At 47.7% G+C, this 71,457-nt stretch overlaps 1 protein-coding gene and 1 long non-coding RNA gene across 4 annotated transcripts; one reads left to right on the top strand and one right to left on the bottom strand.

Annotated features, from left to right (window-relative positions):
• Positions 1-11,396: 11,396 nt before the first annotated feature.
• HS3ST1 (heparan sulfate-glucosamine 3-sulfotransferase 1) lies at positions 11,397-41,526 on the bottom strand. Of its 3 annotated transcripts, none has more exons than XM_045474539.1 (2): positions 40,824-41,526; positions 11,397-13,275 (listed from the first exon to the last, which is right to left on the bottom strand). In XM_045474539.1, the coding sequence occupies exon 2, from the start codon at positions 13,176-13,178 to the stop codon at positions 12,210-12,212; it is 969 nt and encodes a 322-aa protein (XP_045330495.1). In that variant the 5' UTR covers positions 13,179-13,275; positions 40,824-41,526; the 3' UTR covers positions 11,397-12,209. The 3 variants fall into 3 exon arrangements, with proteins under 3 accessions (XP_045330495.1, XP_045330496.1, XP_045330497.1); XM_045474540.1 differs by lacking the exon at positions 40,824-41,526 and adding an exon at positions 40,711-40,806; XM_045474541.1 differs by lacking the exon at positions 40,824-41,526 and adding an exon at positions 28,458-28,659.
• A 23,274-nt stretch (positions 41,527-64,800) lies between these two features.
• Positions 64,801-71,374, top strand: LOC123583697. The gene is made up of 3 exons (XR_006704987.1): positions 64,801-65,129; positions 66,161-66,255; positions 71,135-71,374. It is a non-coding gene; the product is annotated as an uncharacterized LOC123583697 (long non-coding RNA).
• The last annotated feature ends 83 nt before the right edge of the window (positions 71,375-71,457 follow it).

The following is a 71,457-nucleotide window of genomic DNA, read 5'->3' as shown; positions in this document are numbered from 1 at the left end:
AGTCGCCGAAGTGATAAGGATGAATGATTTATTTGGTTTGAAGCTAAGCCAGCCACGAGTTAGGAACACAGAAAGTGGGTGTAATTAGGTCTGCTTCACGTCAAGTATCATGTTTATTTCCCATCTATAAACTGATAAATAATGTAGCAATTAGAAAGTGCAACTGTCAGTCAATGATTAGGCACAGAGTTAGCACTTTCCTGGAAGTCCTTCTGCATATATTGCAAATGAACCGAGAATGTGGTTGGGCTGGTTGCAATTAAATACAGGTAGTATAGAGCCTAAGAGTGCATTTTTGCCTTCTTATTTGGGTGTATGTATTTATGTGTGTGTATGTGCGTGCGTGTGCGTGTGTGTGTGTGTGTGTGTGTGTGTGTGTGTATGATAAAAATACAGCATAAAATTTGACATGTTAACCTTTTTAAGTGTACAATTGGAGGTCATTAATTACATTCAAAATATATACCCGTCGCCCCTGTCTATTTCCAAAACTTTGTCATTACCTTGGCAGGGACTTGGCACTTATCAAGCAATGACTCTTCACTCCTTCTTCTCTCTCCAGCTCCTGAGAACCTCTACTTTACTTCTTGTTTCTATGAATTTGCCCATTCAAGATATTCCATGTAAGTGGAACCATACAGTATGTGTCGTTTTGGGTCTGGTTTATTCCAATTAGCATAACGTTTTCCAAGTTTGTCCACGTGGTAGCACGGGTCAGAACTTCCTTCCTTTTCCTGGCTGAATAGTGTTTCACTGTGTGGTGAGACCGCGTTTCTTTATCCAGTCATCTTCTGTTTTTTTTTCAACGTTTATTTTTATTTTTGGGACAGAGAGAGACAGAGCATGATCGGGGGAGGGGCAGAGAGAGAGGGAGACACAGAATCGGAAACAGGCTCCAGGCTCCGAGCCATCAGCCCAGAGCCCGACGCGGGGCTCGAACTCACGGACCGCGAGATCGTGACCTGGCTGAAGTCGGACGCTTAACCGACTGCGCCACCCAGGCGCCCCAATATTCAGTCATCTTCTGATGAACAGTTGAGTTGCTTCTGCCTTTTGGTGATTGTAAGATTGGAGTTTAATACATAGATTGGCATGGCTAAACTATCCCCTGAACCTTAAAACTCTTCACGTTTCTTTTCCAAAGTTACCATAACCCCCCTCCCCAGCAAGGTAAAAAAAATACTAATGCTAAAAATAAATGGGACATTGTACATTGGGAAGTGGGAAAAACCAAATTTTAAAGGAGAAATTTTGGTAAAAATGAGAGAAATGGAAGCTCATTGAAAACTAGTCATTTTGGATCCTTGGGAAACAGGAGCCTTCTCTACCAAAACAGGTACATTTCCAAACTATTTTATTTTTTAAATTCCCTTGAATCTGCATCTGTCATGTATAGAGAACAAAGAAACAAAGAGACCATTTTCTTCTTCATTATTTGAATATTTCAGGAAAATAAAAAGAGCTTTATGATCTGGGTAACTGTCTCAAAGATTGTGTTTGTTTGTCTATGGCTTGGATTTATATGCACGTTTATTGTTTAGAGGCACAGACAAACTCGCTGACTTTGGATGTGTTGGTTTTGAGGTTCATGATGAAAGGTAATGCTGAAGCTCTATTCTATTACCAACAGTGGGTTCTTATTCACAGACCCTTTGGATGGGTCCACAAAGGGTGTATTAAAACAACACTGAGGGCGCCTGGGTGACTCTGTTGGTTAAGCCTCTGACTCTTTTCCACTCAGGTCATAATCTCGCAGTTTTTGAGTTCTAGCCCCGTGTCAGGCTCTGTGCTGATATGTGGGGCCTGCTTGGGATTCTCTCTTCCCCTCTCTCTCTGCCCAGCCCCCACTCGTGGGCGCACACGCGTGTTTTCTCTCTCTGTCTCTCTCTCTCTCTCTCTCAAAATAAATAAACTCGAGGGAAAAAAAGGAGCAACGAATGTACATGTACTGAATGCTTACTCGGTCCCTGGATGGGATCACAGCTTTTGAGATGCACAATAATTCAGGAAACAAAATCTTATTCCCATTTAATACGTGAGCAAACTGACCCTCTGAGACGGTTAATCAAATTTGCCCAGAGTTAGCCACATTTTAAGTGATTATGTCAAGATTTAGAAACCCAGTGTTCTTACTGGGAAGCAGATAAGCAGATAAATAGAGGGGGAAAAATGTAAATCACAGCTGAATTGGATACTTGAAGTGCAAATCAGACCTAGGTACAGTCTTTAATTGTGTGGAAAATGTAAATTGCTACTAAAGATAGAACTTCCAAATTAAGGCAAGTGGAAATGGAGTCTGCCATGCATTCTTTTTTAAATTCTGTATAAAGCTTTTTACATGCAGAGTTCAAGGTCCCAGCAGCATCCTCTCGCGCTGGACAAATGATCTAAGAGGTCTTGTAGGTTTGCCAGGGTTCTGACCTACATAAGACAAAGTTTTCCACGTTGATCCCAGTCCACAGTTTGCTCTAAGCATATTTTTTTTTTTCTCGGATGGTTTGGCTGGGTTTTATCAAAATACAGAGAAAGAAGCTCAGTGTGCATGCCTGCACCCTACTTCTGGAACAAATGATTCATGCACAATCACTTCATCACCATCACCCACGATCAAAAGATTGAACTGAAAATAGCCAAATGCCTTAGGTCAAAATAGTTGAAATTACATAGCAGGCCCAAGGACTTAACAGTAATGATAGCTTACATTAGTATAATGGACTCTAAGGTTCATGAAAGCTTACACCTATATTAATCTCCCTTTTAAGTATGACCAAAGATCCATTAGGTGGGTGTTCTGTCCATTTTATTGTCAAGGAGCAACCAAGTATGGTAATGGGCCTCCAAAGAGGACCCACCCCCGAGGACCACACCCCTTATTATTTAGCTCCTTTTGTAGTCCTTTCCACACCAAATCTGGCCTGGCCCTATTGAAACAATGGGATGTGGTAATAGTGTGGAACGTAACCCTTGCAACTTGGGCTTTGGTCTTCTGGAGCACGCACTCTTCGGGACAGTCAGCTGCCGTGTCAGAAGTCCCACCCATGACCCTAAGTCTGCCACCCTGCAAGGAAGCCCAAGCTGGCCACACGGAGCGAGAATGATGCCTCGGCAGCCCCAGAGGATGTAGTTATCCCAACTGAGACATCGAACGTGCAGCGAAAGAAATCCCTTGGACATCCAACCCAGTCCAGCCTTCAGACAATGTCAGTCCTAGCCACCACCTGACCACAGGTGAGCGTCCAAGTGGGACCTGCACAGCTGTTCCCAGACCACCCACAGAGCTAGGGGAGATGGTGGCATTAAACCACTACATTTTGGGGTGGTTTCTTACATGGCCACAGGGAACTGGAACACTTGGTCTGTTTAGCTTTGATTGCTTGTCCCACTGCACCTGAAACATGACTACGTGAGGTGGGTAACTTGCATGGACCACTATCAACTAGATATCCGTGTTACGCAAATGACTGTGGGAGGCACTATGGTCCCCCTGAGGAGCAAACTGTGTAGGTGGGGAGTTCGATGGGTGATTGGACACCAAGTATACAGTGTGGAAGGCACCAGGAAGTCGTTCTGAGTTCTCATCTGGTTTCTGCTATTAACTACGTGAGTGTGACCAGCGACTACCTCTCCACACCCTCACCTTCTTCGTCCATAAAACAGGAAGATTGGCTTAAATGACCTCCAAGATCCCTTTGAACTGTATCGACAGATATCAACTGTTGTTTTTTTCTTTTTTTAACTCCAGTTTTTGGGTAAGTTATCAAAAAGATGTAATTTAATTTTAATATATATGCACAGATGCAAACACATTCATGAGCTGGAAAAATCTGGAACCATGCAAACCAAAATGTTGGCAATGGTTATCCCGGAATAGTCTCACTTGAAGGATCTGGTTGTCATACAACAGACACGGATCCCTTGGGTGACAAAAAAAAGCCCTGCATTGTGTTTGTTTTCGAGAGAGATTATAAAAAAGTGAGTGTGAGCCAAGATGAATGGCAAGAACATAGACTTGTCTTTGCCTTAGTTATCCACACGTAACAGATGACTACAAACTCAGCAACTTAAACCAACCTACATGTAGCGCCTCGGTTTCCATGGGGCAGAGTTTGAACAAGCCCTAACGTCGCTTCGGTCTCACAGGCAACGCTCAATGCTTCGGCCAGGCTGCTTTGTCATGTGGAGCTTGGGGCCCTCCTCCAAGCTCACAGTCTGTTGGAAAACCCAGTTCTTTACAGAGGTGGAGCTGCGGGCTTTGTTTTCCTGCTGGATGTTGGCTGGCAGGGGTGGAGGGCATGGGCGGTGGGGTGGAGCCCTCTCAGGATTACTGGCCACCAGCGTCCCTTGCTACGCTGCCCCCTCCTAGGCCTCTCACAACATGGTAGGTGACATTTCCAAAGCCAGTAGGAGACTCTCTCTCCAGTCCACTGAGTTAGTCTCCTATACCATACATAGCCCAATGCCACCATCTTTGCCATCTAAAGTAACCCAATTAAGAGAGTAAATATCTCATCTTATCTCAAGTCCTACAGACTTTCAAAGGGAGAGGACTATACAGGATGGGTCCAGCAAGGGCTGGGAGCATTGGGGAGCGATTTGTGAATTCTGCCCTTCATGAATATAGTCTTATTGCTGAGATTTGTCTTAAGTTCCTGATCTCTGTTTTTGCCTTTTGGGTTCTAGCTGTTTCCATAGGCAGATAAGTTGGAGAAGAAAGTCTATTTTGCACTGAAAGAGAATGCAGCCTGGAGGGTAAGGATCGTAGCCCTGAAGACGGACTATCCAGGGGACAAATCTGGCTCTCCCATTTACTAGCCATGCGACGTTCAACATTTCTGTGTCTTGGGTTCCCCATCAATAAAAGGCTAATAGTAGTACCCATCTCATAGGCTGATGTGAAGATTAAATGAGATAATACCTACCTAGCTTTTGAGTAAACACTCAGCTATTATCGCGTTAACCTCTACAGTGGATGACACCGATCATGAGAGTTGAGTCGCTTTTTAATATCAGAAGAGTGCTTACAGAATTATGATCTCTTTTATTTGCACATCGTCCGCTAACCAGGTAATACTCCAAGAATCTCTATAAAGCAGGCATCGCTTATCCTGTTTTACAGATTAGGCACCACACATGAAGAGAAGTTAAGGAAATCGCCCAGCATCACACACACACAGCTATGGAAGAGGCTGAGCCAAACCTGTAAGTTCAGGTCTTCAGCATCCAAGGCTGGCGTTCTTTCCAGTGTACCGACATGAGAAAGTGGGGTGAGACTTGTTCTTCCTGACACCCGGTAGTAGAGTTCACATCCACGGGAAGAATCTAGGGAGTAGAGGTTTAGGTACAGGAAGCGTGCATTTTAAGAGCCAGGTTGGAGATGTCCTGGGTTGCCTTGGAGCACACTAGATTCTCCGTTAGTGCAACACAAGTACGGCATAGTGGAAAGAGCCTGGGCACTGCAGTGAGCCATTCAGTGAGTACCTATCTGTAACTCCTGTGTCGAGCATGGGTCTTATTTGCTGGGGATATGATGGTCAGCAAAAAGCACGGAGCTTGGATTATTTGCCCAGAGGTTTGTAAGGATTAAATGAGATTGTATCTTGTGAAATGGTGTTCCGGGGAGGCAGGTCAGACCCCAAATCTGGGACGTGGTGGAGGGGGTTTTCCCATCCAACTGACTCCTGGACTCGAGTTACAATTCAATCCCCAAACAAGTCCTTCCTATCTACCCTGCGCCAGGCACTGTGCTTGGCAGGAGGGTGTCACAGTGAAGAGGAAGAGACATTCATGCGCCAGCTCCCAATGAAATATTTGACAAACAAGAGAAATACGATGCCCTATAAGTAAGACGGAGTGATGCCTTCATATTTGTGAGAACAAGGAGGTTTTCAGGAAGGTGCTGCTTAAGTTTGATGCTGATGCATTAACACGATTTTCATAGTCGGAGAAGCCAAAAAAAAAAAAAAAAAATAAGAGACTATCACTTGGTAACAGTTATATCTACTATTAAATTCAGCATTTTTATGTATCAACCAAGAAAATGGACTCATTCCCTCTTGTCGGTTGTTTAATTGGAAGAACTATAATAAGCCTGTGGGTTGGTCATATTATGCACACGAAGTACAGAGAGAATAAAACATTTCTGCCAACTGACTGTCTCAGGTCGGGTGCCGTAGAAGCAAAGCCTTAGGATGGGGATTCCTGTATCCTGGGGCGAGTCACCTGTTGAGAAGAGGGTTATGGGAGAAATGGGTAAGGCAATGAAGGGCACAGGACAAGGGAGGGAAAGAAGCTTTAGCAAAAGTGTGGTTTCGGGGGGCATCTGGGTGGCTCAGTTGGTTGAGTGTCCGACTTCGGCTCAGGTCATGATCTCACGGTTCATGAGTTCGAGCCCTGCATCTGGCTCACTGCTGTCGGCACAGAGCCTGCTTCGGATCCTCTGTCCCCCTCTCTCTGCCCTCCTCTGCTTGCGCTCTCCCAATAAATAAATATTTAAGAAAACAAAGTGTGGAGTCAGGAGAAGCCTGGCCTGGGCCTGATACCACAAGGAGTTCTGGAACTTGCGTTGTACCACACGGGTTGTCCTGCCCCGAAGGTAGGAGGTTGGGCTGCCATCCCCCAACCCAACCCCTCCCCACATCCATCAGTCATTAGGCATAAGCAACCACCAAGAAAGCAGGGAAGCTGGCTGAGCTCAACTCCCCAGGCACCTCCAGGTAAGGCAGCTCCTTCAACGCAGGGGAAGCCTCCAGAAAGTGGTACAGGGTGAGCCCTGAGCAGCCAATCCTTTTGGTAGGTGGAGGTGGGGATACTTCCCCCCCTAGTGGGATCTGAATGGGGTACGAGCAGCAGTGGAAACAGTCCCACAGCCAGAAGCATGTCGGGCTCAGACAGCAGCAGTGGGTGTCTGTGGACCGGCTCAAAACCCGTTTTGGTGTCTCTCCTAAAATCCTAAATGCTTTTCACCACTGAGCCACATCCCCACAGAGTTTATAGTTTTTCCCTACTTTGGCCCATTGAATACTGCCCCCCCCCACCCCAAAACAGAATCAAGGAAATATCAGCCCACTTATATTGAGAAGGAAGTTGAGGTTCTGAGAATTTGAACCCAAGGCCACATCACATGTCCAATACTCGGCGAGGTCGGGACACCCACGGGCACAGCGCTCCTGGCTCTAAATGCTTTTCCCTCGGGTGACCTAATGGGGACTTGGAGAAAAAGGAGTGAAGATCTCGATATGAGCACGAACGGAAGGACCGAGGCTATTGCCTACATCTAAATATTTCAGCCAAGCAACTCAAAGTTCTGGTGAGCGTTTGTACCTGTGGTTCTCACTCCTTGTTTGCCATTTGGAGAGCTCTGCTGGGGTTGCTCTGTGTTAGTGGGAAGGAGCCTGCCTGCTTTAGCATGGGCCCCTTGTATCAACTCCCCAGCCACTCTTTTTTTTTTTTTTTTTTAATTTTATTTATTTTGAGAGAGAGAGAGAGCCCCAGAGCAAGGGAGCTGGGGTGCGGCAAAGAGAGACGGGGAGCCTGATGCGCGAACTCACGAACCATGGGATCCTGAGCCCTGAGCCGAAATCAAGAGTCAGACGATTAACCGACAGAGCCACCCAGGGGCCCCAGCCAGCCACTCTTTAGTTTGAGGACCTCCCGGTATCACCCCATCTGTGCATCATCACATCCAGAGGGCCCGTGATTTCTCTTACATGTTCTGCTCTGCGTAATAGACGGATGTTTGTACCTTATTTCTTCCTCCCTTCGCCCAAGATTTCACGGGCCACAAAGTAGTACAGCGAGGTCATCGGAGACTAAGTTCCAGTTGTAACAATCAGTTTCAGGCTCTGACATCCTGGGCAAGCCCTTCAAGGTCTGAATTTGAGTCTTCCTCCTCTGTAAAAATAGCACAATGGTATTTCCTACTTCTTGGAACTGTTCTGTGGATTAGAAGCAACGCATTTAAAATACCAAGCACAGGGGCGCCTGAGTGGCTCAGTCGGTTGAGCGTCCGACTTCGGCTCAGGTCATGATCTCATGGTTCGTGAGTTTGAGCCCCGCGTCGGGCTCTGGGCTGACAGCTCGGAGCCTGGAGCCTGCTTTAGATTCTGTGTCTCCCTCTCTCTCTGCCCCTCTGCTGCTTGCACTCTGTCTCTTGCATTGTCTCAAAAAGAAACATCTTTAAAAAATTTTAAAAATAAAGAAAATACCAAGCACAGAGTGGGTGTGCAATAAATGAGAGTTATTTTTCTGGGACAGATACACCCGTGCAGGAGACTGAGCTACACGGGTGGCTGCAGAGAAAGCTTCTGCCGCTCGGAAAGCAGATGTCGAGGCCATAAGTGCGTGATGCATAGTGAGCTGTCAATGCGTTTAAAGTCTGTTGCTCACCTCCCCTTCCTCTTTTCCCCTCCCCATCACCGCTGCCTGGATTCCTCAAGCTGCCCTTGTCCAAAATGCCTTGCTTTGGTTACATCCGTTGCCTTCCATGCTCCGGCTCCAGAACAATCCTTCACAGAAGCTTTTCCTCGCAAAGATCAGGGTCCTGTGGCCCAGGAGTTAAGTGATTATGCCCTTTGGGGATGCTCCTTTTTCTCTTCCTCCTCCCAAGTAGTGGCATTTGGAGACACGCCTCTGCCATCTGTCTCTCGCCTTCTGTTGAGGACCGTCAACGCCATGCTTCCCATCTCCGGGACCACGCTACCCCCAGAGAGAGTGAACGAGGGCAGGTCCGTTTCTTACACCTGTTTCTTTCTCTCCATAACGGGGCCTGCTGACTCCTCCCAGGGATGTTCCCGAATGATAGGAAAAAGGGCGGAACATACTGCACTGGCCAGTCCCCACACAGCTAGGTGTCCTTCTCCTTCCTTCCTAGCCCCTCCATGCTTTTTATTTAAACCCACAACAGTTAATGACAATTAGTTCCTGTTGCACTGTCTGTTACGCTCCTGAGGCTTAATCCCATGCGAAACACACAGTAGGTCTCAAAAGAAAAATCGAATTTTAGCGAACACCTGAATTCTTGGTGGTGATCTTGGATCCCACGCCTCTATACGGCAGTCACCCGGGGCTATGGACTCTGCGACATCTCCCTTTAGGTGAGTACTAGTCTCCCAGGATTCAAAGGGCAAGCCACCCTGTATTCAGAGGCACATCATCATTTTTGCTAGATTAGCGCATTTTTAGGCTGTGAGCTGGGAGCTAAATACTGTCCGCGGGATTCTGGCACTGATTCCTGGAGGAAGGGAGGGGGCAGGGGCTGTCCTGACTCAAGTGCAGCGAATTTTCCAAATACAATAGCTGGGGCCCTGCTCAGCTGTTCCCAACTGCCTCTGGATGGCCCCACCTAGAGGCTTCCCGGGATCAGGGGCTCATCTGACTCCTGGATCATTGCATTTGTGCCCCTAGGAAGGCGGGCCCAGGTCCAGGGTGGGGCCTCCTCTGACTCTGGCAATGCTCAGGTGAGCTGTAAGGGCCCAGGCTACTGGAGTGATGGTTCCTTCCTCCTTGTACTTTCCAAACAACTGGCTGGGGTTCTGCCATAAATGGCAGAAAACCACCAGGACCCCTGGTCCCTTGCCCATGGTAGACCTCCATGCTCAGTCAAGACCCCGCACCCAAATCAACAATTACTGAATTTGTACCCACATATCCACCCCCTACCAGGAACTGGGCTGGCCTGAGCCCCTAGATCATGTCACCAACACTCAGTCCCTCCCTTGTACCCATCACCTCTGGCCCCAACACTGCATGGCTTCAAGCATACCATCCCCATTAGGGTACAGGCTTCCACAGCTATTTTGCAAGAAAAAAACAAAACAAAACAAAACTCACACTGGAGTCTCCACATCAAATTCCTGGGCAATCTTGAAAACTCACGACCTCTCTGGATGTCTCTACTCTTTAGTTCTTTATTTAAAATAAAATTAAAAAAAAAAGTCTTTACTTATGTCTGAGAGAGAGAGAGAGAGAGAGAGAGAGAATAAGCCGGGGAGGGGCAGAAAGGGAGACACAGAATCTGAAGCCGACTCCAGGCCACCCGCACAGAGCCTGATGTGGGGCTCGAACTCATGAACCACAAGATCATGACCTAAGCTGAAGTCGGATGCTCAGCCTCTGTACTCTTCAGTTTTTAATAGGTGTGAAAACAGCAAGATCCAGCAATGTGTTACAGAAGGAAGCCCTCTCTCCTTGCAAAGTACCCTGTCAAAGTGAAGTCGGCTATGAATATTTTGGCCACCCCCTCTGGGAGTTGGTTGTTTAATGGCAATCTTAATGGGTTCTGAAGAGGAAGGCGGTCTCTCCACTGTCCCTGCAGGGCCAGGGGTGGGGCAAGGGCCATGCTAAGGTCGGGCCAGGCTGCAGCTGCCACAGCTAATAAGGTGACTCACTTCCCTGATAACGCGGCTGAGAAAAGTGCAGGCTATCTCTTGTCCCTTTCCTTTGGCTCAGGCACACCTCTTGAGGTGGAAGACGTTTGGCACCAGGGAAGGAATGTGTCAGGTCAAGTCAGGAAGAGCTGTCTCTGAGTCTGGGCCTTTCCTTTGCAGTTCAGAAAGACTAGAGTAGGAAAAAACCAAAACGCCCGAAATCTGTGCTTTGGCTCTCAGTGGACTCCAAGCCTTGGCTTGGAGTCAACGTGACCTTGGCAAGTTCCTTATCTTTCCTGGGCCTATTTCTTCCGCCTTGAACTCCTCGCCATAATAATTCCTACTTCCTGGGGCTGTTTGGGGGAGAACTTTCAAGGAGCGCTGATATAGAACGTCCATTTCACTCTGCTGCCTTAAATATAAGCTTTGTCAGGAAACGGGTGTATTTTGCTTCTTTGTAGTTTTTGTTTTGCATAATGATTATGTTTTCTTTTCCTAGTAAGAAAAAACAACCCACGTATTTAATCCTGTAAAAGGCTGACCGAATAAAGAGCGCATGAGAAAACCGGGACTGGGGGGGGGGGGGGGGGAGGGGGTGGGGAGCTTGTGTGATCACATCCAACAGGCCAGCTGTTCAGAAGCAGAAGTGAAAGTGAAATCAGGCCTCTCTCCTGTAGGGACAGGTACAAGGACTTCTTCCTTACACATCGCCACCCGCATTGGGCGTTTCTTTCTGCAGTCGTGACCCTCGGGGTTTAAATCTCCCTTCCATTTAAGGATTACACACTCAGAGTTGAGTTTTAAAACACACACGTATTTCTGTCTCTATGCGTAGGGAATAGGCATCTATAAATGGATATTGATCATTCAGGAAATAGACGAAGCTTTCAACCTAAGCAAACGTCTACACCATTAGGCGGCTTTTTCACAGCACCTACAAGATGGGAACACGCACACTTTGCAACTTCTCTTTTCTGAGTTTCCGGAGACCCCTTGGCACGTGGGGCCAAGCACACAGCCCCAAGACCATGCTGAAGGCCAACGGTTTAATCCCCTTTATTGTGTCGTTTTGCCCATTGCTGAGCTCAGAAACGGGTGCAAGCACTCTTTGAGGCAGAGATGTGTAACGGGGAGCCTCTCGCGGGTATTAACGACTCTTCCAGTCTTAATATTGCTTTGTCCACGCGGAGTCTACGGGGGTTAAAAAAAAAAAAAATCCACACTCCGGAACCTGCTGTCAAGAATGGGCAAACCTGAAACCTCCGGAAAATAACAGGGGATATCTCAGTGAAGACAGATCTCACAATGCAAGTAAAAAATAAATCTGATGGCCACAGCGAGACATTAAAAATTAAAAAGAACAATGAAGAAAAGAGAGGGCAAGAGAGAAGCATAATTGCCATGAAAAACATTTCTTTTTAAAGTAACAAAGGAATATATAGATCTTGCAACGAATATAACACAGACAGCTATTTTGAGTCGGGGCAAGTTAATCATATTCAAAAAAGACAGGGTCTCCAGATTTCTGTGTTGTTTTTTTTTTTTTTGTTGCTTTTTTTTTTTTTTTTTTTTGCAGTGAAATAGTTTAGTTCCTTCATATAGAGACATATTACACAATGTTAACAACCATGAAAAACAATACAAAATGCCCTCGATTTACCAAGTAGAAAAATATAACTAGTATATATGGCAATTGTGAATCTAATACTGTACAGAAGTAATTTATGGACTTTACAAATAAATTATAGCTTAAATGCCCTTTTAAAATTCTTCTTTTTCTCTCTCTCCCCCAGACGTACACCAGAACTTACACGGGAAAGGTTCCGAGCCTCACTTTATTGCTAATCAGTGCCAGTCAAATGTCCGGCCGACAAGCTCGAAGAATTTCTTATTTGGCTCGTGAAAGTATTCGTGCAGTTTACTGAGGAGTCTGGGGTCCACTCGGGGGTGCGCCCGGCCTTTGGACTCGTGCAAGCAGCGGTCCCGGCCGCTGTCCCGCAGGCAGTAAAAGCCCTTGGTTTTGTTAAAGTAGAAGTTCGAGGCGTTGATCTGCGGCGACAGCTTCAGGAACCGCTCGACCTTCTGGATCTCGGGGAAGGGGTCCCTGATGAGGCGGTCGCCGTCGACGATGTGGATGCGGCGCAGCGGGAAGAAGCGCAGCCAGTTGTGCAGGTGCAAGTGGTAGAGGCTGCGGTTGAGCGCCTTGTAGCCCACGTTGAGCCGGCCGTCGCGCACCAGGAACTCCTCGATGGACGGGTAGGGCTTGCGCTTCTGCACGTGGTTGTAGAACACTTGGGTGTAGTCGGACAGCACGCGCTCGGACGGGTCGCGCAGGATGAGCAGCAGCCGGATGCCCGGGTTCATGCTGTGGACGCGCTCAGGCACTTTGGGCGACGTGAAGTACGCGGGGGTCTTCTCCACCGTGAGCTGCTGCGGGGACGAGAAGGGCATCTGGCCCCGGTACCAGCCCAGGCCTTGGCTGTAGTGCTCCTCCCAGTCGAAGAAGTGGACCTCGTTCTCGGCGGCCGCCACGTCGGGGTGCAGGCTGAGCATCTCCAGCAGCGCGCGAGTGCCGCCCTTGCGCACGCCGATGATGATGGTCTGCGGCAGCTGCTGCGCCGAGCCGTTGGGGGGCGCGCCATCCCGGCCGTCGCCCTGGACGGTGGCCGCTCTGCGCGACAGCTCCGGCTGGCCCGGCTGGGCCCCGGGCGCGGCGGCGGCGGCGGCGGCGGCGGCGGGGCGGGAAGGCACGGGCTGCAGCTGGGCCACCAGGAGCACGGCGCCCAGGAGCAGCGCCGCTGTGCTGGACACCATGGTGGCTTCACTGGGCCGGGCGCCGCTGGGTCATGAAGCGCTGCCGCGGGGAGAGCCTCCCGATCAGTGACACATGGGTGTCGCGGGCCGCCAGTTACTAGGAAACAAAGGGGGGAGAGGTTAACCCCAAACGCACACAGGCCTTCGTGGAGCTGCCAATGCCGTGTGATCCCGGGCAAGGCGGTCACCTCCCTGGGGCTCCCCCCCCCTGTTTCTTTACCCCATAAGGCAGGGCCGGTGGCAAACACTTCCTGTCTAAGGGGCCGGATGGGAAAGGTTTTCGGCTTTGCGGGACACAGGCTGGAGGACGGCCCCAGGTATGCCCGTTTGGCTCCAGAGGCCACAGACAATTTGTAGAGGAATGGGTGTGGTTGTGCCCCAATGAAACTTTATTCACGGACGCTGGAATCTAAATGTCGTTATCATTTTCATGCATCACTTTTGAGTTTCTCAACAACTGTTTTCCACAGTCTGTATGCTCAGCTCTCTGCACAGACACGGGGACAGATTTGGCCCTGCGGTCAGAGCTTGCCCAGCCTCTGCTGTAAAGGAAAGGGCCGGAAAGGTCTTTTGGACCTCAGCAAACATCAGTGAAATACCTCCTACCTGCCAGCCTGAGGCAGTGGAGCTGGTGATATAAAAGCAGATGCTGTTCCTGACCCTTGCCACCCCCCCAGGGGCTCCTGATCTAATAGGGCAGGTGAACCTGTATGGAAGACTGAATGATTAGATCTGTTTTTTTTTTTAAGGTTTATTTTTGAGAAAGAGAGAGAGCAGGGCAAGGGCAGAACGAGAGAGGGAGAGAATCCCAACCAGGCTCTGTGCCGACAGCAGAAGGCCTGGTACAGAGCTCGAACTCCCAAACTCCAATATCATGACCTGAGCCGGACGCTCAACCGACTGAGCCACCCGGGTGCCCCGACTAGTCCCGATTCTTTTACGCCTCCTCTCTCTGCATCCAGCCTTACCATGTGGTGGGGTGTGCTCCCCGACAATTTGATTTGGGTTTGGCCAACGGCCCGTGAGCGGAAATGACAACGTGCCAGTCGGTGGCCAGCCTAGGCCTTGAGAAGCTTTGCGTGTTGGCACTTGCCCTCTTGCTACTTCGGCCATGACCACGAGAAGAATGCGCCCCGGCCAGCCGCTGGGCCCCAGAGGATGATGGGAGCCACGTGTAGCAGAGCCCCCACACCAGTGCACCGTGCACAGCACAGCCATCCTGGCTCGGGTGACAATGCATCACCGTGGCCGTAAGCCACTGACTTGCGGGGTGGTTGGTACCGCAGCATAAAGTTGGCAGAGGCTCATTGGCATGACCTGGCTGCAGGCGTCAGTGCTGGATGTACTCCGATTATAGTTTGCGCAAGGCAGCGTGTGGACACAGGTCCGCTCATTTTGCCTGAAACGACTGGGGACGGCTTCCCGGGAGAGGAAGTGTTTGAAGCGAGCCCAGAGGAACAGACAGGTAGGCCGGCTGGAAAGAGCAAAACTCCTTCCTGTGTGCAAGGCCGTTCTGCTCATCAAGTGGTTTTACGGTCTGCTCAGTTGATTGGCACCTTGACCCGACAGTTACAAGGTGGGAAGGAGCGGCAGGTACCGAGAGGAGTCTTAGCCAAGGACGCAAGAATTTAGTCCGCTGCAAAATTCATAGCCCCCATTCAAAACTCTGAACGCAGGGCCGTCTTTGCACAAACCGCCTGCCTTCTCGTCACCTGAGATTTATGACACTGAGGCACTGAAGTCCCACAAGTACACAGCCACTGCTGGGCGAAATGGCAAGGGGTTCCCCAAAACAAGAGGACTCATGTCCATGTTTCAGGGAGCTGATAACAATCATCAAGAGGCGTTTGACCATCTTCCAGAAAGAGGGCATTGGAAGCTCTTGTCTGAACACAGTTAAGGAAGGGTTAGTGACAGGCCTGCCTTGGGGACTATGGGGATTATAGAGCCAGTAAAAGTGTTCTCCACCGAAAGGGTCCATCATCTTCTTTATGTCAGGTTTAAAATCCACTTTAATAGTTTAACACTGTGTCCAGAATGGACAAATGAAGAATTTCTATGGTCTTCTATTTTTATAATCAAACCTATCGGATTCCCTGCCTCAGAGATCAACTCTATTAACTGCTCTGAAAAATGTATATTAAAATGTATTAACTTAAAAAAGCAATTAAAAACTGGAAACGTTTAGGGGCGCCTGGTGGCTCAGTCGGTTAAGCGTCTGACTTCGGCTCAGGTCAAGATCTCACGGTCTGTGAGTTCGAGCCCCGCATCAGGCTCTGTGTAACAGCTCAGAGCCAGAAGCCTGTTTCAGATTCTGTGTCTCCCTCTCTCTCTTCCCCTCGCATGGCTCTGTCTGCCTCTCTCTCTCTCAAAAATAGACAAACATTAAAAACTGGAAATGTTTAGAGAATCACAGAGCACTTGAGAGGGAACCTTCAAGATCAGCTGACCTAATTATTTAGGGGGGAAAAAGCGAGAGACAAAAAAACATTTAAGGAGAGATGACCAGGCAAGATGTTGGTGCAGAATATTCTACTGATTGAATGATGTCAAGCGAATGGAAATCTTGCTTACTCAGTAAATGCTTTAGTACGTTTCAGTCAAATTTCATTTCCTTCTCAATGTGGGACTGACCCATATATGGATGGATCCCGCTGTGCTTGCCTTTTACGAGCCCGGGGTATACGTGTATGCCCACGCATATGCATACTTGTATATGTTTGTACATATATGCATGCGCTCACATGCGTGTGAGCCCGTGTGAGCCCATGTGCAGGGGGTGAGGTAGGTGAAACACAGGAGAGAGTAACTACTCCACACTAGATCGTTCCACTCTTCGTGATGAGTGCTGCTGACCCCATCCCATACCTCTGGATTCGGACTCAGGAAGCAACCACACACCCCAATCCTTCCACACCTAAGGGACAGAATCAGGGGCCAGATCTGAAATTCAGATTTTCTTTTTTTTTTTTTTTTTAATTTTTTTTTTCAACGTTTATTTATTTTTGGGACAGACAGAGACAGAGCATGAACGGGGGAGGGGCAGAGAGAGAGGGAGACACAGAATCGGAAACAGGCTCCAGGCTCTGAGCCATCAGCCCAGAGCCTGATGCGGGGCTCGAACTCACGGACCGCGAGATCGTGACCTGGCTGAAGTCGGACGCTTAACCGACTGCGCCACCCAGGCGCCCCTGAAATTCAGATTTTCTAAGTATTCACGCTTTTCTTTCGCGATTATGAGGCATCCTGCTTAGTACAGTGCACATCTGAGTTGTTTTTTTTTTTTTTTTTCCTAAAGGGGGAATTACCAACAGCAGAGGAGAAGCTAAATATATGTGTGTGTGTGTGTATATATATATATATATATATATATATATATATATATATATAAATAACCTGGGCAGTTAGTAGTCTAAAAACTCCTCACTTCTACTTTAATACTTTCTAAAAATGTATTTACTTATGTCTAAAGTCTTGTACATTCCAAAAATATTTGAGGTATATAGGAAAAAAAATTAGCTAAAGTCTCATACACGTATGCTATATATATAGAGGGAGAAAAGCATGTATATGTATGAGCTATATACATATATATAGCATGTATATGTATGGAACTTTAGCTAAGTGTGTAGATACACACACACACACACACACACACACACATAGGACATCTAAATACATATATAATATATTACACACACACAGTGGCCACTGTGAGACAACTTTCTCGTGTAGTGGTTTGGTAATTTGAACTCAGTGGCACAGCCAGAATTTCTGGGCCTTTAAGTAACACTCTTGGAAAAGAGAAGACCTTCCAGGTCAGGTGAACCTGTAAGCGAGGACATCGGAGCCACACTGATCCTGACAACGGGACTGTGCACATCAGAGCACACGAGGGCCACAGTGAGGAGGCCCAAGATGGCTTGTCTAAGGTCACAGAGAAAATCAGGCCTAGACCTCATGGTTCCAGCATTCCGGTCCTGTTCTCTTTCCGCTATTGTTGCTGTCTCCCTAGCATGTGGCCTTACCAGGTAATAATGGTAAAGTTTTGGGCATCCTAAAGAGGAAAGGCCCTCAAAAATCTAGTCAACAGTGACAAAATCCCAGGCCACCTCCTCCAGAATCAGCTGACACACAGGGTAGGAACAGGACAGCATGAGGTCAAATTCATTTGTTCCCTTCAGTAGAGGAGTCGAAAGGAATCAGCCAGACTGTAGGGTCAGGAACCCCGTCTCTAGGTTGGATTTATTCAAAGTGACTTAACCTGTCTTAGCCTCAGTTTCCCCATACGTAAAATGGTAATAACTGTACCCACCTGAAATGATTTCCTTGAGACTGAAATGAGGTGATCTGTATTAACAAGCCCCGTCCATTAGAAATATGAATGTGAGCCATGTATGCCCTCGTTCATTTATCAAACAGATATCTAAATTTATTGAACGTATGCTACCTATCTGATATTTTAGTGAAGTTACGAGATTAACTTTCCGTTTTTACCAATACCTTCTCCCCTCCGTAATGCCAAACAGCACCTTCCCCTAGTAGCTGTGCAGGATATAGATCATAGAAATAAACGTAGAACACACAGGTTTAACTACATTTCCAGAAAAATTCCATTATTTATAGGCAATCAAGCGGCGCTCATGAAGGTAACAGTCACCCCTCCTAAAGATGACAGGGACCATTTATTTAGACATCCCTGACAGTCCCATCTTGCCCTAGGACAAAGCATCTATTATTAGAGCTTTTATTGTAAGTGTTCAAATGACCCAGGAGCCACATTAAAATTTTAAACTTTCAGGAGCCACATTCAAAAACAGAAATATTTTTAAGTTCTCCAAAACGCTATCACTTCAACACATAGTTCCTATATAATATGAAGGGGATACTTTCCACCTCTTTTGTATGAGGTCTTCAGAATCTAGTGTGTGTCCGTTTATTTACTCCTACAGCACGTCCCAAGGCCACACGTGACTGGTAGCAGCCGAGGTGGCCGCTGAGAGGTTCGCAGCGCTGAGTAGGGCTGCAATTTAAGCGAAGAAAGTGCTCTCTGAAAGTCAGATCCCACCCTCCCCCCGCAATGCCCCACTCACGAAGTAGGAGGAAGGCAAGTTGGAACTTTTAGGCAGCACAGAGATGAACTGATCATCCTCCCTCCAGAAGCGAACTAACGAATATTGAGCAAATGGAACCTTCTAGAAATGTGGAGCCCTGAGCTGGCATGGGCAGGGACAAGAATGCTCCACGGCACCTGGACCCCGGGCCACCCGCCTTGCCAAAAGCAATGACGGCAGCCCCCATTTGCAGTACCTGCTACTGAACAGACCCTGGGCTGGCATCGCCCCACACTGGGCCCCCGCGATGTTCACTGCAAATCTTCACCAGAACTGATCTCACTACAAGAAAGAGGATCAGAGAAGTTCGGTGGTTTGTCCAGAACGGTCGAGGCTGAATGAGGATCCAAACTCAGTGTGAGCAGGCAAAGCCAGGGATGTCGCTGTCCCTGTCACTCCCCGGCGATGCCTGGAGTGAGGGTACAAGTAGTTCCTGGCCCTGACGGAATGCTTCCCTGGTCCTGTTGAACATTCGTGCCAGGGAACGACCCTTTGATGAGGGACAGGATTTCATGGAAGGATGAACAAAACAAACCCTCTCTTTCCTTTTGTAGATGGGTTAGAAGTTCCCAAAGAGAGATCCAGCCCCCTCTCTGTTCACTCCCCTTTATCAAGGACACAATGATCAATCAATCAAGCCCTGAGCTACAACAATTCAAAAGACGAGCCCTTCCCATCAGCAACACAAAGCTTCCTTGGGCCCCTCGTGAAGGTGCTGACCACCTGCCAGGGACGGGAGGCACAGGGAGAGCCCACAGGGTTTCTCAGAGGGAGGTCTCCTGGTACCTGAAATTAAATCCAAATTCCTTTCCAGGCCTGGGGATTCCCCCAGGATGGGAGCTGCCGGTCTGTCCCTCTGGCCTCAATCTGCTCCTTCAGGCCACACTCCCACCTCGCTGACCTTTTGGTTCCTGTGAACACTCTGAGCTCCCGCCAGCTCTGGGCGCTGGCATTTGCCGCTCCCTCTTTCCAGGATGCTGGGTCCCAAGGCTTTCTGGGGCTGGCTCTTTCCTGCCAATTAGCTTTTGTTTCAAACACCGGCTTTCCCTGCAACACGGGCCCGCCTGCTCTCTTGTAACCGTATTCTCTCCCATCACCCTGTTTCGTATTCCTCATGTACTAGCCCAACCCGGATATGCTTGTTTATGGTCTGGTCTGCCCCTCCACCCGAGAATACCAATTTCAGAGCCCCCCCATCGGTGTCCTGATGCTTTCTCTCTGCTGCCATCCCCCCAGGGCCTGGCACGATTTCTGTGCACGGTAGGTGCTAGAGACCTTATTTGCTCAATGAACATATCGACGGCAGTGCAAGGTTAAGCGAATGGCCCAAGGTACTGAGAAAGGCTTTTAATTCGCTAGAAAGACAGACTGAACAGTTTGTCCGTGAAAAAGACTGTGTCAAACGGTAGTGAGGTTTTCAACCTGAGAGAGTCAGGCAGGAGCCAGGTATTGAAAGGGGGACTCAAGATTTCTCATGGTGACTGGGCGAGATCACCTGAGAATCTAGAAAATATTTTAATTAAAAAAAGGGGGGGGGATGCAGTGAAATAACCCTTCGAAATATTTTAATTTTCTCCTTAAGTCTTCTTATTACATAATTCACATCATGACCTAGATTTCAAATGTAATTAACTACAGTATATTCCCCGACTCCCACCGCTGCAACGTATGTGTGGATAAAGTGGAATAACGAGAATATTCCACGAGAGGGAAGTTTAACGCGTCGGAAATAGTGCTGCCCGCAAGCCCTCTGTCTGCCCTGAATCTTCCCAGCCCCTCAACAGAAACTAGTGGTGCAGCTGGCACAGACCAGAAGCTTCTCTAGGATAACAGGGATTCTCGAAACAGACAACCACAAGTGTTTTCAGGGATATAGCAAAAGGGTTGGAAAGGAAGACATTTCTTACTTGGTGCCCACTGGGTGCCAGGTGGTGAGCACCAGTGTATAAATCATCTCTTCCGATACTCGCAGCAAAACTGAGCAGTGGTTATGCTAATTTTATGGGACTTCTCTGAAGCAACGAAAAGGTAACGTGCAGTAGTGGGAGAGCAAAGGCGCTGTTGCAATGGGGCAGATCCGGGCTGGTTTGCCTACAGCTCTCTGAACTCAAGTGTCCTTACCTGTCTGGGGCTCAAAATGCCATTCTGCAAACTGGGTGCAATCTACTTCCATATGATGAAATCAAATCACCCGGGCCAAATATACAGCACAGGGGAGGCGTTCAACAAATGTGAGTGGCCTGCCTTTCTCCCTAGGACACGTACGGAAACACGCTATTCAGGTTAGAAGACCTTCTCAAGGTCACAGACGCCGGGGGTGTGGGAACTAACACTCCGTGGGCCGTCTCTAAAGCCGGTTGTGCTTCTTTTCCTTTGACTTGGGAGGTCTCCCCGTGGGCAGCGGGGAGTGCATTCCGGGCAGAGGGGAGAGCTTACACAAGAGCCTAAGAAGAGTAGACAGGATGGGATCTATGCTACTACCAGACAAGAACAAGCATCCGAGAGTGCTGAGTGATTTAATCTTCTGGAACGTTGGGGCGCCTGGGTGGCTCAGTCGGTTAAGCGTCCGACTTCAGCTCAGGTCATGATCTCACGGTCTGGGAGTTCGAGCCCCGTGTCGGGCTCTGTGCTGACAGCTCGGAGCCTGGAGCCTGCTTCCCATTCTGTGTCTCCCTCTCTCTCTGCCCCTCCCCTGCTCATGCTCTGTCTCTCTCTGTCTTAAAAATAAATAAAAACATCAAAAATTAAAAAAAAAATCTTCTGGAATGTACTGAAACCTCAGTAAGACAGTTTGAACAACAGAACTGTCATTTCCGCATTCAACCGAAGTTCCGGGCAATCAACAGTGAAGGTTTTTCGTTCATCTTTAGGAGTCAACAACGTCTTCACTTTCACCTTTAAGCAACTTCTTAAGGGCACGTCGCGATGGTGTCGAATTTCCATCCTTGGCAGATCATCTTGGAAAGCAAGAAAGAGGAAGTAGATTCCGCTTGCGCCTGTCAGTCTATGAAAGGACAGTGATATCTCAAGACTTCCATAAATATTTATTTTCTTGAAATTGCCTGCACGTGACACTCTTCAACAAATGTTGACACTCACTTTTGTTCGGATTTACTTATGGTAATTGCTGAGAAGCCTACCTCACGTGGGGTGGAAAGGGTTCAAGTCAGAAAAGACCCAAGGTCAGTCCACATAATGTAAATAAGTTTCCGTGGGTCACATTTACTGTCTGGGGAAAGGAAGGGTCAGTGGCCCCATTCTCCCCCCGAAACACAAGAGGACTTTTCGAACACTGCCTCCTCCAGCCTTTCTACGCCTCCCAGCATCCACAGCAGCGCTGGGAGTTTCCATATTTACAAAAGGCTACCAGGATAATGCACAAAATTCTGCAGGAGTCAAGGAAGAAGCTATCTGGGCAAGCCAGGGAGGGCAACGTGGTGGGGAAGGGGTTTGGGGCCAGAAGATTTCAACGACAGTGTTGTTTCTAGGCCTCTGAGAACTCCACGGTATCATGAGGCTGACAAATGCAACCCGTCCCATAGGAAGTCTGAAGCCAACCCACACAACGTTCTTCTCCAAACGAGACGAGATATCAGGGTGGAAGGACCTTCGTGAGGAGCGGCCGGTGTGGGGTGAGTAGAGCATCCTTCCCAGGAGCCCTGGGTGCCCCACTGCAATTACCTAGCACAGGGCTTTCCAAAGGCAGATGTGCCCACCGGTCCCCCGGAGATCTAGTTCAAAATGCAGACTCGAATGGAAGAGGTCTGAAGAGAGGCCCAAGAGTCTGTGTTTCTAACCAGCTCCCAGGGAAACCGGCCTGCCCACCCTCAGCCCTTTAGAACGGCAAGGACTCTGTGAGCTCCAAATGCTCATGCCCATTCAGGCTCAGATCCCGATTGCGCTGGCTTTGGGTGGGTGGGTGGGGGGCAATTTTCCTCTGGTGTTTGTTTCTTACTATTGTTGGGGCAGTTTGTTTTTAATACCGGGATTTTAACAACCGTGGCAGACGAACTAGAGAGGGATCGGTCCGGCCAGAGAGGTAGAATTATCTGTAGAGCAGGGTGGAGGGGCCACGCTGGAATTAACAGAGGATTCAGAGCCAAAAACCCCGGCTCACATCTCTGCTCTGTGATTCCAAACCCCCAAGACAGCCCTGAAGCCTGGGAGCCTCAGATAGAAGGCACTGGCTCCATATACTGATTGCAAGGGTTAAATCAAACACCCTATGTGGATGCTGAGGATGTTCCCATATTGCCTGGCCCATGGCAAGCCCTCAAATCATGGTAGCTATTCTGGTCCCTAAAAAAAAAAAAAAAAAGGCGGCTGTGTGGTATAAATGGGATCTGGAGATGATAATTAGTCAAACACATTTGTTCATGATCCAAAGTACTGCGGTGACTCAACCAGGCAGGGGCTCAAGGAAGAAAGGACAATGGCAGGTAGGAAGGCTCCAGCTCTCTGTGACTGAAGGGGTGTGCGGTGCAAATGCCCCCCTTGGTGGATCCCGAACAGCCAGGTGAGTGCAGCGGTGAGGCCCCGGGGAGGGAAGAGGGAGGAAGAGACACTCCACATGTTTAATCTGCGTGGCTGTGCACAGAAGGCAGCAGTGACCTAAATAAATCCTTCATTAGAGGCAGAAACACACTGGCACAGGCAGTGCTCGGCAGAGCTCTGTGACAGGAGGGCGGACGGGGCCTCTCTTATTACTCGGTGCAGCTGAGTGGAAAAGGGGCCGTGCTAGCAGACAGAAGACGGGAGACAGGCCTCTTCGGTGTACCTGGGTGTGCGCAGCGTCAGGCCAGGGGGGACCCAACCTCCCGACAGGGGCCATCTGATGGGGGGGGGGGCGGGCATGGCTGGGCCCCATAGGTGGGGACAGCCACGAATCCCTGACATGTCCCCAGAAAAGACACACAGGGCGTCCGCAGCCAAAGGGCCATCTGCCATCATCCTGTCCCACCCTTATCCCGGCAGAAGGGGTCGGTAGGGTAGGGGGAGCATGCGGACCCCAAGGTCAAGCACGCAGGGGGCTAAACTGAATTGGAAATCCAGGTCTCCCGACTCCTACCCCACTGGATCCCAGAGACATCGAAATCGAGGCTTGTCTCGTGCTGGGGCAGCGAACGTTAGAATAATTTGCTGCCGAAATACACGCGAGCACAGCAAAGGACATCCTTCCCCTAGAAGACAAGCCGGAGGGAGGATTTATCTCATTTCTTGCGCCAGCTTGTACGGACGGCGTCTCTGTCTCCCCTCAAAATCCCCACGTTGAAGCCTTCAGCCACGATGGGATGGCATTTGGAGGTGGCGATTCTGGGAGAGAATGAGGTTTCGATGAGGTCATAAGGAAAAGGACCCAAGATGGGGATAGTGACGGGGTAAGAAGGGAGACCGGAGCGATCCCTCTGCCCAGTGAGGACACAGCCTGCAAGCCAGGAAGAGAGCTCTCCGCAGGGGCTGAGCCTGGGGACATCCTGGTCTTGAACTCGGCAGATGCCAGAACTGTGGAAACGTTTGTTGTTGTTTTAGCGGGTCGTGTATGGTCCTTAGTTACAGCTGCCCAAGCCCACCGACACACAGCCCTTACCCGTAAAAGCAAAGACAAGTGGGCTTCCTGGGACCGCTGTGTATTTCCTGGGGTAACAGGTGACATCAAGGGACAAAGCTGGCTGGACAGTGCGGACTGCAGCCAGCACCCGTGGATGTGATCTGTCTTAAAGAGGCAGCAGCTGCCAAATCCCCGGATGCTGGAGAGGAAGGACCCGTGTGACCTGATCTTTGAGGTTTCCAAGATTCAACTGTGAATATTTCCGTGAAGGCTCCTGATTTTCATGAACGTCACAAACAGATAGTAGTTGTCAAGTGTGGTGAAGGTCGGGAGGTGGGGAGGCTGATGGGCGAGGCTGCGGAGACTGATGCCTGAGGTCCAGACTCTGCCCAGAGGTGATCACTTGGGCAAGGCACCCACAGTGTTTCTAAAATTGTCCCGAGTTACTGGGGATATAGAAAGAATCTAGCCGCTGTCCTCAAAGCACCCTGCAGAGGAGAAGACAAGCATGGAAGGGAAGTGATCACCGCATTCAGCGTAGATGCAGCCACAGTTACACGACAGCCCAGAGGCAACGCTGAGCTGGAACGAGGGCAGGGACGGCCCGGTAGGAGCCCTCGGAAAAGGCAGCCAATGTCCAGGCACCATCTGGGAGGAGACCTGGGGTCCGTTTCTGCACTGGGGCTGCTTCAGAGGTGAGCCTGTGGGACACGGTGGAAAGGCTGCCCCAGCCGGCAGGCGTGGGGTCCGGAGAGGCGGCAGGCTCAGGGATTTAGAAAGACGGGGAGGGGGAAAAGAGCCTTGGCAATGGAAGGCAGCATCAGGTCCTGAGCCTGAATCCCAGCAGCACCATTCACACGCTCCAAGTGGGGGCGGGTTAACGGAAAATCTTGGAAACTACCGCGCACGTTTGGCCCAAGAGTCCGTCTTTCCTTTTGAACAGGCCTGTTCTTGGTTTCACACGATCGTTTAAAACCAGACATTGAAGTGAGCACTTGGCATTGACAGGCACCGGGAAACTCACCAGCGGGTCAATGAGGAAGCCGGTCCTGCCTGAGAGAAGCTGAGGGGAAGCAGGCATGTGGACCATTAAAGCCGGGAGGCCGTGGCTGGTTTGGATTTTATACCGGCCGTATTTCCTCCTGCCCTGAATTAAAGTGTTGCTCTTCACGTGATGGCACCGACTAAAGCAACAGCTTGTAGTGTTTTCCCCCACCACACACATTCCCACACGTGACCGTGATTTCCTTCTACCCCTCGCTTGAAACAACTTGAAAAACACTATTCAAGTTGACTAATCCTCTACTCTGAAGCTTTGGGTTCTACGAAATGAGCCAGTATTTCATCTGCCTCTGACGGAAGCATTACGTTCTGTATAAGGAGTTTACTTAAACTGGGAGTTCCTGTCTTATTTTCTCTCTCCCGGAGTGCCCCTGAATGTAGCCAGAACACCTACACCCTGCCCTTGACCCAACCGTCTCTGTGATCTCTTGTTATCTCTTGTTTCAGTACCTTCAGATGAAACATCCTACTACATGTTAAGTTAAATCAATCACCACCCTGATGATTCTCTCTGAACGTTGATGCCAAAATGATTTCTATTTTATACTCTTAACACAGTATTTACTTGTCAGGTCTTAAAGTATTTGAAACAAGCGGGCATCAACAAGGGGAGGACATTCAGAGATCATCGCGACGGGGGAGGCTGGTGGTTCAGAGAGCGGGTTTGAGTCCTGGCTCATCCCTGACTCCCACTGGGTGACCAACAGCGAGTGATGTGGCTGTGTGTGCCTCATGTCCTCCCCTGAAATGTTGGGGTGGTGAGAGCGCCCACTCTGCAGATTGCCATGAGGACGAAAGGGCACGTTACTACATGAAGTGTAGCTTGTGTGTTCGTGTGTGTGCGCACCTGTGTGACAGCTCCAATGAGGGACTGAATTTTCAAGACTTCCTGCTACTCTCACACGCCTTCAAGGCCATTAACGCATTAATGAAGGCAACCCACACCTTGAGGCCCTGCAACCTGTTAGCCCATAGGATGCTTCCACGACAGGAGTTTCAACAGGCATCGAAACAACAAAACTGACTGACCCCACGCTGCCTTTCGACTTTGACAACCACCTTCACTTCCCCCATCAACTGGTCTGAACATGCAGACGGGGCTTTGGACTCCAGACTGGCACCCAACTTAAACCAGCAGGCTCATTAGCATCCAATGTACCCCGGAGAAGGAATAGGTTTGACAAGGAACAATAGTTCAAATTAAATGAGGCTTGAAGATCGTGCTGAGATTTCTGGTTTGGCTTTCCATCATTTGTCTTCAAATGCTGAGAGTCATAAAGACTGAGACATTGAATAATGTTGAGTCACTAAACCGGATTCCAAGAGGATTGCCTCTTACCATTACTATCTTCCTTCTTCCCTCAGACACAACCCAGGAGCCTAGGTCATCCACTCAGGACACAGATGCCAGGCCTCCTGCGTGCTGGTCCTCTCGCTGGCATTGCCCAGGGACACGGGAAGATGTGTCCTCTCAGCCCCAAGGGGGCTCACTGTGTAGGGGGCAAGACAGGGAGACAAGCACTTCCAGCCCGAAGAGATGTAGGAGGCTATGGGAGGGACACTATTTTAGCAACTTAAAAACCATCCAAGAAGAGGGTAGTTTGGGACATGCTTCATGGAAAACACCCCTGAGAAATATTCCGAGGTCTGGTGAGGACAAAAACCAAGTTCAATGCTTTTTTTTTTTTTTTTTTTTTTTCTTGAGAGGGAGAGAGAGTGCAAACAGGGGAGGGGCAGAGGGAGAGGGAGAGAGAATCTCAAGCAGGTTTCGTGCTGAGTATGGAGTGTGAGACAAGTCTTGATCTCTTGATCTCACCACCCTGGGACCAAGACCCGAGCCAGACTCAAGAGTCAGATGCTTAACCGACTGAGCCACCCAGACACCCTCAAGTTCAATGCTTTTAACTGAGGTTCAATGTAAAGCAGTAACAAGGAAATAGAGAAATGAATGCAGGGGTGAGGGAAGATCAAAGGGAAGATCAAAGCGAGGGAGTTCAGATCTACCAGGATTTAGACCCTGCCTTAGGTATTTGCCCATGGAAAAGTCACTTTCCTCTCTGGGCCTCAGTTTCCCCACCCAAAGACAGAAATCTTTTCTTATCATCTTGAGTGGCTACAAGAATTAAATGAGAGGGGCGCCTGGATGGCTCAGGCGGTTAAGGGTCCGATGCTGGATCAGGTCATGATCTCATGGTTCGTGGGTTCCAGCCCCGCGTCGGGCTCTGTGCTGACAACCCGGAGCCTGGAGCCTACTTCCGATTCTGTGTCTCCTTCTCTCTCTGCCCCTCCCCTACGTGCACTCTGTCTCTCTCACTCTCTCGAAAACCAATAAACATTAACAACAAAAAAAATTTTTTTTTGAAGAATTAAATGAGGTATTACAGGGGACAACAACAACAACAAAGCAACCCTGGCCCACCTGTACAGGACAGGTGGATCCTTCCTACACAATAATATTTGCTCAGTCAATGGTGCTTGATGACATCGGCCTGAAGAGAAGCACGAAGGAACAATCATCACAACAATTTAGGTTTTATAACAACGGGTCTGCTTACATAACTGTCACTAGTAATGAGAGAACCGCACCCTTCCCAAAGTTGGCAATAAGAAAAAAAACACTCTTGGGTGCAAACAGGAAATTCTGCTGTGTTGATAGCCAGGCAGAGAGATACAGATGACAAGAAAAAAGCAGAATTAAAAGCATAAAGTGGCTCTTAATCTAATGTTTTTAAAGGACAGCCATTATGAGATAATTAGCCTTTGTGCCATCTTTAGCGAAGGACCATAAAGCACCATTCAAGTAAGAAAAGGCAGCAGGTGAAGCCAATTCTCAACACATGGGGTCGTGGAAATCGGCGGGGCCCGGTGGCCTGTGTCACCAGGATCCTCACGAATGGCTCCCTGCCAACCCACAGCCCTTCTGCCACTTTTGCTGAAATTGACGGTGAAGGAGGGGTAGTTGGGCATCAGCAATGGAGAAGGAATGGCTGGGCATCAGCCGCAAAGAAGGGGTCACTGGGGATCAGCAGCCAGCAAGGCAGGCCCCACCCCTCCAGACTGAAAGTGTAAAGAGGTCCCTGGACCAAGGCTGGGCGAGGCTGGGGAGGCTCGTGTGCACACAGCTGTTACCGGAGCTCTACAAAGGACAGGCCACTGGGTGGAGGTGACTCTACCCGGGGAACATCTTCTTGGGACAAAGGAGAGCTGCCCATCTAAGCTCGAGAAATCTGAACGCAAACATCAGCTTCCTCTCCAAGAAACAGAAATATCTCTATTTATAATAATGGCACTTTCGGGGCACCTAGGTGGCTCTGTCGCTTAAGTGTCCGACTGCAGCTCAGGTCATGATTTCACGGTTCGTGAGCTGGAGCCCCGCGTGGGGCTCTGTGCTGTTATCGCAGAGCCCGCTTCCGATCCTCTGGCCGCCTTTCTCTCTGCCCCTCTCCCGCTCACGCTCTCTCTCAAAAATAAGTGAGCTTAAAAAAAATGTATGTTTATAATAATGACACTTTCACTTCTCAACTCCACCGGAAACCCTCCCACACCCCTTCTCACCATGCAGGTCCCCACGTTCTTCAGCAATCCTGCATCGATCTCCTGGACCAGGCACGGGGGGTGCACAGCTCTAGAAGCAGTGGGTGCCCCCCGCTCTCCAGGGAAGCTGTTTCCCGAGGGATGCGGCCGAAACAGCAAGTGATGACACTAATGTCACCTGTGTGGGAAGGCACACTCCAGGACACCTGCAAAGGCAGGGCCACGCTAGGGTAAGGGAGATGAACACCCCCTCCCCAGGCAGCCCCTCCTCCCTTGGCTGCTCGTCCCAAGTGGGCTGGTGGCAGGTCTCGGTTCACGAAAGTCTCCCAGAGACCTAGAACGACAGAACACCTGCTGTCTCAAGCAGTGCACATCACAAGCGAGAGGGGAAGAGAAAATGCACAATGCATGGGCGGTTCTCAAAGCTCTGGGCCAGATGTGACACGTGTCACTTGGCCTCACTGTCCTTGTGCACAGCAAGTCACACGGCCACGCCCCTCTTCCATTAGGAAAAGTGCAACCCTCGTGTGTGTCCACGGGGCTACCACACGCACATTTATTCATCACGCAGGGGGGGCAGCGGATGGCGAGGGCATCCAGGACAAGCCTATGACATGGCCCATAACTGGGGAGGATGGGGAGAGGGCAGCCGGGCACAAGACTGCACAGGGCAGAATTCTTGTCCACATTCCTGATTTATCTGGGGAAACACGGGGTGGTGGTGCTATGGTCTGAATACGAGGCATTGGACTGAACAGCAAACAGCGAGCGTGAGGCTTGAAAGACGGGAACGTGGACGCCATGCTGCGGGGACTTGAATTTCATTCCTTTTACTATATAAAAAAAAAACAAAACGGCCAAAGGAAGCTAGGCTCTGATCACCCACTATGCATGTGAAACATCCTGTACGAATCACCACATTTAATCCCGACAACCCTGAAACAGAGGGTACTGGGGTCCTGCATTATTTCTTAGGTGCCACCTGCCTGCCAGGCACTGGTTCAGGCTGGTTCCAGGTTTGGGGGCTCTACACAACACCTCTGTCCTCCTACAGTTTCACCTACTGAAACAGATGAAACATTAAGTAAATAAGTGTATAAACACGCATAATTAAAAATCACGAACAATATGTGACTTCTGGAGAGACTACCTTGCCCAAGGGGATGCCGCCGTGAAGCGAGGCGGCCGGGCACGGACCTCTCCCTGTGTTTCAGAGTCCTGCACTTAAACGCTGATACTGTAAATAATGGGGCTCCTTGGGATGTTCTGCATCGGGGGACAGGGCAGGGACCCGATTATGTTTTTGCAAAGTCTGCTTGGGTCAGGGGGAGAGCTTAACATAGAGAAATACTGCAGATTGCAAATAGCTGTAAAAGTGACAGAGCTGGGGAGGCAAATAAAAGTGAAACCAGAAGAATACAAGATGTGTGTTTCAGCTGAAGACAGCAATAAAAGAGACAGGACGTGGAACAGGATCAATTCCCGGACTACGATGTACAAACAGGAGCGTAATAGTTGCTCAAAGGCAACAGGGACCAATTCAGGGTTACGTAGTTGATTAATTGTCCCCTCCCACTGTTTCAAATGTCTGTGCGCCTCCGTTTCCTCTTCTGTGATTCTGGCCCATGGCATGTGACCAAGTTTTTGGCTTATGGGACCTATAGGGGAATCCTGCACAGGCTTTTAAGAAAGATTTTCTTCTCCAATGAAAAGAAGAGGGTCCCCCCACCTTGTTCTTTTTGTAAGAGCAGAACACTGAGAGAGGCCACCCCGGGGAAAACATCATGGCCCTCTCACCAGCTGGTGGGGGGGGGGGGTCAGCCAGAAGGAGGAGGCAGACTGGAAGGTGAAATACTATCCTTACGGACATTCCTGATCTGCTTTTCAAACAAAATCAGCCTTACCAGCAAGAAAAGCTAACCGGGGCCACTCAGTACTGCATTATAGATATTTGGTCTGTACCAGGCTCTCAAATAGGTGTTTTACATGCATCGTGTAACACAACTCTCACCTCAAAAGTCCATGAGAAGCATAAACCCAGTGAACAGGTAAGGCGACTATATATAAGGTTTGGGAAAACAAAATCATTTCCCCCAAGTCAAATAATATACTCCTTTCTGGGGCAAAGGGTATCCTTTTGTGCCCAGAGTCACTATGAACTCTAGGCTGGCCTGGCCCCAAGGATGCTCTCCCCTTGAGAAAGACTGAGGAGGATGGGTCCATCCCCCATGGGAATGGTGGGTTCCTATGATGTGTGTAGACGGGGCTTAGAGACCAGGGAGGTGTAACCATTTCATAGGGAATAATCAGGCAGAAGAGATGCCCCTGAAACCCTCTTCACTAAGGGCTGATGTTTAATGAAAGGAGATTTAAAGGCAACTCAAAAGCCAACTCCCTTGCAGCCAGAGGAAGACGACGAGGGGCACCGTGGCCGGTCCCTCCACCAGACAGCACTGGGTCCCCCGGTTTCAGTCTGTACCTGTGATTTTGTGCTGTCACTGAACTGGAGAGAGGCCCCAGCTTCACCTTTTATATCCCATTCTCCGTTCTCTCCAGGACCACCATTACAGCTGTGTGTCTTTCCCTCAAGGCCATGGACATTCATTTGGGGTCCTGAGAAGCTTTGGGGGAAAAGAGTGGAGGTGGCATTGACTGAAGTGACAGCATTCAGATTTAGTCCGGGGCTCCCGAAGACTGCCCTGTTACAACAGGTCACGGCCTTCCACGTTCTTCAAACTCTGCTGTCTGCTTTTAACGGTTTCTCCGTCCAGGCTGCTTCTCTAGTTCCTTTCTCTCCCCCTCCCTCTTGCCCAGGTTCCCTTCCTCGACTCGGTTCCTGCCCTCACATCTCCTTCCTTACCTTCTCTGCATTGCTGCTTCCAATCCCTTGGCCCGGAAAATGAAATAATAAGGTTGGTTTAAATTCTATAAGTGAACACTCGAGAAACAAAGAGCAAGAGACTCAGACAGTCTCCCCTGAAAACGACGCATGAGATCAGTCCTGGTCCCTGACATTCTAGATAGAGCCTGTATCGCTTCCTTCTGTCGCCTTAATAATGGTATCTTTTTTGGTAACGTTAAGTGTGAGTCAGGCGCTGTGGGATGCTTGCCTTGCTTGTTTTGGTTTAATGTGCACTAAGCGATCCTGTGCTATAATTGTAATTATGCCCATTTTGCAGATGCGGAGACGGAGGCTTAGCGATGAGAAGGAACTGGCCTCTCCTGCTGTTCTGCGGCGAAGAAGCACCCGTTGCTTTGTGGCTGAGAAGCAGCAAAGTGGATTCTAACTAGATCCCTGGCTGGGTAAGCCTGGGTGCTAACTGTTGTGCTGTTTCGCCTATTTTCTGGCGCGGGCTGCAGGTAAATAAACGCTGCTAGTGAGCAGCTCAGGTTAAATGAAGACTTAGTAATGTTCTATGAAACAGAAACTAATGACCTGGCCATGGGCAGTATCTCACTACTGAGGAAACCATAAAGCTGCTTTGGAAAGTCCACCTGCAACGGAAGCCTTGTTAATTTCCCTCCCCACCAGGTTATTACCTAAAATGGAAACACAGCATTTTCACTGCCATCCTCAGAGCAACCTACTCCAGCAGTCTTCAGGGAGCTTTCTGACTCAATTTATCACCTGAGGTCATCTGCTGGGAGGAGCGAGTCTGGAAGACCCTGTAACAGTTTTATTAGCTTTGGATTCGGCGGAAGGGGGAGCAGTGGCAGGTGCGGGTTTTCAAAGCCCAACGTTTCCTTCAGTGGCCTCAGCGGAGCCCTTGTTTGGGCCTTGTCTTTGCAACCCCAGCCCTACGGGAATGTGCTCGGTGCAATATTTGACTGTATCCTGGTGGCCTCACGGGGTTGAAACCCCGTCTTTCAGAAGTTGTTGGGAATAATCTGGTGCATGCTGTCACCACTTGGGAGAGAATCTGTCTCACTTATTAAATGCACTGAGAGATCTGGTTAGAGCCACAATTCTTTTGCTTCTGTGAGCAAACAAACAAGCTTGCCTTGGATTGATCCGCTGCTTAGCTCCCAGAGAAAACAACCCCTCCTTCTCTCCTTGGACCACACCCCGGTCCAAGGTCAAGATTACATCACCTTCAATATTACTGTTCTCCCCTCTCTAACTTCTTAGGATTCTAGGACTTTCACCAAAATAATCTCTCAGAACAGTCCCCACGAGAATAGGAACGTTTAGTAAAATACAGTTCTCCCAGTCAAATTTATATTTCATAAAACAGTGGATAATTTTTTAATACTTAGTATCTGGGATACACCTGTACCAAAACATGACAGGCTGTTCAAACTGAAATTTAACTGGATGTCCTATATTTTTACTTGTAAGATCTGGCAACTCTACACAAGAAGAACATAGGTTTTCTGGAGATTTTGCTAGGCATTTTCTAATGGCAATCTCCTGTAATTCTCATTAGAATGTTAACAAAACAGAGGCCCAGAAAACTGTATTTCTCAGGATGACGGTCGGGGAGGGGGACATCAGCCATTCAAACAGATGTGACTTCAAAAGCCACGTGCTCTCCACCGCAACAGTAACTCCAAAATCTAATCCCAGAAATCTGTCACTGTCACCTTCTCCCTCCTTCCGATCCTGGACGCTGGGGAAAAAATACCTGGCGTAAGACATAATTTAAATAAAGTGCCAGCAAGTTTTCCGAAGGAGACACCCAGTCCGTGCTCACTCCTCGCCACTCAAGTATTTATTTTTCTGAGCACAGCAAGGCAAGCATGCTTTTCATTTCAGCTGCATCCGCAATCACCTTTCTCCCACTGTATTTAACTGCTGATACAGGACTCTGATTGACTCTCCTAAACTAAGGAGTGGAGACATTTACATGAAACAGCTTACTGCGCGTGTACCTAATCGGCAGGAATTCTAGGGGAAATTCAACAAGACACAAAATGCATCTCGGAAAGTGCTGAAATGGAAGTTCTTGACAAATAAAAGGAGATGCGAATGTTTTAAATCTAAATATATTTCTTCCTTTAAAGAAAATGCGGGCTCCTTGGTCCTCCAGGGATTTAAGGAGTCTCCACCTTGGGCCATCTGCTCACTGCAGGTGGGGAATCATGGCTGCAAATCTGGGATCTGCCTCCCTCGTTCTGGGGATCTAAGAAAAGTTGCCTCAATTCCAGACCTCAGTTTCCTTAAATAAAAAAAAAAAAAAAAAAAAAAAAAAGAAGATGCTAAGAGCTCTCCGGCTGCCTTGAAGGGCTGGGTGCAGGAAAAACAACAACAACCAAAACACAAAAAACAAAGGAGAATATGGGTATTATCACTCTACATAAAAGTAAGGAATTATCAGTGTCATGATTTTCTTTTTTTCCCCCATTTTTTAATTCTTTTTAAATCTTTTTTTCATTCTTTGCATGCCAGAATGCTTTGGAACAGCCCAGATCTGTTCAGCAAAGGGTTCCTGTTAACCCGCTAGTTATTCACCTGGGGCTGACCACATTGAGAATCCCTAACTTGGACAAATGACTCAGCGAGGGCTTGGGGGTCTATACAAAGGGTGACTCCGTTTTATCATCCTTCTTTGGCTTTTCTCTCCATGCCTCTCTCTCTTTCCTTAAATATTTCTTCCCCAAGAAGCCTTCCCTAGTTCCCCGGAAAGAAATGTTGCCTCTTGTTTCTTTTCTGAGCAACCACTTGGAACCAGTAACTCTGTTCTAGGAGCTGGTGGGAGAAACATGCCTGCATGCCAGATGTCTGCCCCCCTGGGGCACATGTTCTGATGGGGAGTCACAGAATAAAGCAAGAGAGCCTGAGAAGTTAACAGGATGACTCCAGATAAACATTATGGCTACAAAATCATGCTGTGAGAGAAACGGACTGCAATGAAAGAAATCAACACATTGATTGGAGGGAGGTATTCTCCAGGAAAGGTGTGTCAAGGGCCCAGGCAAAGCCCCAAACACTATGCACTTACCCCCCCTGTGTAAAAACATGCTAATTGATCTGACTGCCATACTCATTCTAAGTTCCTTACGAGTAAGATCTATTTTTTAATCTTCTACACTACAGTCAACATCAAAGCCCAGGGTAAATTTGGCAGAGTACGTATGAGAGTTTCAAAGGGCGCAAGTACCTTTCACACATAGAAACAATTTTTAGAATACCTCATTTTGGGGGCACCTGGGTGGCTCAGTTCAGCGCGCAGAGCCTGCCTCTTTTCTTCTGTTCCCTTCTCTCTCTCCCCTTCCCGGCTCATGCTCTCTCTCTCTGCATCCTCTGTTCCCTTCTCTCTCTGCCCCTCCCTTGCCCATGCTCTCTGGCTCAAAAAGAAACATTAAACGAAATTAAAATACTTCGTTTTTGTGATACAAAAGGAACTTTCAGAAGGACACAAAATGTCATTGCCAGGTAAAGAAATTAAAGGTTCAAAAAAATCTTCACTGATGGTGGGGTCCTGGCTTCAAGCAGGCAGAGAAGCAGAGACAGAAAGGGTTCCTCGCACAGACTAGATGCTTGATTACAAAGGTACCGAATGCCAGAGTTCCAAGTGCCAAACCTCAATAGTTAAGGCGGACGTCCCACAATGCTTGCTCACTTTAGTTACCTACTCTTCTGTGATCATTTATTAATGTCTTCCACGCTGGTCTCCAATTTCCTTGAGGACTAGTCCTTGATGGGTTTTGTTCATTAATGGATTCCAGAACTTACTCCAGTGTCTGGCACCCGATAGACACTCAACAAACGGACTCAATAGTCGATTTCATTAAAATTAACAGTATAATCTGGGGCGCCTGGGTGGCTCAGTTGGTTAAGCGTCTGACTTCTGCTCAGGTCACGATCTTAAGTTCCGGCCCCAAGTCAGGCTCTGTGCTGAGAGCTCAGACCCTGGAGCCTGCTTCGAATTCTGTGTCTCCCAATCTCTATCTGCCCCTTCCCTGCTCTCTCTCTCTCTCTCTCTCTCTCAAAAATAAACATTATTATTATTATTTTTTAAAGAGTACAGTCTGTTTTCAGGGGTTTACCTGCAACAGCAACTCCTAGAATACGATCAAGGGTCTAAACTCCCACACCAACAATCTTTTATGTCAGATTATGACATTTCACTTTGATTACATTGAGTCAGAGACTGAACTTTGAGATCCCTGGTTCCTGGCCTAAAGTATTAGCCTAGCACTCTGGCTTTTCATATGGCCTTCTCCTGATTTCTCCTTAGCATATCACTATCCAAAGGAGGACAGATTATCATCCATCTTGCTTTCATCTGTCCTGTCCCCTGGAAGGTAAGTACAAGGTCAAGGATTTCCACCTGTGTTATTCCCTCCTGTGCCACCAGTGAGTAGTGCAATCCTCGGTCCATGGCCAGAAGTCAGTACACATGTGTTAAAGGTCTAATTGTGATCGTTGTAACTGCCTCTTAGGACAGGGAACAGGAACCGCCAAGCAAACGCTCCATGAACATGAAGGGTAACTCACTGGAATGCTGTCTACACAGCACGCCCGATGACACCTTTGCTTCAACATTCTGGGTAACTGATTTTACATAGTCTCATATTCCAACCGATTTCTTCTCTCTCCCCAGAAACCAGAGGCCATACACTGGAGGCCTGTGCGACAGATAGAAAGTCTACTTACGGAAGTGCTCTGTTTGGCCCACATGGTATTATTTTTTTTAAAAATCGACTCAACTGCGGGTACTTAAAACTCAGTAGATTCCTTGCAAAATGGTGAGCTTACAGCTCTTGGGAAAAAAAAAAAAAATCAGATGTGGCTGGACAGGGCCAGAGGTCCTGGCCACCCCGATGTTGGGGCTGAGCTCCAGTGCCCAAACCCCACACTTCTCAACCAGGCACCGGCTAAGGCCTGTTTCACTCCGGCTGGTACTGGCCTGGCCTCGGAAGGCATTTGAATGTACGACCCCTGCTGGAAAGCTACCAAAAAGCAGGCAACATGGAGGGAAAAAAAAAATAAAGAAAGAAAGAAAAGATGCCAACTGGGATCTATTTCCATTATGTTCAAGCTATTCCTCGGAAGAATAATGTATTCATTTTTCTAGAACTCTGGTGGTACCACATAACCATTGACAAACTATGGCCCAGTAAATATTATTCTAACGGCCTGAAAAAGCTATGAGCTTAATTCCCTGTGGGGAGAGGAAGCTGAGAAAGCTTCATGCCGGAGGCAGGCCTGAAGACGGATCGGGAGAGGCTGCACAAGAGCTGGTTACGATTCCGGCTAACTCAGAAAAAGGAGCTTCCTTGAAGACTGAGGGTTACCTCCAGGAATTGATGAGAAGCTGAGAAGCTAAAAAGCCAGGCTTGGAAAAAGAGAAGGAAGGAAACCTGGGTGCCAGGGAACATGTCAGGGTCATGCCATGGGAACAGCACCTCTGGGAAATCCTGAAATCTCCCGCTGCTGCTGACGCCACTTGATTCATGACTCACGGTGGTAAATGAACACTTAGCTGTCCTGACGTCCCTTAGCAAGTCCCTCAAGATGCCAGGTCCCAGGTGGGATCCTCCAATCGAGCCTCCGTTCAGGGCCCAGAGAGATGGACGAGGAGAAAGAGTGCCCCACCTCCCACTGAAAAGTCCCTCCAGGGACACCTTCCAAAATGCAACAGTCCACTGTGTGGTAGGAGGATCTTAGGTGGTGATGGGAGGGATGGGGCAATACGATCAGTGCAGTGGCACAGAATGAGAACAGACAGACCCAAACTCCAATCTGGAATCTTCTGTACCTTCAAGAAAACCAGTTAACTTTTCTTCTGATCTACACATTCCAAATCTCTAAAATAGAAATCATGCCATCTGTCTGTGCACAACACAGGGTTGCTGTGGAGATTCCGTCCAATCGTTCATTCAAAACTACTTGTCGAGCCATTTATTAAGTGACCAGGCACTTAGCTAGGTCCTGGGGACAAATCTGGAACACCCACAATGCAACAGAGAGCCAGTGCTTTATGCTGATGACAGATTTAGTCAAGGGAGACCCAGCTCAGGTCCTGAAATTGATCATGTATTACTCTGCCCCAACTGATGCACTCATCTGCAACTCTTCTCCTTTTCTGATTAATCAATTTCAGCTCCCTTCCTCGAAATATACATACATACATACATGTGTTAAGATACAAAATCCATTAAGTTAACTCTTAAAAAATACTCTAAAAAATTTAACTCTGACCCTGAAAACAAGAAACTAACGGTTCTGAGGAGCAGGGAGGCCTGGTGCCGACGAATTTTAGGTGATCACAAGGAGATACCAGCCCATTATGTGAAATCCTCTCCCCCATTTAACCTTTAGCATATGTAATTGACACAGACATTAGCAATCTGTAATTAACATTAAAACAGACCAAATGAAATTTGCAGGAAATACATGGTAAGTAGTCCTGAACATTTTTCACCCTTGTTTCACAATTGCCAAATGCTCTGCACATACGTTTTCTCACTTTCTCATAAAAAATCTTTCAGCCTCTTATTTTTCAGAGGAAGAATTCAAGGCTCCGAGGGAAAGCTAATTTGCTTAGGGCCTGGGGCAAGAGGTGGCCTGCAAATCCCACTAGCACACTCACTGCTCTCCCCACTTAGAAAAGGGCAGCTTCAGTAGAAAGCACTGGTTCATTGGTGGAGTCCAAAGAAGATACACCAAAATCACGGAGGACAACTTGGTCTATTCCAACGCCCACTGAAAAGTTACTGCATTTGCTACATAGCAGCTAGAGCATTACAACTCTCCAGCTTTGTCTTCACCCCTCCAAGACTGTCTCTCAGAACAGGGATCCTGGCTTAGAGACATGCCCCGGAGCCTGCTGTCTGAGCCCTGACAGGATATCACCTACAGGATATCAATACGTTGTAGTGTTCTTCTCTCCGGTCTCTAGGCTCAACAGACAGAACACGACTCACGACTCAGTACTCAAGGTGGGTGTGTGTTACCCTGAGTAGATGCCCTGGCAGGGGAAAGGCAGTGTGCACGGATCAAGCAATTCTACATCAGCCCGTCCGTATTTCCAGCCCCTTCCGGTCACTATCAGATGGTAATTCAAGGTAAGAAAAGCTTCCACATTGCTTTTGCCTTCAAAGAGCTCTCTCGGGGCTTTTCCAGTAAGGAACTTTCTTCTTTTGACAACGAAAGCACAAGCCTCAACTGTATTGGGGAGTCCAAGCAAAGGGTTCCTAAGCTTCTACACAGTGCAAAGCACTGCTTTGGACTGGAGAACTTGTGGCTTCATACTAGGGGTACCAACAACAGAGCCTCGAGCCCTGGGATTTTCCCAATCCCATTTGCAAGTTCAAGGTACCACTTTCTCATCGGCTTCCCAAGCAAACAAAACAAAACAAAACAAAAAACCAAACCTCCCATTTTAAAGCTACGGTGCACCATACACCAGGCAGCTTGGGCCAATCCTCACTCAATGCTGCTGTCCTAATTAACTGCGAGGACTTAGGAATGCTTAGTCACGAAGTTGTGAATCCCAGATCCCCATCAACACGGGCTGAGAGTTAGAGGGACCCACTGGAGCCCAGAAAGGCTCCTTGAGAAGCTGATCTTTCTCTTCTAGTTCTGGGGAAAACCTTATGTAACACAGTGGTCCGTTTGAACATGTTACTTCTGCAATCTTATGGAAGTAAAAGAATGTAAGCCCTGGAAATGCAAAGAATAACGCGAGGATTTGCAGTTGAAGCGTCCATCTCCCGGAATTTCACGAGGTCAGGCTTTTCTAGTTGCACCCAATCTTGCTGAAAACAAGAGTATTTCCAAACGCCAAAGGATGGGCTTTCTAAACACAGGGAGACAGAAGTTAGGTTATGTCCCTTCCTCCCCCACCCCTTTTTAAGACGGAATTCCTGGAATTAACCCTTGAGTGGAAGTTGGTAATTGCCTTTCAATGAAATTAGGTGAGATGTGGCTGCAAAGCGAGAACGCAAGAGTTAGGACCCAAAGGATCCTGCGTGCGCCCGGGCTGCAGCCACGAAAGCCAGCCAAGCGACGGCGCCCGGACGCAAGGGACTCCTCCCGGGACCGGCTCTCGTGGCGGGCGGCGGGCGGCGCAGCGGAGCCGGTGGTGCCCGGGTTCCGAGAGCTCTGGCTGCGGGAGGAGGAGCGGATACTCTCCATCCTCACTTGGCTGTTCCTCGCGGCTGCTCCCTGCCAGCAGGGTACCGCTTCTGGGCGCGCAGTGCGAAGAGAATGGATTTGGAGTCGCCTCCCCAGAATCCCCCCGAAAGCACCTTCCTGCAAGTAGTGGCTAAAAATAGCCGGCGGATAACGCTGGGGGAGGAGCGAGACGCGCGCAAGGCAAGGCGAAGCGAGGCAAGGCTACGTCTTGTCCTGCACAGTGGAGGGCGGAGGAGAGATGCAACCCAGCTCCCGAGAGAGGGGCCTGGGTGCACGAAGAAGCGGGGACGCCCGCCAGCGAAGGGGGTGAAATGGAAGACGCACAGCGCCGGCAAACAACTGCGCAGCCAAGCGCACCCCCACCCCGAGCCTTGCAACCCCGCTCCAGCTCCCGCCCGCTTCTCCATCCTATGCCCGGCTCTGGAAGCCGGCCCTCCGGCTCCCGGGACAGGCTGGGGCCAGAAGGGGGAGCAGCGCGCAGTCCGCCGGCTGGCTCAGACAGCGCACCTGGAGATGTCAGGCTCGCCTAGTTGTGCCCCCGGTTCCGAGAGGGGGTCTTGTGCGCTCCCATCGCGGGTGGGCGCCCCGCCTCCCCCCACCCTCATCTGCCGCCACCACCCAAGGTGGTGCTCGAAATAGAAACAGAAGCAGAAAAAAATCGGTGAAAAGTACTATGAAAAAGCAGGACGGTGTAGAACTGGCATTCGGGAAAGAGATTACCTATGGTCCATCGCCTTGATCTCTGTCCGCCGGAACATCCCCGCCCCTTGGGAGATGTCCCGTGTCTCCTCCACTCCATCCAAATGCAAAGGCAAGGCAGACCTAGGTTTCCCCACCCGGGGTGCTCTCCCAACCGACTGACTTTTGCTGACTGTATCCCTGCCCCAGTTCCCGGCCAGAGTGGTACCCGGGCTTTGCTGCGCGCTGCGCTCCGGCCGCCCCGAGCCGTCCCAGGGAGATGCGCTGGGCAGGAACTAGCCCCCTGGCTCTGCTGGGGGAGGATCCAATCCACAAAGTCAAAACCCCGAAAACCTGTCCATAAGGAAAAAAAAAAAAAAAAAAAAAAAAAGTCCCTCGGGATTTGCAGAGCTGAGAGGGCAAGGCAGGAGGTGAGAAGGCTGAGAAAACCCCGGATCTCTCCTTCCCTGTTTCCCCAAATCCACTCCACTTGCTCCAGCCTCGACTCACCTTGGGCTCTGAGCTCGCCCTTAATCCGGGACGCCGGTGAGGGCACCCCGACGGCCCCAAGTCTTGCCACTCCCCAGCCTGGGAGGCCCCCGCCACAGGCGCGCGGCACTCACCTGAGCTGCGCCGCGGTCCAGCCGGTCCGGCGCCCGAAGTCGGCTCTCGGGCTGGGCCATGGGCAGCGCCGCGGAGCACCGGCGGCCGGCGGAGCGAGCCGGGAGGGAGGGGGGCGCCTCGGGGCAGGCGGACGAGGCTGGGGCGCAGGCACCCACGGAGATCCAGCAGAGACGGCGGCTGGTAGCTGCCGGCGCGCCGGGGACTTTGCAGGCGGGAGGCTTGGCGATCAGTCCCGCGGAGGGGAGGAGCGGGAGGAGGAGCAGGAGCAGGAGGAGGGGACGGAGGAGGCCGGGCCCTGAGGGAGAGCGCGTTGGGCAGAGGAGGATCGCGAGCGCCCACTGCTGCCCGGCCCGCTCCGGTGCTGCCCCGAGTCGGGCCCGCTCCGAGCGGCCGCGCCGGGTTCTCGCCTCCCGCCGACCGGCAGCGGACAAGTGCACCAGGCCCCGCGGCGCGGCGGCTCCTCGGGTTTCAGTCCAGAGGGAGGGGACCCGCGCGGCCCGGAGGGTGGGGTCGGCTGTGGATTGGGTGACGCTGCCTGCGCCGCAAACCTGGGACGTCCCGTCCACGCCCTCTCTCCTGCTGGGAAAGGCTCGGTCCGAACGCCAGCCTCCCTCCCCGCTTTTTCTGCACCCTCCAGCTCGGCACGGCCCCGGGGTCGGCGCCCCTCCCACGTGCGTCTGCACCCCCAGTTTCCTCCCTGGCAGGTGACCCACCTTAGGCCCCGCTTGCGCCGCCCTGGAGGCGGAGGGGGCCCTCCCCGGGAGCTCGCACCGCCTCCCGCCCGGGACGCCAGCGACCCGGGAGCCCCAGCCGGCGCGGGAATCCGCGCCCGGAGCCGGCTCGGTTGCGCGTCCGGGAGTGGATGCGGATTTCCCGGGAGAGCGCGGAGAATTCACCTCTGTTGCAAACGTCTGCTCGGAAATCAAGCAGGGATTCTCTGTCCCCTCCCCAGATCCAGTAGCTGGAGGTTTGGGGTGAGAATTCCACCAGCATCTCAGTAGTTCAACTTCGGAGTCACGGTTTCGAGGGGTGTGGGGCTGGGGTCCCCTTGCGCAGGCTGGATCGCCTCCCTGCCCCGCTTACCTGAGCCAAAGTAAGCTGCCCTCAGAGACAGGTCGGCAGACAAACGTGCTGGTAAGCAGGAAGGGAGGCGCAAAGAAACACGCCAAATGCACCTCCAGGTAATTAATTCTCAGTGAGATTTCAGCACATCTTCCGTCTCGTAAATAGTGGAAGATAAATATGTGGAAGAATTCGACTTTGTCACTTAAGTTTGAAAAAACAATCTTTCCTTAATTTTACTTAGTTTAGAAATACTTGCCCATTGAAGGAACGGTTGCCGGGAGAAATGGACCCCTTTACTTGAGGAAGGTTACCTATTTGCCCCCTTAGAAAGCGAGGCGATGACCACCGGCATTTTCTATCTGATAAAACCAGTAGCATCTGGGAGCCAAGACCAGAGACTTGTTTTGGAAAACAAGCTTTTAGGGGTTTTTGTGACCCTGGCTATTTCTCTGAGCCAGACTAATGCTGATATAGGTATTTTGGGTAATATATGCATGTATAGATGAACTTTTAAGTCATTTTAAAGCCCTACTTTGAAAAGCCTCAGCATTTAAATTTACATTAGCTTTAAAAGAACTGCTTCCGCCCCCCCCCCCCCCCCCATTCTATGAAGCTGTGTGAAATAACATATGAGGTGGTACAGGTCAAACGGTCATCTGAGATAAACCCTTGCCAATATCCTTTAGCTCCTACCATCAGCTAAAGCCAAGTGCAGATCAGGGGTTCTTTCAAAACAGGGGGCAGCTTTGATGTTCTGTGTTGGTATGATTACTTTTTTTCCTTGAGAGTTCAAATTGCTTGCGTGGGTAGTTGGGAATCTCACCTCTCATTTGCAAGATGCCCAGGGAGGCTGCCAGTCATTCCATTTAGCACCCTGGGAGCCAGAGGGCAGGTTCGCTGATCCCTTAGTTCCCCACTACAAGTCCCGAAAAGGAACGAGAACCTTAGTTAGGCCCCAGCCCCGAGTCTCTTCTAGAAGCTTCACTTCTTGGAGGAAGCAACTCCAAGTAGATCTGGCAAGTGACAAGAATTTGAGGACTGAGGATTAAGCGTCTCTGACTTCGGCTCAGGTCATGATCTCGTGGTAAGTGGGCTCGAGTCCCGCGTCGGGCTCTGGGCCGACAGCTCGGAGCCTGGAGCCCGCTTCCGATTCTGTGTCTCCCTCTCTCTCTGTCCCTCCCCCACTTGCACTCTGTCTCTCTCTCGTAAATAAATAAAACATTAAAAAAAAAAAAAAGAATTTGAGGACTGAATTTTCAGCTTCTCTCATTTAAACAAAAAATCAGTCAATGTGAATTAAAAATGATCCACGTTCTTATGTTTAGATAAATAAAAAAGCGTTATTGGCCTTTTTGTTCTTTGTTAGCTTTAGGTCTCTGCCAAGACATTTGTCATTTCTCTTAAACAGCCTCGTCTGACCTCTTCTGGGCATGAGTTAGGTTTCCTATTCAGGCATTTATGTATCACCAGGACTCAGCTCAGCTTTAAGAACACAAATATTGTATTGAAAATATCTGCGTAGAGATTTGTCTTCCCCACTAGACTAGAAATGCTTTGAGTTGTGGGGACCATTATGGGAACCACAGAGAACTCTGTGTTCTGTCCCCAGAACCTTGCCTGAGCCAGGCAGAGAGAGAGGGAGAGAGAGAGAATCCCAAGCAGGTTCCATGCTCTCAGCCTGGAGCCTGAGGCTGAGCACGATCTCCCCAACCCGGAGATCATGACCTGAGCCGAAATCAAGAGTGGGATGCTTAACCGACTGAGCCACCCAGGCGCCCCATGAAATTTAACTTTTAATTGTTCGTTAATTAATTTAGAAGGCTAGGTCCCACAAAGGTCAAAGTTATAATTCAACCCTGTAACCACACATGCCAAGAATAAATTTGGTGTCATAAGGGGATAAAAGTCTGGCTTTCAGAAAAGCACAACATAATCCGTTAATCATGGACGCGTCGATTGTTGGTAGGGACACACGTCAAGTTGGGAGTTGGACACTGTGGTTGGGGGAGGTACATGATGGGTGGGGTGAGTTGGGAGGAATTGCCATCCTTCATGTTTTCTGGATATGACCCTCATTTTCTCTCTCTAGAGCCAACTGCGCCAGCTAATTAGCAAACCAAAAGAAATGGAAACAATCCTAGACCTGAGCACAATCAAATTAGCGGAGTTATTTGAGGATACCATTTTCACACAGCGTAATCATGTTCTCTTTGTTTCGGTCAAATGAGCGAAAATCATCTTTCACACCCAATGCCCTCCCCTCTGCCCAGCTTTCTGGATGGTGGATTTGCCTATCTGTTCTCATCAGTTTTACACACGATCTTTTCTATAAAGGCAAGAACGCACAAGGTACAATTAGACAGTGTCCATCAAGCTTCCCATACAACAAGGACCTTTTAAAAATACATCTGACTTTTCGGGTGATTCAGCAGTAAGAGCCATTAGTGTACCATCTAAATCAGGACTTGGAAAGTTTATTAAAATTGGATTTTTAACCTGATCCCAATTTCCTCTGCTTATAAAGAATCCCATCGGACTCCTTAATATTCATGCTATTAACCTGCAAGATTCAAGCTGTCATTATGGGAGGAAAGACTATACAGGGTACGTAGCCCCACAGGCTGGAGTTATAGATAAAATCACATTGAGCCCAGGCAGGTGGAGGGACTATGGATCCTGAACGTCTTCAGGAGAAGCAAGCTCTCTCTTTTTCTCTCTCCTCTTCTCCCCTTCTCCCAACCGCCCTTTTCCATGACACATGAAAACAAACAGAATTCACAAAAGCAAACATAACCCAACCATTTAATTACAGAGAGCACTGGGCGAGGAGTCTAGTCCTTACTGGAAGAGTAGCTGCCTCAGAGAAATCACCTCTACCTCTGGGACCCTAATTACTCCCACTCGTGTCATGGCTGTAAATCCGTGTCCCTCTGCTTTTGCCATAGGAGGTAATCACAGTTTTTAAGACGGTTGGTACAAGGACAAAATGTACACGTCCTGTCATTCATGTTGCACGGTACCTGGCCCCAAAGCCTTGAAAAAAATCCCAGCCGGTGTTATTACTGATTGTTGGTTGAACCCGTGGCGCGTTTGCTTTTGTCTCCATTTTCCTCCCTTTGTCTTCTGCAGAACGTGATTTATCTTCCTTCGCTTCTGCAGAACATAGTTTACAACTTAACTGATGGCGGTGAGTTTCGGTGCAGTCGGGGGTCAGTCCTGTGTCCCCTGGAGATAAGATTTTCTGCTCCCTGAGGACCAGAGGTGGGGTCTTGACTCTGTACCTCTTGCTGAGCACCTGGCATGGTGTTGAACACATACGAGGTGCTCAACAAAGCCTCTTGTATCTTAGGATATTGGCAGCTTACAGATCACCTATCAAGACCCTCTCATTTTGCAGCTGACGACACCGAAGCTGACGGCTCGGAGCCTGGAGCCTGCTTCCGATTCTTTGTCTCCCTCTCTCTCTGCCCCTCCCCGGCTCACGCTGTGTCTCCTCTGGCTCAAAAATAAATAAACATTAAAAATAAATTTTAAAAACACAACATTTTTGAGAGGCCCTGAAAGTACCTGGGGCTCCTATGACTCCTGTTGGATAAACAACTCCAGACAACATATTGCGTTTATTTCTGATCCTGTGTCCAACTTTGCCCCAAATCACACACATCAGTGCTGCAGAAATGACAATATTGCAGGCCTGAAGGGGTCCTCTTGTTCAGATTATCAGACCCTGCTGAGCGCTGGGATGCCTTCGGGGCAGCGGGAAATTGTGGCGCTCCCTCGGATTTTAGGTTTGCTGGGACCAAAGCTGACCGCTGCTTTGATGAGCAGGTCTTTGCTGGTTTTCCCTTTTTAGGCCTTGTTCGAGGGTACTGGAGAGTTCAACTCTTGGAAAAAAATAAAGAAATAAAGCTCTTTCCCTTTGTCTCCAGCCCCATCGGTTGAGTTGAAACAACTGAGTACTGGGTACATCCCATATCGCAGCCCTGGGGTAGGGATGTTTGTGGAGAAGAATAAAATCGAATCCCTTACCTGAAGGTGTGCACAGACACGCATGAGCAGGAAAATAACAATTCGGTCGGATCATTCTCATGAGCTCCTGGTGCTCTGAACTCCGGAAAGCTCCATGTGACTATCATCCTCTCACATCCTAACGGAGTCCGCTTGAAGCAGCCCGTATTTCTAGCAGCTCTGTCCTCTGGGAACACCCTCTGACGCTCTCCCGTGTGGCCCCTATTGTCCCTGAATATGACCCTGTTGCCTTCTCTTCCCGAAGCCTTGTTTCGATTCCAGGTTTAAAACAGAGGCAAAGATAAGCGTCACTTGAAAGATCCTAAAGTTCCCATCCCCCAGATTTTTGGCACACTGTTCTTACGAAAAGGTTGACCACGGACTCACAAGACCTAGCCATATATATGTATATATATACATATGTATAATATATAATACAAGACCTAGCCATATATATGTATGTGTATGTATATATATATATATATATATGTACACATATGTATAATATATATTTTTTTCTCCTTGATGGTAGTGGTATTTCACTGCGTGCTTTGAAGCTCAGACAACGTAACTCTTAAGTAAACACAACAAAACAGCCCTTCACATTTTCAATGATCAAGGCAGCATATCTCCACATATTTGTAATGACACGTTAATGTAAAATTGGCTAACTTGTGCGAAATGAGGAAAATCCATCAAACAGGATAATTGAGGAAGAGCTACGTAGAGGTAAATAAAACTCACGGCATTGGTTCATTAGCTTTGGGCTAAGCGATTTGAGCGCATTCTTTCTATCCCTGTTTTTCGTATGAGTACAGGGATGTTATATAACTTCCCAAGGGTCGCACAAGTAGCAATGCTAGATTTAGAACTGGTTCACAGTCAAGTCCTTCTATGCTCTCTCTCCGTCTCATGGTATAATTCTCTCCTTCCTCTTTTCACTGCGTGTGTGCACTTCATAAAACTAGGAACAGGACTCCCGTGTATTTCATATTTTATCTCCCAGTGAAGGAGCAGAGACCAGGGTTCCTCTTCATGCCTTCCGAATGTACTTACATTCTAGGAATTTAACCAGCCATAAGGTATTTAAATCCAATATTCATGATATTGTTATAATTGCATTTAGTAAACTAATTGACAAAATAAAATGGCAAGCTTTAAGCTCAGTTCTCAGCGTAATTGGTTTTCTCCTCCCACATAAGATCAACCCTTAAAAATAAGAGCCGGTGTGGAGTTGCAGCTCCTCACCTCGGGGCCCTCGATTCCTTGTGGTGCTTCAGACTTCGGCTCTCCTGTCCACGGGCGAACATTCCAGCACCACCAAGTTCTATAGCTCTGACTCTCTGCCAGCACAGGACATGAGAAGGGGGCAGGACACGGTCTTCGTGCAGCGGAAAATCAGAAAGGCGTCGGGCTATCCCGTGGTAGATGTAAGAATGCCCTTCCCAGCTCTGGTGCCTTGGGTACACTCGGCCTGCCTTTATGGATTCACCTCTTTCTGGAAGCGGCTCTGTTTGGCAGGAACACTGCCCGCCTCGGGAGACAGATGGACCCATTTACTGGCAAACTTGGGAAGGATAAGGGTAGATGCTTCGTGGGCCCCGCCCTTCCTCCTCTTGGGAGCAAGCTGTTTGGAGGGAGCACCCAACCTCTGAGGCTCCGCTGCTGTTCTGGGGTCCTCCCTGTGGGGGAGAGGCCTGCTCTGGTCTGGGGTTGTCTCTTCTGCCCTGGGTAAGGGTGCCCAGGTCTGGTGGCGAGTGTATCTCAATATATTTGTAACAGGGTGTATTGTAAAGTAATGTAGCATTGACTAACTGGTACGAAAGGAGGAAAATCAATCAAACAGGGTAATGGAGGAAGAGATACGTAGAGGTAAATAAAACTCATGGCGTTTGTTCATTAGCTTTGGGCTAAGCGATTTGAATGCAGTCTTTCTATCCCTGTTTTTCCCATGAATATAGGGATGGTGAATAACTTCCTGAGGGTCACACAAGTAGTGGGTATATTAATTATATATTGCTACGTTACAAATTACCCCCAACGTTAATGCCTTAAAACAACACACGTGTATTATCTCTTGGTGTCTGTGGATCAGGGATCCAGGCGTGGCTCAGCTGGGTCTTGTCCCTCACTCAGAGTAGCTCAGGCTCTAGTCGAGGTGTATGTCAGGGCTCGAGTCCATGTGGAGGCTCCCTGAGGGAGGACTGCTCACTTACTCAGCTGTCGGCGGGACTCGGTTCCTTGTAGGCGGGGGTGGACTGAGGGCCAGCCCTCACTGGCTATTCCAGAGACCTCCCGCAGCTCCTGGCCACGTGACCTCTCCATCAGGATGCTTGTAACATGACAGTCGGTCTCCTCATTCTGAAAAAGCGAGAGAGCACAAGAAGGCCCTCGGAACGGAGGGCATTATCTTTCTGTCACCTAACCTCAGAAATGACATCCTGCCACGTGTGTCACATTCTGTTTGCCGATGCAGGTCAGTAGGTCCAGCCCACACTCCAGGGGTCAAGGTCGTGGGAAAGCATGGACTCCAGGAGGCAGAGGTCATGGAGGCCAGTTTGGAAGCATGGAGGCTGGTCCATCAACGAGCAGGCAGGGACATCAAGGTCATGACCACAGCACAACCAACAATAACAGGAAGATGCCATCAATCACGAGATAATCCCAATTTCATAAATATAAAATGTAAAAGGAAAAAAAAGTCTTAAAGTCAATGCAATGCAATGTGTTACATCTTAAGGTCTTGGAAACATCACCTTTAAGTGGTTTTTTATAACATTTCTTTTCCCCCTAGAACTTTCACATGACCTTTCGAATCACATGTTATAATAGAGAATCATGAAAGTACAAAATACAGAACCGAGTTTCGAGGCACTTATCGATTAGTAAGTCAATCCGTCAGTCAAGGGGCGGACACTGCTGGGTCCTAGGGATGCATCCCAACCATCAAAATGTATGATGGACTCAGAGGAAGAAAATCATTGTAACTCGACCGTTAAGGGTCTGTCTGCTTCCAGCTGGCTGGTCAGGGAAGGAAAACCCCACAAAGAGGTGGGATCTGGGCCGGAGTTCCAGGATCATGAGGTTGGTTTCAAGAGAGGAGTTTGAAATGGCAACGTTCTCTACTGGATTTACTGCAAAAGGGAGGCGAGAGAAGCAGCTGCAGGGACAGAGTGATACATGACAGAAGACTGTGTCACTTTAAGCCTCCACCTCTCAGGACCCAGGAGTTAAGTCAGCTACATCGTATTGATTTTAAGTTTGTTTGTTTGTTTGTTTGTTTGTTTGTTTATTTTAGGAAAGCGAGAGAGAGAGAGAGAGAGAGAGAGAGAGAGAGGGAATTCCAAGCAGGTTCTGCACTGTCAGCATGGTGCCCAACACAGGGCTCAAACCCATGAACCAATCGTGATATCATGACAGGAGCCAAAGTCATGAGTGAGACGCTTAATCGACTGAGCCACACAAGTACCCCAAGTAAGCTACAATTTAAAGGACACTTTTGTATTTATTTTATGAAAAGTCATACTTGTTCATGAAAGCTAATTTGGAAAATCGCAGAAAACTAAAAAGAAGGGGGAAAAAAAAAAAAAACAAAAACAAAGAAATAATTCCACCAGCCACCCAAAGGCAATTCCTGCATTAACACTGAGTAAATAATGAGAAATAAAACATGAAGTTGAAATGGCCTGTTTGTCCTACTTAGAGTTTCTATGCTTAACTACATTAAGCATAGCATTTCTCATACATTGGGATTTCCAGTTCCTTCGAAACAGGTGCAAGCAGGGGCAAGGTCTTTGATTTTAAAAAAATCAATTAGCGTGTAATACGTTAGTATTTACCTGTTAAAGGAAAAAACAAAAAACAAAAAAAAACCCTTCTCATCTGATTGTGCATGGAATTGTGAAGACAGGCAAGTGACACTTTAAGCCAATTCTTGAACCAGAAGTAAAGATGTGGTTCTTTAAAACATATGGATGGGTCTTCCTTTGCCACTCAGGTCAAGGCAAGGGACACTGAGGTCACTCCAAAAGACCCCCGTGCCTCTCCCTCATCATCCCTCCCTCTGTCCTTCCCCAAGGCCACCACTCTCTTGACTTTTAAAACTAGAGATTAATTTTGCAGTCTTTGGAACTTTATTTAAATGCAATCACCCAACGTTCCTCTGTGCTTCAGTCCTTTGGTCAGTGTTGTTTATGAGATTCACCCATGCCGTTTCATGGAGCTGAAGTTCCTTGTTACCGCTGAATAGTATTATGTTGTATGTGTATACTGAATGTTCGTAGTCATCCTACTATTGATGGTATTTGGATTGTTTTGAATTTAGGACTTTCCCAGATCATGCTTCTATGAACACTCTGGTGAGTGTGTTTTGGCACACAGGTGCAAATATTTACATTTGCTCCGCTTGGGCAAAGAATTGCTGTATCACAGGGCTTGCAAATGTCCGACTTGAGTGGTGAAGGTCAAACTGTTTTCCAAAGAGGCTGAGTGGGCTCCTTCTCCACCAGGAAGGAGTAAGTGAGTTTCCATTGCTCTGCTTCTCCTCCAGGACTTTGTACCATCAGTCTATTTAATTTTAGGCACTCAATCGAGTATGTAGTAATGTGTCATGCTGGTTTTAATCTGGATTCTTCTGAGGGTAAATGAGGTCGATCACATTTTCCTGTGTTTAATGACTGTTTGGATATCCCCTTTTCTGAAGCGCCCGTTCATGCGTTTTGCCCATTTTTCTGTTGGGTTGTTTGTCTTTATGTTATCGACTTACAAAAGAGCTTTATATATTTGGCGCACGTTATTGGACCTCAGTTTTCTTATCTATAAAATGGGAAGGATAATCATACCTACCTCCCATGATAGCGTTATAAGGATTATCTGAGTTAAGACATATGAAAGTTTTTAGAGCCATAAGTGGCACACGACAAGTGAATCAATGTTTACTGTTGTTATTAGCCAAGCTCCCTACTAGAAGGTTGTGAACACAGAACTCCAAAGAGGCCTTCCTCCTTCTGTGAAAGTTGAAATAAAATAGAGCTACGTATGTCAAGGGGTTTAAAATGGAGCCGGGAAGTCATTCAGAGTGTGGGCCTTATACATGTTCTCACTGGGTAGAACCATGAACTTTTGAACTGGGCCTAAATGCAATTCCAAGAACTGTTCACAAAACCCTGCGAGTTGCCACAATAATAGCCTTTTACTTAGTGAGTGAGAGCCTTAACGGCCAATTACATGGAGCCAAGATTAGTTTTCTGCCACCAACATCAATCAAAATTCTTTGTCAACCATGTATACGAGCGTTCCTCTCTCTTTAAAAACCCTTGACTTTTGTTCCCTGGCGGGACACAAACTGGGTTGCTACCCAAATCCCTGCTCCCCAAATTGCAATTCTGAGACCCCAGCTAAATGCTTTTGTTTTTTTTTTTTTTCAGATCTGCCTCTTTCCAAGGTGGACACTTTTATTTATCGTCTTTGTCTGGTGTGTCCAGAAAGACTGGAACTCACCACCTTCACCCTTCGCTGTGCCCACCCAGGGCCCCAAGAGTAGCTTTAGAGGGAGATTCTGCTGTCATTATATTACCATCACCACACTTAAAAAAAACAAAAACAAAAACAAACAAACCCCAAAACATTAAAATTGTGCGTTTCCTCTGAGGAGAACAAGGTAGTTCTCAAACTGAAAATTACCGAAGAAGCATCTCACAGCCCCTGCACGTTGCAGTTGGTATTTGACATGTTAATTCCCAAAGTTTTAACGGAATGATTTTGCACCAGAAGTTTAAAAAAAAAAAAAAAAAAACCAAAACATCTCCGAACACAGAAATACAATGTATTAAAAATTAAAGGATGTGCAGTGTGAGCACTGAACTATTTTAGGCCAAGTGCCCAGGCCCCGCCTCATCCACCTTCCCTCGGTTCGCCAACCACACTTCGGAAAAAAGGGACAATTTTTCTCTTCCAACCCGCTGGGAATTGTTTGCTTCCAGTGGCCAAGGCGGCAGGGATTTCTTACACACAAACAGATACACACACGGTAACCAGCCCACTTTGCTCCCTCCATCTGTGAAATTTTCACAGATAGATTAAATAAGTTCTTTTTTTCAGGAGGCAAGTGGGAGGAGGACCATAATTTGGGCCTTTACAACCCCAAAAGACATGCAATCTTTCATTTATTATTATTCCTCATGGAGAATGGCTACTAATATCTCCCTTCTAGGTCCCTTAATTAAATTCAGCTTCTTATATATTTTTTTTTCTCGATTCACTCCCTTTCGTCCCTGGATTAACCTAGTTCTCCATCGTTGTAATTTCTCAACTGTTAAATTTCATTTAGCTCATTTAAATTTCTGTAGATGTTGCTCCCCGAGTGGAAAGTTTGTTTATTTTTTCACTTCTCTCCCCGGGCAAGAAAGCCATCTCACTCAGACCAGAGCTGAGTAATTTATGAACATTCACGCTAAGGTGGATTTTGCCATATAGAAAAGTGTGAGCATAGGAGAGATTTTAGAAAGACAGAGGGGCTGGTCCCACGCGGCCAACAGTGATCCCCCTCCTCCTTGAAGCCCCCTTCTAAAGAGTTGCATCTTCCACAACATCTTGTCCTCACAACGCCCACAGGGTGACTCAGGGGACACTGCCATGAGACTAGGCTGTTCTTGCTGATTATTCGCTCCCCTTTTCTTCTAGGACCTAATACACACCTGCCTGTTGCTGTGACTCACAGCGCCCCTTGTGGCAAGACTTAGCAATGACATGCTGCCGCCGGTGCAATGCGCGCCGACGAGTCTCGCTTGAGGGGGAGCTTCCAAGGCCATAGCAAGTTTCCACTAGCACTTTTGTTCTTCTGTCCCAAGTCCCCGAATGAGAAGGCACATGGAGCCACGGGAAGTGAGCTGTGGTCTCCTACGTATGACATGACCAAGAAATAAATGTCTGAGACTCGGGGGTTGTTGGTTACTTTCAGTCTTGCATTGAAATTACTTCACTGAAACTATTATTTGATTACTGGTCTTCAAGGTATAGTCCTTGAAGACAGGGAGTGCATTTTCTTTGGGGGGCATCTGCATAGTTTGGTCCTTGGCAGTCAGTAGGAAGTAATAAGTGATTGTGGAATAACTGGATGACCCAATGGACACCTCCAATGATAAGCATCCGTCCCATGCTATATCAGCTGTGCCCTATTGGGTGATGTTTCTAATTCCGAGCAGTCGTCTGATCCTCCAGGATGGCCACCATGGACGTTGGTTCTACCCCTTGGGCTCATAGAAAACCCCCTAATACCTTGTCATGTCTTTTGCAACAACGCTCCTATCCCCTTCAGGGGTGGCCTTTGCAGATGAAATATCCCCAGTCCTCAGCCCTGTTGTTATCTTCGGTGGTTTCAACCTCCTTAACGTTCTGGGGACTCTCCTTTGCAGGGACACTAGTTTACCCAGGTCCCTCCTAGAATGTGGGATCTGGAATTAGCACCAGACTCCGTGTGTGGCTACAGGAGCGCAAAGTGAGGAAGGGTCATCTCCTCTGGACTAATCCTTCATCTGGACTAATTACACTGAGTCTAACACAGCCTTTGCTGTTCTTGGCAGCCGCATCACACTGCTGACTCACACTGAGTCGACCAAATCCCTGAAGCTTTATTCACACGCCTTTATTGCCAAACTTGGCCTCAACTTGTGCAGTATGTTTTGGGGACCCCAGTATAGATCCTAACACCTTTCTTTGTTCGGTTCTCTGCCTCATTTCATTTGGTCCATGGTTCCTGTCTGTTTGGGGAATGGAAGGCTTTATTCCTAGGGATAGAAATTCAGCTACTGGCCGACAGGAAGGAGAAACCACGTTGGGGCATCACCCCTGGCATGCTAGTGAGCCCTGCTGTCTGGTTCAGGAGCCTGTCCTTAACTACCACAGCATACACTATGGTGTCTTTGTTTAGTTTTTCAAGGAGAACAGTAGAGTAGCATTGAGATCCAGCACAAACCAGCAGCTCTATTTATGCACGACAGATGCCAAGATGGCTCCCATAATCTCCACTTCCTTGTACGCATGCCTTTGCATAATTCCTTCTGCCTGAGGGTGATGTGTCCTCTAACTTGCTTCAAGCCAGCAGAATACGGCAAAGGTGATGGAATATATGTGATTGCATCCACACAATTCCATTACATGAGGAGATAACGTTGTCTTGCTAGGAGACCCTTGCTGGCTATGAAGAAGCCATGCTGATTGTGAACTGTCCTGCGGGGAAAGACATGGCGAGGAAGCTTCTAACTGATAGCGAGAAGCTGAGCCTCTCTCTCTTATAGCCTGCAAGAAACAGTATGCCTCCAACGATCGCGTGGGCCTAGAAGAGTATTTGTCTCCAGTCGAACCTTGGGGTGAGGCTGCAACCCTGGCCAATACCCTGATTACAGCTTTCAGATAAGACTCTGAAGCAGAGAACCAAGAAAAGCTGAGACTGGATTCCCGAGCCACAGAAACTGAGATATAACGAATGTGTGTGTGTAGTTGTAACTCAGTAACACGTAACTAGTATATCAGGCAATTAGGTAGTAGAAACCAAAATCAGTTGGGAGCCCATGCATCAGAAAACACATGCCCATTGTCTCTTTTTGGTGAGTTGGATAGACTTATAGAGACTTTCATGATTCGCGTGTCCTATTCCACTGGGATATAAAAAGCCACCTAACATCCAAACTCAGAAATAGAGATTAGGCTTTTAATAGTATTTGCCCAGAATGACCTTCGGCTCATCCATCTCATTGGTCCCAGCTCCCCTCTTCTCCTTTTCGCATCCTTTGCAGGTTTGACTATTGGCTTCCTGCCTTCCTGATCTCCTAACTTTAACTCACTATTGGAGCAGCGGTTCCAGTCTTGATCCCAACTTTAATCTTGGGAGCCATTTCCATCTTGGTTCCATTGTATCTTCCAGGTCTGGATCTCCCAGACCTTCTGCCAAAGTAGGAGCATGCAATGGTCTAGGCCCCTTATTGGTGACAAGCCTCTAGCCAAGAGTGTGGCCCTCAATACAGAATGGATACGATGATGGTGATGTCGATAAGGTCACATCAAGCCGTTTTGTTTTTCCACTGGGGCTTTTTCCTCTTTGAGCCTGAGCCTTATCATCATCATCAACATCATCATTATATTCAAATTTTATCGCTTCCCTTCATGAGCTAATGGCCCTTTGGCAAATGACCCAGGGCAATGGTTTGTAGATCCTGGGAAAGCGCTTGTCCAATCGTGCTTGTCATTTCTGATGGCTCACAGACTGGACCCTGGCGAGTTCTTTGAAAGCAATGGATCTTTGAGTTTAGGGACATGGGCGCTCCTCATAGACTTGACTTTTCAGGTTCAGGCAATTTTCCTTAATGTATTACTGCTGAGGCAAAACATATACGACGAGCCCTGCATCGGGCTCTGTGTCAGGCCCACGGATATCAGAAATCGGACTGAGCTAACCACTGATTCATACCCCTAGGTTTACTAACAGAAAAATAGGCACCCAGGAAGATTAGGTACCCGGGCCAGAGTCATGCAGTTAATTAACGGCAGCATCCGAGCTTGATTTCAGACAAGGTAGCCATGGTGTTCTTTGAAAGGCCGTAAAGAAAAGCCCAAAGGAGAGAGTCAATTACTTCCAATTACTTGGAGAAAAGATGAGTTAGAACATAGAAGGCTGGACCTAAGAGGGCGGGCACCAGATCCAGGGAAGATCATTCTCCACCTCCTTGTCTAGACTTTGAGGAGTCCAGACAACAGACAGGGATGAAAATAGCATTTGCGAAGCCAAGGAAACCAGGGTCTAAGAAGGGCAGGCGTCACAGGCATGATGTCCTTCCCCCAGGGTTTCTGCGTGGACAGAGCAGCCCTCTTAGACAGGGTTTTGATATTACAGGACAGTTTATTTTCTTGTTTCTGTGCCTGAGCATTTAGTGAAGGGCTTATTGATTTTCATTATTATTAATTCCAGCCTGGCCTCGGCCGTACAGTGGGGAGTTAATAGAAAGGTCTTTTTTGGTCTGGGCCAGAGTGTTTGAAAAAGATTAGTGCCCTCTGAAGCCAGCAGGATGGTGACAGCGGGAACCAGAGAGGGATGCAAAGCAAAGGAGAATCTGCAAAATGAGGTCAGCACCTCAGAATCAGCTGTTTCTTCCTCCAAGGTACCCTCTTTCAGGCATCAACATGGAGGGATTGGTTTTTACTTTATTATTAATATTATTATTATTATTGTTGTTATTATTATTATTATTTTTTGCTTACAATCCACTTAGGACCTAGATGAAAGGATCACCGGGTCTCTAGACTTACCATCCACCCTCACAGCTCTCTCTCTACGGCCCCAAGGCGCATAATGGAACATCGATGGAACGTAGATGCCTACACTTTTAATCTGTCTTGTCTCAGACTTAGCTGTGCGTGGGTCTGTCCATCCTACCAGATTTTACTCTTTCTCAAGGCGAGGGAAGTATGTACTTAGTTTTTTTTTTTTCTGTTTATTTATTTTTGAGAGAGAGGGAGACCGAGCATAAGCAGGGGAAGGGCAGAGAGAGAGGGAGACACAGAATCTGAAGCAGGCTCCAGGCTCCGAGCTGTCAGCACAGAGACTGACGCGGGGCTGGAACTCACAAACTGTGAGATCATGACCTGAGCCGAAGTCAGACGCCCAATCTATGAGCCACCCAGGCGCCTCAGTATCTATTTATTTTATGTCACCTTCCTCTTCACCTCCCCCCCCCCACACCCCAGTGGCTAAAATAATGACTTGAAGTTTGCTGACGATGAAGAAATAAGTATTCTGTTCGGAAGAAACAGAGATATGTCTAAGCCTGTGGTCTCTGAAGTCAAACGACCTAGATTTGAAATGCGGCCCCATTGAGGGCTCACCTTGTGACTTCCACCAGGATACTTGGCTTTTCTGTGCCCCTGCTTCGTAATCTGTAGAAGGTGAGGTTCATTGTATCTCCTTGTTGGGTTAGTGTATTAAGAGAATTATTTCATGAGAAATACTCAGAACATCGCATTGGCTGGCATTTACCCAAAGCCCTCCTGAAGGTCCATCCTTTGGGTCCTGTGGTCCCAACTCGGTGCATGACGCTCTGTGTCCCACCAGCGAATGACACGTGGCAGAGTGGCACTAGAAGCTCCAGCCTGGCTCTGTCTACACACTGCAGCCCTGACCCTGGAATCATGTCCAGCACGACCTTCCCTGCGTCTCGGCCGTCCTTTCCCTGACATGCAGGGAAGTGTCGCAAGGCCCGGGGGGTTTTGCCTCTGTTTCCTTGCTGCAACTGTGCCATGGATGGCCCAAGGCTGGGATTCTAGAAGCATCTAGAAGAATTCTAGAAGCATCACTTCTATACGGTGACCACCTCCCTTCCATCTCCCGCTTTGCTTTTACTCCAAAAAGGGTTGGGTTGGGACTGCATCTCTGGGTCTCCTTGAGGACCACATTGAGAATTCCAGATTTGATTTTCTGATATGTTGTGGGGGAGGTGGTCTCGTGCCTCAGGGTTTGTAATTCCGTACAGAGGATCCCCTATGCTGTTCTGAGGGGTCGTTGATTGGAAGGGGGGTTTGCTTTGGGGGAATTGGTGACATGTGGAGTACCTGGGGACATTGTGTTCCTTCTATGTCAGTGGTTCTCAAAATGCGGTCCAGGACCAGCAGCCTCAGAAGCCCCTGAGAATTCTTCAGAAGTACAAATTCTCAGATCCCAGCCAAGACCTTTTGAATAAGAAACTCTGGGAGCACCTGGGTGGCTCAGTCGGTTAAGCGTCCAACTTCGACTCAGGTCACGATCTCACGGTTGGTGAGTTCGAGCCCCACATCGGGCTCTCTGCTGTCGGCACAGAGCCTGGAGCCTGCTTCGGATCCCCTGACCTCCTCTCTCTGCCCCTCCCCTGCTCACTCCTCTGTCTTTGTCTCTGTTTCGCTCTGTCTCTCTCAAAAATAAACAAACATTAAAAAAAAAAACAAGGAAAAGAAACTCTGGGGGTGGAACCAGCAATGTGCATCTTCACAAATCCTCCAGGAGACACTGGCAGGTGCAAAATCATAAACACCCACTCTGGGCCTTCAAACCACCCCTTTGGTGGATGAAACTACAAGATGACCAGGAAAATCCCTGCTAGGTGTCTATTCCCTACCTACATCAGGCAAAAGACTTCATTCACAGGGATGTTTCTTAAACTTCTGTGATGACAGGATCACGTGACAGAACTTGTTAAAAATCATTCTCAGGTTCCCGCCCCTGCCCCGTCCCCCTCAATCAGAACTTCTGAAGGACGAGCCTGGAAAGTTAATTGTCTTTTCAAGTTTATTTATGGAGAGAGAGAGTGCACGTGTGCATGAGCAGATTAGGAGCAGAGAGAGAGGGAGAGAGAGAATCCCAAGCAGGATCTACGCTGTCAGTGCAGAGCCTGATGTGGGGCTAACTTGCAGCTGAATCTTTTAAAATTAAAAAAATATATATGTTTATTTGTTTTTGAGAGAGACAGAGAGAGAGAGAGAGAGAGAGTGAGACAGAGTGTGAGGGGAGGAGGAACCAAGAGAGAGGGGGACACAGAATCTGAAGCAGCCTCAAGACTCCGAGCTGTCAGAGCCTGACACGGGGCTTGAACTCACGAACCATGAGATCATGACCCGAGCCGAAGTCAGATGCTTAACCAACTGAGCCATCCGGGCATCCCGCTGCTGAATCTTATCAGCGAAGCTTTGGAAAGTCTTCTGGAAGGTGGGAGAGTGGCTCTGTGCTGGGGTGGCTTCTTTCTATGTAGCATGTCAGACATGGGCATTGAGGACTTGAGAGCTGCAGAAGGACACATTATTATCAAATTACTCATTACCTTTGGCCCCGTGAAGTGGACAAGCCACAGCTGTGTGAGTCTACACAGGAGCTGCAGAGAATGGATTCCCTGGCGTCCTCATCCGTCCTTGTAACTGTGTCGAGATGCATGTGGTCCCCTGATGTTCCTTCCCTGGGGTCCAGGGCCTCTGTATGATGCAGAAGTGAGAGCATCCGTGCTCTCGGAGAGCAACCCGGTTTCTGCTCCTCACGGACCTGGAGCATTCACCTGGAGATGCCTTTTCATTCCACGGCCCCGCTTCCTACCTAACGCTCTTTTCATTCCCTAAGACTCTATCCTCCTCCCCTGTACCCAGATAATTAGTCCTGTGCTGAAAGAATTCTTCCCAATTAGCGATTTCCTATTGTTCTTTTTAAAAGAATTTGTTTTCATGTTTATTTATTTTTGAGAAAGAGATAGACAGAGCATGGGGAGGGGGATGAAGGGCGGAGGGAGAGGGAGACACAGAATCCGAAGTAGGTTCCAGGCTCTGAGTTGTCAGCACAGAGCCTGACACAGGGCTCGAACTCACAAAGCATGAGATCATGACCTGAACAGAAGTTGACGCTTACCTGACTGAGCCACCCAGGCACTTTGTGATTTCCTATTGTCCTAAAGACAGAGTCCAAAATCCTATATGTGGTCTGGCGATATTGGGCTCAAACAGAGACTTCCTTACAAGCAACGAAGACTGACTCGTACTAACATCGGTGAGGGATTATTGAAGGGTTTTCAAGGGATCACTGAACAACGACAGGCGGGAGGGCAAGACGGGGTGATGGGTAATCACCAGGAAGAGTTGACCTTCGAGGACTGCAGCAGAGATCAAACACAGGCATGGGCTGGCCTGCTCAGACCACCACGGCAATGACAATGATCTGTGCTCCCATACGATTGCGTTGCTCTCTCAAGATCCAAACCTTAGCATTAAATGTCAACTTGCTAAGCCCAGTCCACCTGCCGGCCTCCTGTTGACCCAAGCCAGGACTAGAAAAGCTGTGGTTGCTTTTCCTTTTCTAGTGAAGGGCCAGAGCTACTCCCCAGGACTCTAGCACATAGAGGTTTTCCAAATGGGAGCCTGCAGATAGCAGGCAGGGGTGGTCGGTTATCAGAGAAGCTATAATTGATAATGTGTCCACTATGCCAATGGTCCAGCTTTTGACAATGCAAATATATGGAGAAAAAGTTAAGTTACACTACACTCAAAGACTTTCTTGAAATTAATGGCAGCAAATGGCCTTCTCTTCTCTCCTCTTCTCTTGCCTTTTGCCTTGCCTTGTCTTGCCTTCTCTTCTCTTCTCTTCTCTTCTCTTCTCTTCTCTTCTCTTCTCTCTCTTCTCCTCTCCTCTCCTCTCCTCTCCTCTCCTCTCCTTTCCTCTCCTCTTCTCTTCTTTCTCTTCTCCTCTTCTCTCCTCCCTTCCCTTCCCATTTTTCTCTTTCTCTGTCACCCTTTTCCTTACACTGGAAGTGATGTTCTATGGCTCAGCTATTAGGGAAGTTCTAGACCTTTGGAGGAAGAGATGGAAAAGTAATATTCCAAATCATAAACAAGGAAATTAGAAGTTTTGTTCATGGAAGTTGCTGAATTAAAACTGCCAAAAGTTTATCTTGTTTTGGGGTCAACTTGGGATCCTTCTCTTCACCCACAGCACACCAGTGTTCATTTAAAGTAGGACATTCTGGGCAGCCTGGGTGGCTCAGCTGGTTAAGCATCTGACTCTTGATTTCGGCTCAGGTCATGATCGCAAGGTCGCGAGATTGAGCCCCGTGTGTGGAGCGTATTTAAGATTCTCTCTCCTTCTCCCTCTGCCCCTTTCCCACTTGTGCTCTTTCTCTAAAAAAAAAAATAAAAATAAAAAATAAAAATAAGATAGGTCCTTCCTCAGAATTTGAAGGTACTCATAACATATAATTTAGAAATTACCTGATGGCTATTCCTCTGTGAGAAAACAATCCGAAATAATTGGGGGGAAGGTTTCTACAGAAAAATGCTCATTCAGCTTTATTTATAACAGCCTTCAAATTGGAAACAAGCTAAATGGGATGAATATCTATATGGTATGCTTTCTGGTACGCTATGCTTACAAAGCATTTAAAATGTGTTTGTTAAAAAGCAAGTGAAAAATCAGTGCATAAAATATAATCACAATTATACGGAAGACATTGAAAAAAAAACCCTGCCAAGTAAGAAGACATAGGAGTTAGACACACAACATTATGATAGAAATTACCTTTAGATGATAGGGTTATTGGTAATCAATTTAAAACACATTTTTGTCACCTTTTGTCTTTCTTTAATTCCCAAACATTATACTTGGAGCATGTGTATATCAACTTACACCCAAATAAAACAAACTTTTGTTAACAACAGTAATAAATGTGCTTGCATTTTGCATGTGGGATCTTTAGAGATAGATCCCATCTTGCTGAGGTCACCAATGGCATCAGAACATATAACCAAATCCAATAGGCATGTTCTGTCTTCATTTGACTAAGCCCTCCAGCAATAACTCAAGTGGTTAATCAGTCTTTCTTGACCCTCTGCCTACTATTTTCTGAAATACTATTTTCTCCAGGGAACGTGATTGCTTTCCCTTGCCATTCTTGACTCCTTTGCCTCTTCCTCAGTTTCCCTCCATTGTTCTTTCTCCTCTACTGAAACTCTAAATATTAAATTCCCTCCCATGAATGCCTTCTTTTGTTACTGAAGCAATCCTATCCACTCCCTCTCTGTTATGGCACCTTGTTGGTTTATGGGTCCAGCCCTCCTTCTTTTGTGACTGCTATTCCTTTTACTTACCATCTCCATTAAAATATCCCGCAGATACTTAAAACCTGTTTCCAAAATGGAATTCCTTATCTTTCACATTATGTCAGAGAGACACATGAAGACTCATGTGTCAATCGATACCCTCGACATTAGTGAAATGTGATCTTCTTATGTTTTTAATTTAAAAATAAGTGAAATAGAAGTTTTAATATTTTCTTACTGAATTTTAATGGCTCATCTTGGTTCTCCACTAAAGTATAGATAATCCCTCTCACAAAAAGTGTTTGCATTTTCCCAAATTATCAATGATTTTCTTCTTTGGCTTAGTAGGATTCCGATTCTTTCAAAATTAGAAAATGAGACAAATTCCAGGCCTCATACCGACTTGGGCAATAAAATCAGGCCTTAGGCTGGACACAGCTCACTCACTTCCACATCATGGGGAGAAAAATGCAGGAACTTTTGACTTTAACCAGTGATGACATCAAAGTATTTGGGGGGTGAAAAAATAATTGATCCTCATAAGGAACATATATCGCTATTTCTTTGTTGGAGTGACTTCAATGAGAAAATCCCTCTATTATTTAATAGCAAAATCATCCAACACGATATCATGATTTTGGACAGAGTTTTGGTATAGGAAGTCTGTGACCTACCTATTCAAGTTCTAGCAGTACATCTAGAGATGTAATTATCTTCCTGGGTTTATTAATTTCATGTTCCTTTTTCTTCCAAATGATGAGGTTTTGGAGTGGTGGGGGTTCGGAGCTAATGGTCAAGACAGGGGTTTTAAATTTTTCTTTTCAACGTTTATTTATTTTTGGGACAGAGAGAGACAGAGCATGAACGGGGGAGGGGCAGAGAGAGAGGGAGACACAGAATCGGAAACAGGCTCCAGGCTCTGAGCCATCAGCCCAGAGCCCGACGCGGGGCTCGAACTCACGGACCGCGAGATCGTGACCTGGCTGAAGTCGGACGCTCAACCGACTGCGCCACCCAGGCGCCCCAAGACAGGGTTTTTAAAGACATCTTTGGTGCAAAAAAAAGGTGATTTTATTGAAGCACTGGGGACGGGACTCCTGGGCAGAAAGAGCTGCACTGGGGTTATCAAGAGCGACTGGTTATATACTATGGAGTTGGGGGAGGTGAAAGCAAAAGAGAGGCCTCCAGAAGGACGTTCATATGATAGCGTGGACTCAGAAGACAACAGGGACCTTGCGATTGTCAAACTGAGGTTGTCTTCCCTCTAGTAAGGCATGACATCAGGATGGTAGGGGTTCCTGGAGAAGTGATACACTCTGTATTTGCCTCAAGTCTTTGTCAAAGGGCTGCAGGTTATAAGGAAGTTTGATTTTACCTGCCATTTCCTTCTTGCCTGTTCCCTACGGAACAGGAGGGCAGGATATGAAGGCCCCAGGAAATGGAGTCTAGAAGTTTCTGGAGCTTAAGCTATTGATAAGATTGCCCTTTTCTTGTAGTTTACTAAGATATCCTTAAACTGAAGGAGACTCTTATCCTGCACTAAGGTGATCTCTATCAGTCAATCTTTTTTTTTTTTTCTTCTTTCCTTTCCTTTGTTCTTGAATCTCCAGAAAAGCCTGAGGAATATCACACACATCCCACCTGGGAGGCTTGTACATGGCCCCCAGCCTGCCTTTTACTCCCTCATCACAAAAGTAAAGGAAGATTTAATACATGATGAGTGTTGGTCTTTGGGGGGTATAAAAAGGGATTTGAACCAAGATCAGTTAGAGGCTTGTTAGTTATAATGTGATGCCAGCATCGGCGGTCTCAGTGTCACCTGATTCTCAGGCTCCACCCCTGACCCACTGAATCCGAATCTTCGTGTTTGACGAGATCCCCAGGTGATTCATGTGCACACTACACGTTCAGAAGCGTTGTTCCAGCACTCTAAATATGTGGGCTTCCTAAAATCTAGCTTTCTTTTGCCATCTCTGATTTCAACTCTGGGTATAATATTCCTGGCCCTTCAGCTTTTCCTTAACAAAAAGATTAGTCAATAAAAGAAGGTAAGCTTAGAAATTATCTATGGAACTTGGGAATAAGGGAACGGCTCATTTACAATTGGGCGAAAGGTTTGAACATCCATTTCACTGAAGGAAATATATGATGGTAAGTCAGCACGTGAAAAGATGCACAACATCATTAGTCATAAGGAGACTGCAGATTAAAACCAGTAAAGGATGCCACTATGCACTCACCAGCATTGCTGTAGCAAACAACAACAACGATAATCAGACCTGACAGTAGGAAGCATTGGTAAGGTTGTAGACTAGTACTCGGCTCCATTGCAGATGGGGATGCAAAATGGCACAGTCACTTTGGAAAACAGTTGGGCAATTTCTTACAAAGTTAAACACACACTCATCCCGCGACGCAGCAACTCTACCCCCAAGTGTTTACCCAAGGACGTTAAAACCTAGGTCGCACAGAAACAAGCGTGGAGACGTTTATAGACGTTTCACTGGTTATCACCAACGCCTGGAAACGACCCAAATGTCCTTCAACTGATGACCGTGTATGCACACACTGCTCTATCCATACGATAGAATGTCCCGGAGCCACAAACAAGAACAACTTTCCGGTACTCTCAAAACAGGGTCGAATATAAAATACATTATTATAGTATGCAAATGGACAAAGCCAGATTTCCATTTATATGACATTGAGTAAAAGGTGAAGCTATAGGGAGAAAGAATTGACGGTGGTCATCAGGGTTACAGGGTAGGCGGACTATTGGGATACAAAGGGGGTTTGCATACAAAGCGGACGCTGTGCGTTAACGGAGCTGTTGTGTATCCTGATGGCGGTGGTGTCTATACCGGCCTACGTCAGGGCTCATGAAACTCTACGTGGAAGAGTATACTTTAACGTGTGCTCGTTAAAAATAGATTTAAAGGCATGCATTGTTCACAGTGCATGCTCTTTGCTTTTCAGCCAGGCCGAGGGGACATCTCACAAGCCAAACAGGTTGAATGGTGTCACGTGAGGGCACCCGTGCAGCAAGGCCGGGGGCCCTTCGTCCCTCACCGCCCTCCACCACACCGCCGTGGAATGCAGGCTGCTTGCTTTGTTTGTTTTCATGCTCCCCCTTTGCCGAGCTGTGTTTTCCTCTTGTAAACAAGGCAAGACCTGGAACGCACCGGAGGACACGGGAGCATAGTGATTTGCATGCCCTAATTAAACCGCCGTATCACGAGCTTTCTTTCTTTGGCGATACTGGAACGGAAACAAAGGTGTGCCTCTGATGCAGAGTCTGGAGTGTCATCCCTGGGAACTGGCATGAATAAAATAGGCCAGGAAGGTCTGCATGCCTTCCAACCTTCATGCAGCTCTGTGCTGCACGACTTAAAGGCAGAGCACCTGCCGTCACAGTCCTTAGTGGACTGGCCTTTATCTCAGGTGAGTGGGGCCTTTCTGGTTGGGTGTCTTGCTGACAGGTGTGCAGGGAGAGATGAGAGCCTGGCCCATGGGTGAATGATTGCTGTTCATCCATGGAATTCATTTTCTTATTTGAAATGCCGCATAATCGGGTGGCGGATAGAGCGCTGAATTGGAAATCCAGGATACGCAGACTTTGTGAGGACCCTGCTGCTGATACTTAGGTGAGCACCTTAACACCTTAATGCCTGAAATAACTCAATGATTGGTAATTCGTAATAAAAATGCAGACAATTTACACATGGTTTAAGTTTATAAAGCGCCTTCACACGGTTTAAGCCTTTTAATCTTCAGGTTCAGATGGGGAAAGAATGGCTGAGTGACATTCGTGTTTGGTTTTAGAGGACTGGGGGTGTCTCAGCTCCACGTTCGCTCTGTCAAGATCTTTTAGTTAATGAAGCAGATTTGATTCCAGACTTAATTCATGCCCAAATCACAGAACTTGATATCTGGCCTTTTCTTCTCTTTTCTTTCTTTCTTTTTCTTTCTTTTTTTTTTTTTTCTCGTTAAAAAAATACATTATAGATGAGTTAAGTGAGGTTCAGAGAGGGAAGAGAGTGGATAAAGTTCATTCAGCCTGTAAATTGCATCCATAGAAAATTAGGCCAGGGGCACCTGGATGGCTCAGTCGGTTAAGCATCTGACTTCGGCTCAGGTCATGATCTCACAGCTTGTGGGTTTGAGCCCCACGTCGGGCTCTGTGCTGACCGCTCAGAGCCTGGAGCCTGATCTGTGTCCCCCTCTCTCTTTGCCCCTCCCCCCATCAAAAACGAATAAACATTAAACATTTTTTAATAAAAAAAAAAAAGAAAATTAAGCCATAGACTTGGGTGAAATACCACTCTATGGGACCCAATACAGAATACTGTGTCAATGGTGTTCATAACATCTGTATAAAAGGCTGAATTACTTTGTATGTCTACTGACAGTTCAGAAAGGATGGATAGAGGAAATTCACTAGGTGCTTTGAATTCTTTGAAGTCAATGGAGTGATTACAAACAGTGGTCCCTGAAACATAACAAGAAAATAAAAATAAAAAGAGACACAATTTCAGTTGGGGTGGCGGGTTAAAATCTAAGTTAGGCATATTGAACTAGAAATAAATGATCTTATTAATCCTAAAGCTAAATTAGAGGTATAATTGCGAACTTTGCGACCCAGACTAGAAATCGTTTATTTCCCTTGTGTCCCCAGAGTGGTCCAGCAGTGGTGCTTTCCTGGGCCCGAGAACTCACGTGGAAAGAACTAGCAAGGATACTGAGAAGCTACATCTCATTCTGCAGTCCTAGGTAGTTCTTCTTCTCCTTCTTCTTCCTCGTCTTCTTCATCTTCTTTTTTTTTTTTTTCCTAAATGTTTATTTCTTTTTGAGACAGCACGAGAAGTGGAGGGGCAGAGAGAAGGGGACAGAGGATCTGAAGTGGGCTACGCACTGATAGGCTGCCAGCAGTGAGCCTGACGCGGGCCCCGAACTCATAAACCACGAGATCATGACCTGAGCTGAAGTTGATTGCTCAACCGACTGAACCACCCAGGTGCCCCCGTCCTAGGTAGCTCGTGAGCTAAAGAGAACCAAGACTCCTCGGAGACCAACAGGGAGAGGAAAATTTCCCCTTACCTTTTTTGGTTCTTTTTTTGGCTGGTGTAATAATTAAACTGATGAGACAGATTAACAGGATTAAAAACAAATTTAATTCATACTTACCGGAGGTCATAGAAATAGAAGACTCAAGGAAGTGACCAAAGCAGGCAGTTTTTATATCTTTTAGACAAAGAAACAATAAATTTGTAGAACTGATAAGACAAAGACACTTGGGCTTGGGTACTAATTAGTACTCATTAGTGAAGAGACTAAGCTGAGTTTATTTACACAGCATCTGGGTCCTGAATTCCCTGTTTGCAGTGATAAGGATGTCTCTCTACCTCCTGGTGCGGGGAAGGTACCTTTTACACGGCAGATTTATTTCTGGCTTTTATGAGGACAGAGTGGAGAGCCACAGCGTCCTTCTTGCACTGGTTATTTCTCAAGTGACTTTAATTCAAAGTAGTCATTATGCCACTCTGAGATATTTTGGGGCAGCCTGCCCTGAGCCCCATCGAGATCCGTTTCCTCCTCTTATAAGAACACCAGTCATTTGGATTAGGGTCCACCTTAATGACCTCGCTTTAACTTCATTGTCTCTTTAAAGATCCTATCTCCAAATACGGTTATGTGGTGAGGTCGTTGGGGGTTAGAACTTGCCCTTGTGAATTTGGAGAAGGGTCCAATTCAGCCTCTAACATATCCCGTATGTCAGATGTAATGAAGGAAGAGTACAGACACATCAGGCTGGAGGAAAGGACACATCTGGAGACATTCTTATTGACACAAGAAGTCAATCACGATTCTGGAAGGAACCCAGGCAAAGAAACCGCTGCTTGGGTCGGAGTCACTTTGGAAGTCTGAACTGTATCCCTGATCAATCATCAATTCAGGGATAACTCAGCAGTCTCAGCTGGTCTGGTGTAATCTTTTTGTGTGGTAGGCAACTGTTAGCTTGGAAAGATGCATTAAATATATATTAAAGTACATAAATAAGGAAGGGATTAGCCAAATCTATAGAATCACTAATTTCCTCAAAGGAAGAATATAAATATGAATACATTTTACAGTGGTTGTGATAATATATGTGAATACCATGCCTATTTTATGGTATTTGAAGCACTTAAGGGAGCGTGACACATTAGGCTTAGACTTTTATTGAGACAGGAATTTGACTAAGGTTTGTAATTAACTTTTAAATGTGTAAGAGCAGGGGCGCCTGGGTGGCTCAGTCGGTTGTGTCAGACTTCGGCTCAGGTCATGATCTCGCGGTTCGTGGGTTCAAGCCCTGCGTCGGGCTCTGTGCTGACAGCTCAGAACCTGGAGCCTGCTTCAGATTCTCTGTCTCCCTCTCTCTCGGCCCTTCCCCTGCTCATGCTCTCTCTGTCTTTCTGTCTCTCTCTCTCTCTCTCTCTCTCAGAAATAAATGTTAAAAAAATTTTTTTAATAAAAAATTAAAAAAATAAATGTGTAAGAGGATTAGTACAGTTTACATTTTGACCTCTTAGTTGGGTAAGTTTAAGTGTTTAGAGAAATTTCACTTAATATATTTATAAGTGTAATTACCTTTGAACATTAAAGAAAATGCAAGTAATAGATTTGAGTTTCCACATACACTGAAACCCCTTCAGAAGTAAACCTACCACCGGGGGCACCAGCCTCAAAGACAAAGAAAAGGAGTAGACGGGCGCAAAGGGCAAGATTAAACCTCCCCAAGGTACATCGAGAAGGTGGTCCTCTTGCAAAAGGATAGTCTCTTTTTGTATCTGATGTTGACTTGATTTTCTCCTTTTGTTTAGAAAAACAATTCGCTTTTGTGCTCCACTCAAATTTGGGACGCTTCTAGTTGGATATCAGCTCAACTACTCATTTTTATCTGCTGTGGGGTCACACATATTCATAGTACATGAAAATATGCGAAAAAAAATTACTTTGCTATTTCTATTTCTTATTTAGTCTTTCTAGTCCACTGGGTCGTGGAGGAGAGTCTAGATTTAGTCCAATCTGGAAAACAAAGTCCTATCCAATAGTTGAAGTGATCTTTTTGGAAGAACACATTTCCTGAGTGTTGTGTTTTCAGTGTGAAACAGTCTTTCCGATGATTGTCCCCAGACCCCTATTTTTCACCAAGATGGTGTCAGGGCACAGGAGGAGGGGCTCATAGATCCAAGCACTGGATGGATCTGAGGACTGCCCGGGGGTCAGCAACGTGAACCTCACGATTGGAGTTCCAGACCCTGGCTTTCCCACTGTGGGACAAGCATCCTCTCACACTGCAGACTCTTTCAGGGAATGACCCCCAGCATCTGCGGCACCATCCGGGCTCTCGGCGATGTTCCATCCCTTTCTCATGTCAATGGGGAACTTCTGGACACTGTCACTGGCCCCTTGGGGCCCACTGTCTAGGCTTCTCCCTCCACCCCTGCCCGTGCGGAGTGTGGCCATGTGGAGCGTTTCTCCTGGTGGCTGGAGAACCATGCCATCGGCTTCCCCCAAATCTTTCTGAATGTGTTTCAGGCCCCCGCTTTTGCCCTGGCCAAACCCCAAGCTGAGGACAAACGAGGACCACACCAGCTTAGTTTCTCAGTCTACTTCTGCCAGTGATCAGCTCCCCAAACTTTGCTGGGGTCAGGAGAGGCACATTTCAACCTTCACTGTATCACGTCCTGACTTCGTTTTACCTCAGTCGCATGGAAAGCAGATCCCTCTTGGCTCTCACTCTCCACCAGACCTACAGGAACTCAGAACATTATGTTTCTTTGTAACACAGCCCCACACTAGAGAGTTGGCATTAGAACTCAAGTCAGTTGATGGTTTCTGTTCAAGGCAGGATTCTGGGGTGATACACCTCACAGTTCATTCTTGGAGGTAGAAACCTCCAAGGGGGCATTCCTGGGGGCTAAGCGATAACTCATTATCGCTCTTACACTCCTCCCCATGGTCCTCTACAGGGTGAAGAGACCCCCGTTCTACTGTCTTCCTCTGGCTCCCTCATGCCCCCACATCCTTACTTTCTTACCCCAAAGGCCACTTGGCTGATGCATTTGCATCTGTTATTCCTGCCCTGTAGTGTGCCCTTCCTCCCCCTTCAGTCTTGTGCCTCCTCACCCTTCTGATCTCTCCTCCTCCCAGAAAACCTCCCTGACCACCATCTAGAATTATCTTAGATTTCTTCCGTTATCCTTCCGTCTCCTCCATTTCCCCTCATCTGTAATGTAAATGCCACCATGGCAGGAAACTTCCCATTTGGTTCATTTTTGCACCTCTGGTGCTTATCACAGAGTAGGTGCTCAAATATTTGCTGACAAAAATGAAACGTATCCCACGTATCTGTACTCTCGTCCGTAAATGGTAGGTCAACGATAACGATAATTTTGTCATGGTTGCCACGAAGGCACCCCTTCTGTGGACTGGTACCACTCTCAGCCGTGGACTTATATTATTTCCAATTTTTGAACATCCTGTTACATTTCACAAACAGAGACACCAGGGCTCAGAGGAGTTAATTTCTGCCTGAGGTCACTCCGATTAAATGTTAATAAGTGATATAGAGCTGAGAATAGACCCAGATATGTCAAGCCTTAAAGTTTTCTATTATATTACACTGCCTTTCAAATAACAAAAATAGTGCTTTCGTTTTACAAGGTGCTTTGAGGTACTCTGGGACACGTAAGGTGAATTGAAAATAACTCTTGATTTGGTGTCAGAATACAAAGATTTAACCCAGGGTTGCTCAATCTTGGCACTGTTAACATTTCAGTCCACAGAACCCTCTCCGGTAGGGGCTGTTCTGTGCATTGTACGATGTTCAGCGGCATCCCTACCTCCTGCCCACTGGATGCCAATTGTGTAATTCCTCCGTGGTGACTGCCCCCCATCGCCACACATTGCCAAAGGTCCCCTGGAGGCAAAATTAGCCCTGATTGCAAGCCAGCACTTTATGCCCGATGCCTACCATTTACACGATCTTGATGAGCTCTTTGTACTTGTCCGAGGTCAGGGACCCACGCTGTGGCTCAGGAGCTGCAAATCTGCCCCCCATATGGTAAACTTTAGCAGTAGCTCTGTGAAATTAAAAGGAATGACATGTATTGGGGGCTCGTAAGGGATCACGTAAGGCTTGTATCGTAAGGTATCATACTAAAGTATATAGTGTCTTGTTCAGTCCGGTACCCTAGGGAGTACTAGGATTAGCTCCATTTTACATGTTCAGAAAGTGAGGCTCAGAGGTATAAGGCAACACGCTTACGTTTACAGATTCAGCAGGTGTGAGAGAGGAGAGTCAAACCCAGGTGAATTCCAAAATGGGTGATTTGGAAAAAAAAAAAAAAAAAAAAAGTAAGACATGTGGGTCAACTCTACTCACTGGGTCATGTGGAAAGTTGGACGGGTCATTCCATTTTGTTTGTTTGGTCAATATTATCATATTGCAGTATACCAACCAACAAGATTTGTTTATTTTCTGCTCCACTGGGCAGTCAGGGCAGAAAAGAAACTAGGAATATTAATACATACCCTGAGCTGCAACGTTGAGTACATATTCCTTAATTTCCTCTGTGACTGCAAAAACGAACGTCTGTCTTCACAGAAAGGAAACAACCCATAGACGTCACCAAACACCAATATAATCCCTTCTTTCAAAACGAAAAGATAACATTTGATTCCCATGACGGAGGAAGGCAGTGCCCAAGTCCGGAATCCATCAAATAAGGATAATTTCACGGAGCCTCCACACTTCAGGATTTCAGTTCTTAACGGCTTTTTATGGTTCTGGGTAATTTCACTGTTGTTATTGTTTTAAAGATAAATAAAATCGGTGCTCTCTGCAGGGATTGAACAGTGGAAAATGGTATTGTTTTGGTGAGAGAGAGAGGGGAAGAGGGACAGAGACAGAGAGAGAGAGAGAGAGAG

This window comes from Leopardus geoffroyi, chromosome B1 (genome assembly GCF_018350155.1).
Source record: "Leopardus geoffroyi isolate Oge1 chromosome B1, O.geoffroyi_Oge1_pat1.0, whole genome shotgun sequence".
Taxonomy (NCBI): Eukaryota; Metazoa; Chordata; class Mammalia; order Carnivora; family Felidae; genus Leopardus; species Leopardus geoffroyi.
This window is presented reverse-complemented; position numbering and strand designations above follow the sequence as displayed.

Excerpts from the sequence above, each read along its gene's own strand:
- HS3ST1 (XM_045474539.1), bottom strand. The coding sequence starts at position 13,178 with ATGGTGTCCAGCACAGCGGCGCTGCTCCTGGGCGCCGTGCTCCTGGTG.